Source organism: Durio zibethinus, chromosome 24 (assembly GCF_047325235.1).
Source record: "Durio zibethinus cultivar Kanyao isolate XHJ-2024 chromosome 24, ASM4732523v1, whole genome shotgun sequence".
Lineage (NCBI taxonomy): Eukaryota > Viridiplantae > Streptophyta > Magnoliopsida > Malvales > Malvaceae > Durio > Durio zibethinus.
In genome coordinates, this window is record NC_143185.1 from 7,751,535 (window position 1) to 7,823,623 (window position 72,089).

The 72,089-nt window shown below is 28.4% G+C and overlaps 3 protein-coding genes across 5 annotated transcripts; 1 reads left to right on the forward strand and 2 right to left on the reverse strand.

Moving 5' to 3' along the window:
- Window positions 1-9,858: 9,858 nt before the first annotated feature.
- Window positions 9,859-13,070, forward strand: LOC111316815 (uncharacterized). The gene is made up of 5 exons (XM_022918967.2): window positions 9,859-10,311; window positions 10,465-10,966; window positions 11,171-11,372; window positions 12,001-12,489; window positions 12,587-13,070. The coding sequence occupies exons 1-5, from the start codon at window positions 9,948-9,950 to the stop codon at window positions 13,007-13,009; spliced, it is 1,980 nt and encodes a 659-aa protein (XP_022774702.2). The 5' UTR covers window positions 9,859-9,947; the 3' UTR covers window positions 13,010-13,070.
- LOC111316813 (putative inactive ATP-dependent zinc metalloprotease FTSHI 4, chloroplastic) lies at window positions 12,878-19,394 on the reverse strand. Of its 3 annotated transcripts, XM_089753269.1 has the most exons (7): window positions 19,210-19,394; window positions 17,600-17,678; window positions 14,121-14,264; window positions 13,883-14,031; window positions 13,605-13,698; window positions 13,146-13,229; window positions 12,878-13,014 (listed from the first exon to the last, which is right to left on the reverse strand). In XM_089753269.1, exons 2-4 carry the CDS (start codon window positions 17,633-17,635, stop codon window positions 13,939-13,941), a joined length of 273 nt encoding a protein of 90 aa, XP_089609395.1. In that variant the 5' UTR covers window positions 17,636-17,678; window positions 19,210-19,394; the 3' UTR covers window positions 12,878-13,014; window positions 13,146-13,229; window positions 13,605-13,698; window positions 13,883-13,938. The 3 variants fall into 3 exon arrangements, with proteins under 3 accessions (XP_089609395.1, XP_089609397.1, XP_089609396.1); XM_089753271.1 differs by lacking the exon at window positions 13,605-13,698; XM_089753270.1 differs by lacking the exons at window positions 12,878-13,014; window positions 13,146-13,229 and having other exon boundaries at window positions 13,279-13,698.
- A 29-nt stretch (window positions 19,395-19,423) lies between these two features.
- LOC149511896 (putative inactive ATP-dependent zinc metalloprotease FTSHI 4, chloroplastic) lies at window positions 19,424-50,174 on the reverse strand. Its single transcript, XM_089753268.1, has 4 exons — window positions 49,797-50,174; window positions 20,733-20,988; window positions 20,566-20,638; window positions 19,424-19,540 (listed from the first exon to the last, which is right to left on the reverse strand). The coding sequence occupies exons 1-4, from the start codon at window positions 49,803-49,805 to the stop codon at window positions 19,510-19,512; spliced, it is 369 nt and encodes a 122-aa protein (XP_089609394.1). The 5' UTR covers window positions 49,806-50,174; the 3' UTR covers window positions 19,424-19,509.
- Window positions 50,175-72,089: the final 21,915 nt, after the last annotated feature.

Genomic DNA, 72,089 nt, shown 5'->3' on the forward strand with positions numbered 1-72,089 from the left:
TTTATGACAAGTCATGTCAAACATGATCCATTAATAGCTTTTTTAAATTTTAGTATTTTTTAAAATTTTGTTATCTGTTGAAAATAACAAGTTGGATAAATATAAGTAAAATGAAATAAAAGCACACAATTTGCATGATTCAACAAATGCTTATAATCACGATAAAAGATAATAAAATTCACTAAATAAAGATATTAAAATTTACAATTCTATATTTAAAATCATACACAAAAAGATATTATAAGACACAAGATTTTTATTCTATTTTTCATTGTAATAATCTAATAATTCATTTATATAATGTGCTTTACCTTATGTTCAGACTTCTTCATCTAACAAATCTTTAAGTAATATGCACATTTTAATAATATTCACACTTTTTTTTCTTTCTAACTATATTTTAGCTACTTATTATTACAAGATCGAGTGTCAACTTTTTTACCGTAATAACTTATTTTTTATGAGTTTTGTTTTTCTAGTAATATAGTTTTCATGAATTTTTTTTATAAAAAGTAACCTATCATATATTTTGCATGTAAAATGAATGGAAAGAATTATAAATTTAACCATTAATAATTTTAAATATTTCATAAATAAATTTATTTAATATAATTTTATTTTTATAAATTGTCAACAAAATACCAAAAGTAATATAATTTTATCACAATATGAAAACAATATAAATACAATTCATTTGAGTTTGTGTATGTTCATGCAAGCTCACATGTCCTTTAGGCTTATGTGTTGTATTGTGTTAACTCACATGTCACATGTGACATGTTGGCACTAGCACTTAATGGATCATGCCATGTTGATCCATGAGATTAAAATTCTTTAACCTAGCACGACACACGTATATATTTCTTGTTTGGTTTAGTCTAATTTTTTAATAGCAGGTTATGCCAAGTACTGTTGGTAGTTTAGAATATGATGTATCTCATATTGAGTAAAAAGATCATTTATATATAGTTTAAAAAAGATTATTTATGTTATTTAAGTAATTGAACTAAGTGTTAGAGTAGACTAAGTCATTTGGATTTGCTAGGTATTTTCTTAGTATGTTAGACAATTTTAAAAGTTAAAGATAGGCACATGAACATTTTGGCACTTGGGAGTACTTGGGCTTGTTAAGTAAATAGATTTAATTTTTAAATCCTTTAATTTTTTATTTTGAAATATTACTAATTCTAAATAAACATATTTGAACAAAAAAAAATGATAATCTGAATAAACATATTTGAACAGGAAAACATGACTGATTAAATAAAGTTTATTTAAACAAGAAAACATGATTATACAGAATGTCATAACTTTTTTAATTAACTTGATTGGTGATCACTCATTTATTATAAATAGATTTTTTTACCTGGTCAAGTTTACTACTTCTGATTTAGAGAGTTTTTTAAGACTTTTTTGTATCTTATAGGTATAATTGTCTTTATAATAGTGTTTTTTACGTCTCAAAGCCATATTTTTCTTTTTTTATTATTTCTCTTTTGTTAAATTTTCTAACAAGCACTATCCACATCATAACAAATAGTGTCATGCAATAGGTTGCTCAACTCATTTAACATCTCTAAATTTACTCTAAAAGCTTTTTTCTGCTAAAATCTCATTCTTTATAATTTGAAATTTATTTTAGTTGATTCATAAAATCACTCTTAAAAGATAGTATTCAATAGATTTAAGATTTAAATCTCAACACTTAAACCTAATTTAGTATTATTATTGAAAGTAGTTTTTGTGTTCAAAAATTGTTTTTACCTAACTTCAATGCTAAACAAAAAAGTATACATGGCTTTTCAATTAAAAGCTTGAGTTTGCAACTCAAATAAAAAAACCTCTCTTCTAAAAGTATATTAAAGCTTTTCCTTTGAGTTTCTATTTATATTTAGCCCACATACACTTAAATCTCCAATATCATTTTACAGAAAACACAAGTGAAAAATAACGATGGTGACTACAGTAAACATAAAATGTACCGACATTCTGATTCCCCTAAGAAGGAGAATTGTACGCTTAGTTGGAAGCTATTCAAGTAATAATGGTTTCTGAAAATGTGATATTTGAACCATACAAGTAAACGGCTTGTGCTTTTGAACGGTGGGTTTGTGCCCTTCCGTTCTTTTGAACTTCCATCACAATGTTCCCTTTCAGTCAAAACGACCAAAATGCTACTTTAGATGCAAATAGTTCGAAATACCCAAATTTCGTTGGAGTTGATTCCATGAAATTAAGAGTGAAACAAGGGATGCAGATTGTAGAAAAGTGCTTTTGGGATTTTCTTTTCTTTTTAGATTATTATTTTTATGTTTTGAGTTTTGATTATTAATAAAGACTAATAAGTTGGGTTTCTGTCAAGTCGGAAGCATTAATTAGAAGAAGGTTGATCAAGATTGGTTGTTTAGAACATTGGATTGGTATAATGAAGGAAGGGAAAGAAAGATTGAGTTTTTTGTATTACGCAGATGAGAACAAATGGATATGAGAATGTACTAATAATATGAAATGGATATCTTCAATTTTATTTTTTTTTTGTTCTAAAAAGAAAGTGGTAGTAATAAATTTTGGATTTTGGGTTAATCTAAGTATTTTATTTGAATAAGACGTTTTAATTTATTATTAAATTTGTATTTAATATAATATTTTTAAATGATGGGACCAGTCCAAAACATGTCAATCTGTCACTAAGAAACTTACATGGCATTTTTAAAATTAGTTTTTACCAAAAATCCAAATCATCAAAATCCAAACAATTAAAACATGGCAATTTTTAAATTAATTTTACCAAAAATTCAAATTATCAAAATACAAACAATTAAATAATAAATTTTGTCTAATTAGTAAAGTCAATATCAACAAATTCAACCAAAAAAATCAGATTTAACAGAAAAAATTTAATACAGTTATCATTAGTTCAAAATTTCAAAATCCAAAAAGTAAAGGTAGTACCATTATCATTGGACTAAAATTTTAAAGCTCAGGTAATATCAATATTAAAATTATTTTAAAACTTAGAAAATATTGTTAGTGCAAAAATTGTGAATCTAAAATTATTATTTTTGTTAAATTCTGAAATTTTGAGAAAATGTTTCAAAGCATGTAACAGTGTTTTTTTTTTTAAGTTTTATTCACTTTTACCATATTATTTATTTAATAAGTGTGCAAAGAGATTACAAGTGATAAATCTCGATGATATAACGAAACTTAGTAACTAATTACGTTTTAGACTAACAAAATCAACCAACCAAGCATTCACAAACGTATTACAAAATTAATGAATTTTTATAAGGTTTTTTGTTGCAAAACTTTATATACAGAAAACTTTATAAAAGGAAATCTAAAGTTTAGTGAAAAAAGTGAGAGTTCTAATAATTGTTTTTGTGTCTTTTTTTAGAAAATAAGATGAGTTTATATATATAATTAAGTGTCCTTTTATCCTATTGATATAATTATTTATTTTGAATAAACAAAAACTATCTACCTTTTAACAATTATAATTGTCGATTTAAATAAATTTATCTTTCTATTTTTGTACAAAATTAACTGTCTATCTATTTTTGAACAAACTTAATTAATCACACACTTAATTAAATTTTAAATTAAAATAAAATAATATTTTATTTATTAAACTTTAAATAAAATAATATTTTATTTACTACTAAGTGTCAAGTGCAAGTGCCATTAATTAAATATTAATATATATTAATTATTTCATTAATGGAAGACCAACCATAATTAAATATTAATATATATTAAATATATTAAATATTTAGTTAATGCAAAATCAACCAAACTTGAAAAATCAAGCCAACCAATTCTTTTGATATATGTATTATTATAGCCCAATCATATATATATATATATATATATATTATAACATAAATAATTATCATATAGAATTTACTGACGTGGATAGACATTTTTTTTTTTGACACATAAGAAAATCTCTTAAATTTCTCTTTTTAATAACGCATAAGATATTTATTAACTTTAAACTATTTATCTAAAAATTATATTTAAAAGATTATTTAGTTATCCAAAATTTAAGTGGAAGATTAAGTCATATATATTGTTTACTTATCCAAAATTTTCAAAATTTAAAATGGAAGACCAATCATATATTTTTTATATATATTATTCCAAGATACAAAATTTACTAGATAAGGTGTGGTGCTATGAACATTTATGTGGATAATTTTTCTATTGACAAGTAAGAAAATCCATAAAATTTTGCACTTTACCAAAATTCAAGTAAATGATAAAATCTTTTATATTAAAAATATTTAAAATTATGCGAGTTAACACGTTTAAAATATCATAAAAGCTTAGATTTTTTTAAAAAAAATTAAATATAAATTTAAAACTATTTTTAAATATATATGTATCTAAATATTAAAATTTTATCTCTCTTATTAACAATTTTAAATTTTGGATATAATCTACATTACAATTTAAAAAGATATTGGTGAGGGTTTCATAATTTGGTCATTGTGTCAATCTTGATTTTGACAAGAATTTTTTTCAATCCCTAAAATATTCACGTAGATTAGACAAGGTACATGCAGTAGTGTATTCCAAGCATGCAAAGTTGAAACTGTGAGGATGTTTAACTTGAAGAAGGTGTAGTTTGACAATTTTCAACCAAAAAGCATCAGGTTTATGGCTCGAGAAGTCATAATTCTACGCAGGCTTGACCATCCAAATATCATGAAATTGGAAGGGGTAATCATATCTAGGTTTTCAAGTATTGTATATCTTATATTTGAGTACAGGGAGCATGATCTTGCTAGCCTATCTTTTTCTCCTAATGTCAAGTTTAGTGAGGCACAGGTTTGTTTTGTATCTTATGATAAGTTTGAAATTAAAACCATAGATTTTGGTTGTAGTTGACAGGCAAAGCATAATATTATGTTATTTGATCATGATATGATCTTTTCTTCAATTCTTGGATGTTTGAGTTCAGTTTAGGTTCACCTTCATGTATAGGTCAAGTGCTATACAAAGCAGCTATTATTGGGACTTGAGTATTGCCATCTGCAAGGTATAATGCATTGAGATATTAAAGCATCTAACATTTTGGTAAATAATCAAGGAATTTTGAAATTAGGGGACTTTAGATTGGCAAACATCCTTACTTCAAGGAACAAGCAATGATTAACAAGTCGAGTATTAACTCTATGGTATTACACTCCTGAACTTTTGATGGGATCAACAAGTTATGAAGTCTCAGTGGATCTGTGGAGTTTAGGCTGTGTTTTTGCATAACTTCTTATGGGAAAGCCTATCCTTAAAGGGAGAATTGAGGTGATTGTGTTGTCATGTTGTATTGCTCTTTTATATTATTCAAATTATTATTTTTTTATACCAAGGAAACCACAGTCCAAAGATAAAAGAAAGGATTATAGGTATTGGAATTTGAATCCAGATATGCTAAATGTCACCTTTAAAGGAAACGGCATAAATCAACTAAGTTAAGTTCAACATTTATAGTATGTGAATTATTTGCCATTGCATTATATCAGGTAGTTGAAGTAGATTGTCTTGCACTTATTATGCTGAACTATTCAGATAAGCAGTGAAACAGAAATTCATATAGGTTTTTATTGTTTATTGATTGTCTTACACTTATATTTACTTCTTAGACGGCTAAAGTAGATTGGTTTCTCCCCCATTTGGCAGGTTGAACAACTGCATAAAATCTTTAAGGTATGTGGCTCCCCACCTGATGATTATTGGAAAAGGATTAGGCTTCCTTATTCAACCATGTTAAAACCTCAGCATACTTATGAAAGTTCTCTTTGGGAAAGGTGTAAAGATATAACAAAGTACACGAAAATCAAATAAAAAACACTTATGTGGATGCTCATGTGTACAACTTATCTTAATGACATGCAATATATTTTTTAAATTTTAATTGTTCATCAAATAATTTTTTTCAATCAATTATTTAATTTTCAAATACTTTTAAAATTAAAAAAAAATTAAACTTAAAAATTGTTTAAGTTCACATAAAAATATTTCACAAATCACTATTTCTCTTATGGAAGATAATGGTAAAATTCATTCGGAATATTAGTAACTATTTTGCTTCTTTTTTTAATAATTTAAAATACAAAGATATTCTCTCTCAATTTAAAATCACAAAAATCTATTAAATTAAAATTAAACAAATCTATTTTATTTTATCACTTATAATTTATTAACAGATCACAAACATTAATAAATTTAAAACTAAACAAAAAATCTCTCATTTCTAATGAAAAATTATAAACAATTATAATTTCCTCATTGAAAGAGGAATGTCCCAGCTTTCTAAGATGCTTTTATTTTTATATTGTTAACAATAAACCTTTTAAGGTAAATATATAAATTCACAATTATCAAATCTCTTCTTAAGTATATTAGACAACATTTCTTTATTGTTTTCTTTGATCATATGAAAATCATGTTAGATTTTTTTTTTTTTCGCTACTTTGGTCTTGAATTGTGAATATTTATGCTTGAAGTGATACAAAATTGATAAATCATGAATCATGCTAATTTTTTGGACAAATGAAATTTTTTTAGTTTTTATTTAACATGTTTGTGTTATCTTTATATTAAATTAAAATTGGACAACAAAATGAATGAAAGAGCATATAGTAATACCTATTACTACTACTGTATTTTATATTTAATAATTGATTTTTAATTAACTTTTATGTTTTTTCATAATTATCTTATTTTTTACAAATCAACTCAAGATATGTTATAACCTAATTGCTATATTTAATTTATATATACTTTAAACATGTAAATTAAATAATATTAATTCATGTATCTATACACATTTAAATAAATAAAATAATATTTTATTGTTATTGCAATTTATTTTTTCAATTTGTATCTTTCTTTTTTCAAGGTATATTCTATTACTTTTATAAGTTTATTCTTATGAAATTAATTTTTTTTCAAATTTTTTCTTTTTTATTTTCACATATCTCTTAACATTTTTTATATTTTGTATAGTAATTTGAACAAAATTATAAAATGAAAATATGCTTGTAATTTTTTTATTATTTAATTCATATAATATATATATATATATGTTTTTGTTCTTTTAAGAAAGACATATAATTTATTTTTATTTGATATAAAATTCAAATGTATAAATATTATTGTAAATAAAAATGGTATAAGGTGAAAACATGTCCTTTTTTTACTTTTAAAAAAAATTTATTTTTTTATGACAAGTCAGTCTAATGTAAAATTTTATATATGTTATAAATTTTTTAAATTTAAATATAATTTTAAAAAATTATTTTATATATATTTTTATATAAAATAAATAAAATTATTTCGTATATCACATTAGTCACAATTTAGTTTTAAAATAAAACAGAATTCTACTTGTATTAAATTGCTTCTTGTTCTCTACTTGTATTAAACTGCTTCTTGATATATATTTTTTATTCACATAACTTAGAGCACATGAAGCAAGAAACTTTCTTCTCAATTTTTAATTCTCCTGTAATACAATATAAGTTGAAATGTTGTACAATTGATTAAGATCTATAACTTACATAAAAATTATCTCCGAAGGAGGCAATTGGTTGAGATGTGTCAGCCAATTGCTTCTATATGGAGACGAATTTTAATTTTTCTTTTCTTTTTTTAATCGCTTAAGGGATTCAATGAATGAATGACAAAATTTGTTCATTTGTGAAAATTATTTTGGAATTTGCATAAAGGGTTGAAAAAGATAAAGAAAGGAGAGAAGAATCAAGAAGAAAAAAAGAGTAGAAATTTTTTTAAAATAAAAACTAAATTAGGGAGAGAAAAAGCGAGGGAGGGAAGAAACGAGAGACAAGAAAGGAGATAGATAGAATATTCGAGCATGTTTAAGGTGGTTTTCGGCCGTACTAACGCCGATCCAGCCTCAACTTACCGATACGGTAATTGTTTTTAGTTTTGTTTTAAAAAAACATTTTTTTAAATTTTATAATAAATTTGATCGTAATTAACTGTTTACAGTCAGACCAACACCGGATGCGGTGTCAAGTTGATGGATTCTTACCTATGAAATTCAACTTTGCAAAAAAAAAAAAAAAGAAACTTCTTGTGGATGGAATTTGTCCAAGATGTGAAGAGGCAGGGGAATCGGTGTTGCATGCAATATTCGATTGCCCTGTTTTGGGTTCTGCGTGGGACGTGATAGCAGTATAAAGCGTCCTCAGCCGAAATGAGAAGTTGAAGCTTGAGTTTTATTCAAAGTTTGGTTTGACTTTGGTTGGATTTTAACTTTTAAATTTAAATTTAATTTGAGAAAAAAATTAAATTTTTTGAATTTGTTTTATTAGATTCATTTATCAAATAAAAAAATTTGATTTCATGTTTTATTTTAAATTTAATTATTTAAATTTAAATTTAAATTTAAATTGATATATAAAAATAAAATATTAATATTTTCATTAAAATAATAAAAATATATAAACTATAAAAATTTAATTTAATTTAGGATTTATTGAATCAAATATTAAAATATTTAAATTTAACTCAATAGTAATTAAATCAAAATTTAAAATTTATTTAATCAATTTTAAATAACTTACTGAATATGAACGTGAATGTATCATTTACTGGCTAAGTAGCAGTGCTCTCCTAATTAAAGTAGCAGATTGGATACGCCGGGTGGCAGAACAAGTCGAGCAGGAAAGGTTCAATGTTATTCTAACAGCTGCAGGGGCTATTTGGTATAATATAAATGATGAAGTCCCCGTCAAACAGCCAACTTTGTCGGATCTTTATCTGGATGAATTTTTGAAAGCTCAAGCTAACAGGAGGCAATTCCATTTCATAGATATTTTATTTTTTATTTTGTTAAATACAATTTATAAAAAAATAAATAATAAATAATAACAAAAAAAAAAAAACAAAGCAAACCAGCATTCAAAAACCGACCATAGTCACCGACCAAATTCAGCTGCAAATGCTGTATCCTACAGTCCACCTAAAAATGACGATAATAATTAAGAAAAGAAAAACCTCAAATAAAGAATAACAAAAATTCCAATGTGCTTTTGCTTTTAAACGTTAGGGGAGAGGAAAGAGAAATTTGAAAACTCTTTAAGACTTAGTATTTTCTGTAGTTTGTTTTGTTCAAACTATTTAGAGATCCCATTGTTTCTGAGCCAACTATATTTTTCTTATTGGTGTGCAAAGGCCATGGTTTGAGAGTCAAAGCCCCGTCCGCCTACAACTTCATTTTTTTTGTTTTATTAATCAAATAAATGAAACCGTGTACTTTGCATTTTATTCGTTCCTTGTCCGATCGTGGTGTTTCGTGAGAGGAAAATGGAAGAAAAAATGTGAAAGGCGTGTAAGAAAAAATTATTTTTTTTTTCCAAAAAAAATGGTTCAACTTAAATTATTATTATTTTTTATATATTTCACCGTTCGCACCAATCAAATCAAAATGAAAGAAAAATATTTGTCCTTTGCATGTTTATTTCATTTTCTTTTATTTTGCTTCTTTATCAAATATGGTTTATTATATATTGTATACGAGGTGAAATCATGTCAAATTTTACTAATGTCTTCCTAATTATGTCGGTTTAGACCTTTTTCTAATAGTAAAAATGTATATGCAAATCCAAAATTTCAACGTCAATTTCAGCGACTAGCCAAAAAAAGAGATAGAATGATTGAGAAAAATTATAAATCCAGCTTGGTAGATCGAAACAGGGAACGAACGTGGATTTTTGTTCATAGAAATTACATGGGTAGTAGCAGTTGATTTCGATGGGCTTCTGGTTGACACCCACAGCCAATAAAAAAAAACTAGTATATAAATAACCGCTTCTGCCTTCCTTCCCTGTCATTCTTCTTATTTTTTCCATTCTTTCTCCCGTCATAAGCTACAACAACATTAAAAACAGCCATTAATCATTTTTTCTAGGTGGGAAATGGAGTTAGAGCAACCCATGTTTAGAGAAACAACTGAAGCCCCGAAATTGAACGCAGCAAATGATAGTAAGACTTCAACCACTAGTGACAGGGATACGTCACCAGAATCAACATGCTGTTCCTATGTTTCCAGCAAACTCTGTCAAGGTTCGGAGTCATTCAGGACTCTAGAGATGGGTGTGCCAAAGGTTGGCTCCACCGAGAAAAAGCTGTCTTGGCTACGATCTCAAATCATTGGTGGTGATGCAGAATTTGACTCTCCTTTTGGAACTAGAAAACTTACTTATGCTGATCATACTTCATCGGCTCGCTCTCTTCACTATATCGAAAACTTCATCGTCACCAATGTTCTGCCATTCTATGGTAAAGGTTTTTTGTTTCTGATCTTCAATTGTGGTACTCTGACTTAATCAACAAAAATGATGTGCCATTTTCTAGTATAATTTTTTTTTTTTTTTGGGGGGGGGGGGTGGTTTTCTAGTATTTGTCAGCTGATCTTGCTTCGTTCTTGCGTAGGGAACACTCACACGTGTGACAGTTTTGTGGGGTACAGAACGACGAAAATGGTGCATGAAGCATCAAACTACATTAAAAGATGTCTAGGTGGTGGCCAAGATGATGCAATTCTGTTTTGTGGCTCAGGCACTACGGCTGCTATTAAAAGGCTACAAGAAGTTATGGGGATTACGGTACCATCAATTTTGAGGGACGGGGTAATAAATTGCTTAATCAATGAGAGTAGATGGGTAGTTTTTATTGGCCCCTACGAGCACCATTCCAACTTGCTTTCTTGGCGTCAAAGCCTTGCTGAAGTTGTGGAGATTGGTTTAGATGAGAATGGGTTGATGGACATTGATGCACTAAGACAACAGCTTGAGTTGTATAAACACGCCAATAGGCCTTTGCTTGGTTCATTTTCAGCTTGTAGTAATGTGACTGGGATTCAACCAGATACTCGAGAGATTGCCAAACTTCTTCACGAGTATGGAGGTTTTGTTTGCTTTGATTTTGCAGCAAGGTACACAATAAGAATTTTCTTTTATTGTTGCCAAATTTTTAAATTTGAGATTGGCAGAATTTAAATTCTAATCATTAAAATTAAAATTTTAATATTTTAATTTTAGATGACGCAACTATTAACCAAGTTTCTATATTGTGTTAATGTTAAAACCATGAGAAGTTTCATTTTTTATTGTGCTTATCATTTTGTTTCCGTGGATAGTGGTCCATATGTGGAGATTGATATGAGGTCAGGGGAGATTGATGGATATGATGCTATTTTCCTTAGTCCACATAAGTTTTTAGGTGGCCCTGGATCACCCGGCATCCTTCTAATGAGCAACGCTCTCTATCAGTTAGGATCTTCTCCTCCATCAACTTGTGGAGGTGGAACTGTTAATTATGTCAATGGTTTCAATGAACAGGTAATTACTCTCGAATTTATTTTCAATGTAAAATTTTAGAATGGATATTTAATTTTAAATTAATCCATTTAATTTAGAATTAATTGATAATAAATGAAGAGATTTTTATTATATTTATGTGTTCAGATTAATTCAATTTAATAGATGAAAGATTTTATTTTTTGTTAACTTCTCTACTATAAAATGGAAAATTGTCTTTGCTTTACCATTTTTTTTTTTTTTTTGTTCTTGGTTATATCTCCCATTTTGTAAGAAATTTGGTTTCCTTCTTCAACTGAAGACATAAAGAATGATTTGGTAGGTAGCTGTTGGGCTTCTTGGAGTCTAGAAATAAATTCCTGATTCAGATTAAGCTGGTTTAAATCTCCACTAGTGAGTCTTTAAAAAATATTTATTTTAATTACAATTTTAGAGGAAGAGCGATTTCCGACCAAATTTCTTAGTAGACATATACTTGTTATTACACGTGTTTGGTAAGGAATACAGGCATTAACTGCACAACAGGGTAAATGGAACCATACTCCAGAGAATGATAAGTTATCCTGATATCGGTCAGACTCATTCCCTTGCATTTAGAGACGCAGTTATGCAATTTAATATGTGGTAAAATGGGAATTTTATTTTGCAGGACACATTATATGCAGGTGACATAGAAGAAAGGGAAAATGGAGGGACTCCTCAAATAATTCAGATTATTAGAGCAGCATTGGCTTTTTGGGTAAAAGAATATATTGGTTATGAAGTGATTGCAAAGCAGGAGAAGTCGTACATAAATCAAGCATTGGAGAGGCTTCTCCCAAACCAAAACATATGGGTTTTAGGAAATGCAAGCACCGAGACCCAAAGACAAGCCATACTGTCTTTCCTCGTCTACTCCACAACCAACGATGGTAATAATGTTGACCAGGCAGAGGAAAAGGGGAGGGGACTTTTCATGTGGGGAGAGACTGGGAACAAGAGGGATAAACCTCTCCATGGCCCTTTTGTTGCAACCCTCCTAAATGATCTGTTTGGCATCCAAGCTCGGGGTGGATGTGCTTGTGCTGGACCTTATGGCCACAGTTTACTTGATATTGATCAGACTCGATCCCTTGCCTTAAGAGAAGCTATTAACAGGGTATCAGTACAAAATTTTCCTTTTTTTTGGGACCAAATGAAAGAAAGATAAAATATAATTCAACTTATCTAATGCCAATTGCAAAGTTTGATTGCAGGGCTACACAGGAGTAAAACCTGGATGGACAAGAGTCAGCTTTCCTTACTACATGTCAAATGAGGAGTTTGAATACATTCTTGCGGCAATAGAGTTCGTAGCCATATATGGCCAACGATTTCTTCCCCTATACCATTTCAACCTGAGAACTGGCAGCTGGACTTTCAAGAAGAAGGCGCTTAAGGACCTGGTAGGAAAGGAGAATGGTCATGGTATCCATGTCTTGCCTTTGGCTAGTGCCTTTCAGGCAATCAGCATGGACCGAGACAAAATTGATGCAGAAAAGAATGATACTTCTATCATCATTAAGTATGCATCATATTTGGAAAGTGCCAAACGAATCGCTGCTCTCCTTCCCAAGTTTCCATCTCGACGGAGGTTTCATGAAGATTTAGATCTTGACCTCCTCACTTTTAGAGTCTAACCATACTATCAAGAAATGATTCGAGTTCATAATAAAATTTATCTATTTTTCCTCACTTCAATGGAATATTCTCACAAAGCAAACGCAGAAAATTAAACTAGCTCAAAGCTCTCATGTTAGCAGACTTTCCAATTACCTGAAATCTCTTGCAGTGCCTGACAAATCGGTTGATACGTAATCCAATCTGGTCAAGACGTGTCTAATAATGGCCTTGCTTTGACTAGCAAAAACAAAGACAAACAAATCAAAATGATTTTTCATGGACAGGATTTAAATGGTAATACCAGTAAACTTTTAACTTATAATTATTACATATTTTTGTAACTAAAAGGAATGCTATATATGAACAATACATGGATTAATCTACAAATGAAAATAGCCTCCCCGAAATTTTCCCTTTGGATCACTGACAAAATTCATTTAAATTCTACAGCTAGCTACATAACTCGATTTTTGAATGCCTTGAAGGGTTTGTCTTAGATTGCAATGATGTATATTGCTCTTCAAATTAAAGCATACAACTGACCTCAGACCCATTGGCATCTAGCACTTGCAAAAAAGAGGATGGCTCAATTGACAAGGAGTATTAACTAACCGTATGTAGTCCTGGAGTTTGCAGTGAAGCAAAGTTGCCATCATGTATAAATTATGCAGAAATGTCAACTCTCTAGACCACAAGTATAAAGCCCCTAGTGATTGTGCAAAACAGTTTCATAAATAAAGATATACAGTTAAGCTTAACATATAAGAATGCTTTACAACATAGAATACCTCCATTTGTACCACAAAAGAAATTAAATAGAGAGAGACATAGAGAAGAAAAGGAACACCTCAAATTGAAATATTTCTCATGGACTAAGAATAAAACATTACCATGATTTCAAAGCAAATGACTGGCCATCAAAAGTTGTGGCTTCTCCTTGTCTACTTCAACCTCCTGAAGCTTCAGCTTTTATTTCTTCAACCCTCTTATCCCAAATATTATCTATTAGCTTCCAAGTTTCATCACTAATCATTTGAGTCTGTAGAAATAAAATGAAAAAGTTTTTTAAAAACTCAGCTGTATTGTCATAAATGAAAAACATGATCAAATAAAGTCTTGCCCACTTGCCTCTATGGGATGTGGTGCACCAAAAGTTGAAAAACCAGCATTTCCAGGTGCAAATGTAACCCTCCCTGGAAGTTTGATCTCATGGATTCCCCATCCCCCAGCATAAATTAGGGCTCCATATTCATCTAGTGGATTGACGGTAGGCTGTACAATGGTCAAAAGAATCAATCATGCAATCATCAAAAGTTATGGAAAAATTAAGAAATAAAACTGTGTGAAAAACTAAAAATAAAACTGAATATATATTGAAAAACTGCCCATAAAGAATTATACAAGCACCTTAGGTTTATACACAACTAACTAGTAGGTAAACTAGCAAACTAAATCATCTTAAAACTAATCCTATAATTAAGGGATTGTCTATCCTAATTTTCTAATTTCTATCCTTAATTCTAGGGATACAAATACTTAATTCTAAAGATACAAATATAAATATACAGATTAAAAAATTACGACCAGCTATAAACAAGTGTTTTCCCACACTCCCCCTCAAGCTGATGAATAGGTGTTTTCCATTCCCAGCTTGGAAATAATTTCTTGAAATGATGCACTAATGAAACCTTTAGTCAAAATATCTATAAGTTGACCCTTAGTTGATACATAAGGGGTACAAATCAATCCACTATCTAGTTCCTCCTTCATAAAATGCCAGTCTACTTCAATGTGTTTTGTTCTGTCATGTTGCACAAGATTATGTGCAATGCTTATTGCAGACTTGTTATCACAATAAAGTCTCATTGGTCCAATTCACTTGATCTTCAAGTCTTCTAGGATAATCTTTAACCATAGTAGTTCACAAATTCCTTGAGCCATTGCTCTGAACTTTACTTCAGCACTTGATCTTGCCACCACATTCTGTTTTTACTTTTTCAAGTCACAAGATTACCACCTAGGAAAGTGTAGTAGCCTGAGTCCTAAGATGGATCTTCTATTCGTTATTGAACCTGCATAATTCGCATATGTATAGGCCTCTAGAGCCAGCCCCAAATTTCTTTTGAATAAGTTACCTCTCTCAAGATTGGCCTTCAAATAGTGCAATACACAGTAGATAGCTTGTAGGTGCACTTCTTTAGGACTATGCATAAATTGACTTATCACACTCACAGCATATGCTATATCAAGTCTAGCATGTAAGAGATAAATGAGTCTTCCAACTAATCTCCGGTACATCTCTCTATCTACAGTAGCATCTTCATTGGCTTTTTTAAGTTTATGATTAGGATCTGTAGGGGGTTTGGCAAGTTTACATGTGAGCTTCCTAGTTTCCTTCAAAAAATCCATCACATATTTCTATTGTGAGATAAAAATACCATGCCATGAGTAAGCTACTTCAATTCCTAGGAATTACTTCAATCTCTCTAGCTCTTTTATCTCAAATTCTCTAGCCAAACACTATTGTAGAGATTCTCTTTTTTTTTTGTCATCTCCAATTACAATTATATCATCAACATACATTAATAGAACTGTGACTCTCCCTGAATCAAAATGCTTGATAAACAATGTGTGATCCCCTTGACTCTGCTTATATCTCATTGTTAGCATCACTTTAGCAAATCTCTTGAACTAAGCCCCAGGAGACTGTTTAAGGCAATATAAAGCCTTTTTCAGCTTGCATACTTTGTTTGCTTCTAGATGACCTCCAAATCCTAGTGGAACCTTCATATATATTTCTTCCTCCAAATGACCATGAAGAAAAGCATTCTTTACATCAAATTGTTAAAACTGCCAATTGTAATTTGTAGCCAATGTAACAAAATCCTAGCTGTATTTATTTTGGCAACTAGAGCAAAAGTTTCTTGATAATCCATTCCATAAGTTTGAGTATAGCCCTTAGCTACCAACCTGGCTTAATACCTTTCAACAGTATCATCTGCCTTGTATTTTACAATGAAAACCCATTTACACCCAATTGGATTTTTTTTCTTTAGGCAACTCTACCAGTTCCCATGTCTTATTTTTCTCTAAGGCCTCCATTTCTATCTTCATGGCTTGCCTCCATTTCTCACTAGATAATGCATAGGATAATGTAGTTGGAATAAAAATAGTGTTTAGGCTCACAAAGGAACTTTTTGTGGGATGGAGAAAATTTTTCAAATGACACAAAATTAGAGATTGGGTATAATGGATGCTTAGTACGTTCTCTGATTCCTTTCCTAATGGCAATAGGTAGATCATAATCACTAGTTATAATTTTAGGAGATTTATGCTCATTTTGAGAAATAGAGTCAAAGACTGTAGTTACCTCATTTTCAAAGTTAAGATCAGGTTCTTAGATTTGCATTGGTTCAGGATTTGAAACTTTCCTTCCTGAATACACCTATAATTCCTTCATAGAATCAAGAACAATATTATGTTGTCACATTTTTTGTGTTTAGAATGGATTCAGACTCAAATTCAATGTTTGACTTGAACTCCAAAGAAACAGGTTTAGACTCAAAAGCATTAATAGGTGAAAATGTTGATAAGGAGGACAAGTCAAGCAAAAAAAAATCTTTATCATTATCTTCCATGAATGAAGTCTCCTCCTGAAGATAAGGTTAAGTTAAAAATGGTTTACTTTCTTCAAAAGTGACATTTGTAGACACAATTTTTTTGTAAGAGGATGATAGTACTTATACAGTTTCTGAGTTGATGAATATCCCACAAAAATGCACTTAGTTTCTCTAGGATCCAACTTCCCCCTGTCATGACTATGAACATAAACAAATGATGTATTACCAAATTTTCTAAGTGTGAAGTTGTTTGTGGTATTAAAGTTGGGATAGATTTGTAAGAGTTATTCCATAAGAGTTTTAAATCCCAAAACTTTTGAAAGTAACCTATTTATAATGTGTGTGGCAATGAGAACAGCTTCCCCCTAGTAGGATTCGGGTACATTTGCTTGAAAAAGTAAAGCTCGAGTTGTGGCTAGTAAATGGCGGTTCTTCCTCTCTACCACTCCATTCTGTTATGTAGTATTAACACAAGATGACTCATGATAATCCCTTCCTTTTGGAGCTAGGTAGATAAATTTTGGTTGAAATAGTCTCTTGCATTATCAAACCTAAATCTCTTGATTTTCACTCCAAATTGATTTTGGATCATGTTTTGGAAGCTTAAAAACACACTATTCACATCTGATTTGGATTTAAATAAAAATATCCAAAGGACCCTAGTACAATCATTTATGAAAGAAACAAACCACTTTGCACCAGAAATATTAGGAATTGTAGAGGGACCCCATATGTCACAGTGAATTAAGTAAAAAGGAGTAGAACTTCTTTTATTGCTAACTGGAAAGGAAACACATCTATGCTTTGCAAGTTCACAAACATCACAATGAAAAATTTTGGCATTTAATCCTTTGAACAAAGAAGGAAACATGTCTTTCAAAGTTCTAAAAGATGGATGTCCAAGACAAAAATGATAAAACCAGATTTTGTCTATATTAGGTGATTTTTCTGAAAGAAATGACAAAGAAAAACTATCATTGATATTACTTGTGTTGTTTGATGTTTCAAGATAGTACAGTCCATCTTTTTCCTTAGCAAGTCCAATCCTCTTCCTCGAACTCTGGTCCTGAAATTCACAATGGAAAGGATAAAAAGTCACTTTGCAGTTTATGTCTCAACTAAGTTTGTGTAGATATCAGATTAGTAGACAATCCAAGAATATGAAGAACATTTTTAAGAACAAATGAGGGATTAATTTGAACATCTCCTAATCCTGCCACTATAGTAAGTGAACCATCTACAACAACAATTTTCTTATTACCAGAACACAAGGTATATGTACTAAATTTCTGTGAGGAATGTGTCATATTGTCTTTGGCTTCTAAGTCAATGACCTAAGAACTCATAATAAGCTTAACTAAGACATTTAATCCATGAGAACTAGAAGCTTTACTTGAACTAAAAACCTTACCCAAAGAACATACCCCAATAGGCTTTTCAAGAGTTTTCAATAGGCCTTTTAGTTTTTCAATCTCTTCTATGTCCAACTCTTTTTATTCTCAAGACTTCTATAATACTCCGGTGGTTTTACTAGCTGTCACTCTTCAAATCGGGTAGTAGTAACAGATTTTGCTATATATAGCATAGTTATCTTTCTCAGGATTGAAACGAGTCTTGATGATAAAGGTTTAACCAGAGATGATTTTAGACAATAAAGGCCAAAGAAGGAAAAATAAGACTGAAAATTTTAATAAGATTTAGCTATGAAGGTCCGAAATAGAATTTAGCAATGAAAGTCAAAAGAATTTTCTTCCCAAGAAGAGCCTAGAGCTCTAATACCATGTGAAAAAGCTAAGAAATAAAACTATGTGAAAAACTAAGAGTAAAACTGAATGTTTATCAAAAAATTACTCATAAAGAATTATACAATCACCTTAGGTTTATATACAACTAACTAGTGGGTAAACTAAGAAACTAAATCTTCTTAAAACTAATCCTATAATTAAGGGATTGTCTATCCTAATTTTCTGTCCTTAATACAAATGCTTAATTCAAGAGATACAAATCTAAATATACAGATTACAAGATTACAACCAGCTATAAATAAGTGTTTTCCCACAAAAGTGATGCATGATAATTGCATCATCAAAAATAATAAACTGGTAGTCATAAATCAATAAGCATTCTACCATTTAAACTGTACCTTTATAGCTCAAACATAAAACTCAGGCAAATAAAGCTTGAATTACAAATTACAACAATCATATAAAACCTAATTTCCATTACATACCAATACCAAGGAACGGTATTGGACTGACAAAATTAAGGCATGGATTCAAGTCAAGAGAACAACCATTGATAAGCTAAATGATCAGACCATATTCAAAATTTTCTTACCCATGATCCTTTGAAATACATAAAGCAACAAGATTAACAGCAACCCAAGTATAAAGAAATAAATAAGCTGAAAAAGAAAGAGTAAACAGTTTAAGAGGAAAAAGAGGCAATTAAAATTTCTCCTCATTTCAATTGATTTAAGGCCATATTTTCCTAAAGATGTTTAGGACAAAGCCTAAAAATAAAGCATCTGAAAAATCCAAAAGATAACTCTGATAAATTAAAAGCAATGAAAATTTTGTAAAGAAACCAGCTCTCACCTCTACAGAATCAGTGCCATTTGCTGCAAAGAATGGTAGTCCTGCTTCACCAACAATAGCTTTGGCCAGTAGTGTTTTACCAGTCCCAGGAGGCCCATGGAGCAAAAAACCTTTTGGGCAAAAGATACCTTTATTTTGGAACTCTTCATCATTTTTTAAAATTTGTACAATCTCTTATAGTTCCCTCTTTATATATTTTTGACCAGCAAAATCATCAAAAGTAACATAAGTTCATTCCTCTGCTGATATAAATTTTGCCCTGGTTAAAGGCAGTAAAGTTAGAACCCTGACATGGGTACTTCAAGAAAAACGAAGATTCACAGCACTTAGGCTACAATATTATGGAACAAAGCAAGCAAAAGAAACATCATTAGGATGAAAACATAGGAAAAAAGCATAACATATAGCCAACTGAAAGATCAATGTCTCAGCATAACTTAGACAATTTTAGTGAACTACTTCCAGTATCATATGTTAAGATCAAGGTACAAAACAATTTCAGTATTGAATTTAGATCCCTTCGTCCCATATATTCAATGAGCATTCTAGACTTCCAGAACCTAATATCAGTCCTAGAGTCAGCAAAATTGAAAAGTTATGTGAGGCTCGTTAACACAGATAAAAAACAGTATACCCGAGTCTACTTGGACAAAACCGACCAACTTGTCTATTGCAAACTAAAGGTTATTCCTAATTCCGATGCTATTTTCCTGTTTTTCTTTACATCATTTGGTTCACAATAAACAAAATGATATCCAGGTTCTTTTAAAATCCCTAGAGCTGATGGCTGTTACTCAAGTTCATTTGGTTTTAGGACAATGCACCTGTGCTTCAATCCTATTTACTGATGTTTGAAGAAATGAACAACAGTAACTGTAGAACAACATAAAATCATTGTGCTACACTACCATTCTGTAATATAATCCACCAATCTAAGTCACCAGTACTGTTTTAAAAAGAACGGAGGAATTCAATTCATACAGCAACGTATGGATGAATCCGAACATAACGCTCTATCCAATCCTTTATTAGCATGTATGACGTCATGTATATGCAATCACACCAAATAGCCTCTTAAAAAGGTGTCACAGAAACCCTTCACAATATGTGAATAGCAAAAGCTTAACACTTGATTCCAAAACCAGTTATAAAATAACAAATAATATCAATATAGATAGATATAGTAATCTTAGCCTCCTATTTTAGTGGAAATGGACAACAATTAGCCCTTCATACATGTTTGCATCTAAGAAAACCTAAGTAAGACCATTCATAGTCAATAGTTATAGCAGTTACAAGTAAAACAATGCATTATGAAACAACCTCTACATTATCAAATAGCTCAAAGATAATAACCTTATAAATTTGGTCCCATAACTATGACTGCATTTTATTGTGAAGTGCAAATCAAAATCCATAATAAAAGAAGCTGCAAACAGACAAACAACGACCACAGATTAAGTGGCGAGCAAAGAGCCAAAGATTTAATGTGAGATAAAACAAGTTTAGAAAAACTTTCTTACCTGAAATTGTCCGACCATAATTCAAAAACTCCATAAATTGAACATTGTTCGAGTTAAAAAGTCCTATAAAGTCACTAAAGTCAATTCTGTGTGAATTCTCAGGATCCCACTCTGTCCCCTTCAACTTTCCACGCTTGGTCAAGAGTGCTCTGCTCCAACTGGAAGCCATGACAAGTTGTCTCTCTAACTGTAAGTCAGCCTTCCTTTCAAGCTCTTCCAGTTTATTTATTCTTTGTCTCTCTGCATCCTTTAATTTCTGGAATATTATTGCAATTAACAAAACTTAAAAGGAAAGGAAAACCCACAGGATATTCAATCATTAGAAAACCAGTAGGCATTCTAAAAGATAATAAGGACAATGTAAATCTAGAGTCCATGATCCTGACTCCCTAAAGTGCAAATTCTGGAGGGAAAAATGCCAACATCCTAAAGTTTGATTCAAGGAAGTTTTAACTACACTTTTGTAGGAATAAAATTCTACAAGATAAGAGTGATTATGCTCACAAAGTTCAGATACCAGATGATGTAGAGGTTATTCTCCCTGAGCTATTTAATCTGTGGTCGCCAATGAATGTAGAGGTTATTTCTTTCAGCTAAGTTTGATGAACTAAAAGAAGCAAGCAACAAGAAAAGTACCCATATCAGCAATCAGCAGTAGAGGAGTAAAACTAACTCTGAAACACCAGTTTCACTGTTCCAGTGTATCATTAAAGAACTTATGAATTCTTTTATATGCTTTCAAAGAAAATGATTCCTATATAGTTAGGAAAATAACAATTTGCCCATTTATGGAAAAACATAGAGCTCATAAGATGTAATACTGACTGTTCATAGATTAAATCTACAAAAGTATCTATGACAACAAAGGAAGAAACTTGATATATATCCATTTTAATAATTAAAAACTGCACAAATAGATGAATTATTCCACATATACGAAATCTGTTAAGCATTTCATAATCCATAAGAAGCCACACAACATATTCAGATTCTCTACTTGGCATCAAATACCATTAGACCTGTGTGGCTATATATAAGGTATCATTACGCTGTTGCTCTTGCAACTGGCTTTTTACTTCAAAAAACATTGCCAAAATGCAATATCATTTGTTGTTACTTTAGCTGCTTGCTTGTTACTTCATTAAATACAGCTGAAAGAAAACAGTATGAACTAAAATCATATTTGATGAAAAAAATGAGCAAACAGTTAGAAAAGTAACACACCGTTAGACATAATTGTTCCATATGAAAGTAAAATGACGCCTATTTTCATTCACAAAAGTTAAAATTTTTAGCTTCTAATCATTCAAAATTATATTATCTGCTCTTTGCGTCCAAAAACCAAAAGCAACAAGCAATCAGATTTCTAAGTTTTCCATTTCAACTTTCCGCACCCAACATTATTTTCTCATTGATCAAAAGGGCTATATCATCAGTTAAAAAAAAAAAAGAAACTTCGAATAACTGAGTGGAGTCGGCATCTTCTTCCTCGACAATGGTGGAAGCGACAACTGAGTCGGAACTCGAACTCGAAGTGGAATCACTGGACGCAGTAATAGTGGGGTTTTTGCGTTTAATAAAGCTTAATTTAGGTTTGAAAGCGTTTTTACAGGGTTTATGGAAAGAAAAAGAATAGGGGAATTTAATGAGAAGAGTTTTAGATGAGTTGAAAAAAATTGTTGGAGCTTGGACGAAAGGAATTGGCTTACAGATATAAGAACTCATTTTCCTTTCAATCATCAAACTAACAAAAAAATTTGCTTCACTTTCTACTGCGGGAAAATGCAGGAGAAAAATGTTGGACTTCTATCTTTACCTGCCTCGCCTGACATGCTTGTGTGGGTTTTGGAGAGTAGAGCCAAACGCTGCGTTTTGGTTGTACGGTAAATGAAACGCGCTGTTCACCTGCTGTTGGTTCAACCTCAACTTCGGGTAAAACAGTTCCGATAAATAACCAAAATCATGGTCGGATTTGGAATGGAAGAGGAAGAGAGTGATGCGGGATATCTGCTCTGCTGTTTGGAATGGTAAACTATAAAGGATCGTCTCTTATGAGAACCGCTTCAACGTCTAAATTTTTATCTAAAAAATAATTTTTCTACCATCATTGCTCTTTATATAGTTATTTATTGACATAACATTAATTCATAATTATAAGTACTAGAGATTATACACACAATAGATTTTAGTGTGACTGTGTAACAAAAAAATAATATTTAGGTGTTATTTTCACTATTAGCATTTTTATCAAATTTTTTAAACTTATTAAAAAATTTTCATGACATTCAAATATACCTGATGTCTCTTTTTTATCCTCAAGGTTATTTGTTAATATTATTAATGAGACATACCTAAATGATATTAAAAGTATACTTAAGACAGATACCTAGTCTTAAAATTTTATAATATGACATATCAATATAAGATATGCACATCCAATAATAAATATATGTACAAATAATAATTATGATGTATATATAAAACAATTGTATCTATTTAACTTAATGATACGTCATGGATTTGTTCATCTCAAATTATATCTTATAAGTAACTAATAATCATGTGCAATACATTTAACAATGTAAAGAAACCCAAAATGATAATAGTTTCAAAAACAAATTTACAATCCATCATTACCATACTAAATTCAATACCTTAACAGGTTTTATTTTCTATATCTGTAGATATCCATATCATGAGTTTCATAATACTCATAATCCTCACATAGAGAAAATATGCTATCATATAATCAAATCACAATGACTCACATTAATCTAGCGAATCACAAACTTGCTCCAATCAAACTTTAAATAATAAATAAAGAGCATTTCAATAAATGGAGTCATAATAAAATTACATATTATTTACCTTAATGCCAAATGTGATAACTATTATCGTTCTTGGATTTTCATGTTATCACTTTAATAAATCACTTGCAAATTGCTAACATATTATGAATAAATCTTTATATTCATATGTCAATGCAACACAAAATTCTTAATGTTTTAACATGAGATCATTTTTAATAAATTTGAAAATTCATTGAATTATCAATTTTGTATATCTTAAACATGCCTATATCAATAGCCTATTAACTCCCACAGACCTTAACATATATGATATCTCCAAAACAATAACTTTTATAACATTTATGAGTTCTTACTATTTAAAAACATATATAAAAGAACTCCCAATGATTTTCACTTCCTTTAAAAGAATAAGTTTGACATTAATAAAATAATAATAATAATAACTTTATATTATCATTTTTTGAAAGAATTCTCAAAATTACTTCATATATAATTTAAAACAAGTGAAGTGAAATGAGAGAAAATTATAAAATCATGTTTTCTCTCTAAAAGTAAATCAACAAAATTTGAGAAAGATTAATAAGAAAAAAATTGAACTAGTAAAATAAAACAAATAGTTTTGCTTATTTTTACAAAACTTCATTCCTCAAAACTCTCACACATGTGATATGTATACAACAATATTCTCCTCGTCATGTGAGTTTTTTTAAAAGAAAATATTAAATTTTCTTTAAAACACATTGTAAACAAATAACAACAATATGTCCTTTAAAATTGATAACTACTACGTTTGATAAAGGTAACTAAGATAATCAAACCATTATCTTAATTGAAAGTTAAATAACCAAAATAAATATTTATCAAATGAAATTATATTTTAAAAACTCTCAATTTTACTTAAGTCAAATTGGAACATCATAATAAGTCTAAAATTTTTTTGTGCAAAAGCTAACTCTCTTGACTATCATAAGATACTATACAACAAATGTATATCCTTAGATGTGATAAATTAAAGTGATTAACAATTTACACATATACAATGTTGTACAAAACATTCAAAAACTTATCACTTATGGTAGACATTAACTTATAATGATATTTTTTCTAGCATATTGAAATTGAGTACAAAGGCAATCAACAATCTAAATAAATAAGACTTTAATTGAGTTAATATCTTTACTAGTCTTATCAAAACAATAAATGTGCCACATCGTAAATTTAATGTTGGACATTCTTTTAAAGAAAATATTATTCTTTTGTGTGATCACACTTTAAAATAATGAAAAATATAAAAATTTTCAAAAATATATCTTCTTTAGGTAGATAAATTCCCGAAGTCTATATATATTTTCACTTCATAAAATATTTCATAATTATCTCTAAATTAAAAACATATAATCACCCTTTTTGGGCACATAATTACATGTAATAATTTAAAGACAATACCATAACAACATAAGAAATTTTATAATCATTATAGTTCTATTGATTTTTTTATGTTTATTTATAAATGTGATTACTCCAAGTAAGATACTAATCTAAATGTACCTCTACGAATCACTAAATGTTAAAACTTAGAATTTCCATTATCATTTTACGCACCTTAAAAAAATTTGCAAATCATGGTCCATAAGTCATGCTTTTCAATCAATATAAATACTTAACATGCCATATTACCAAGTAAATTATTTCAACAATTAATAATACTTTATTATGGCATTTCAATCTTTCAAGTATGACTATAAAAAATTTTAAAATTAAAAATTAACAAGTCAAAAAGAATATCTACTCATGTTGATACTTTATATTTGCATGAGATTCAACAAATTACACAATTGTCATATTATAAATCTCAACATAACCATATATGATGAATGTCAACATTGTATATTTTTTTAGATAATCATATACAAACAAAGATTATAATATAAACCAATGTCATGTTCATGTAATATAATATTTTCAATATTACTAAACATGAGTTGTGACAAAAACATTAAAGCTAATTAACCTAGCAAGTCTTAATAATAGCACATTTTAGTTTAAACTTTTACTAAATATGAGTTGTGACAAAAACATTAAAGCTAATTAACCTAGCAAGCCTTAATAATAGCACATTTTAGTTTAAACTTTTAATATTTTGAAATTTGCAAAACTAATTTTGCCTACTTTTATAGACTAAAATTTTTACTCTTGTCCATTTTCTTTCACATCTCATTTATTTTTATTACTTAAGATCTTTATGGTAATATTTACCAAATTTCATCATATCCAAAGACATGCTCTAAATGCTTACTAAAAAATAAAATTTTACTTGCTACTCTTTCAACATATTATAATATTATTATTATAAGACAACTAATATCTTATGAAAACATACTTGATTTAGTAAGTATTTTATAAAAGCAAAAGATTCTAAAAGCAAGTCTAACAATTTATGTGAAACAAATTCACTATGCAATTATTGAACACATGTTATTTCTTATAACATATCTCCCACTATTTCAACAAACTAACATAAAATCTAAATATTTTTCATAAATCATTATAACCAATAACATGTTTCATATGTCTATGAAAAATATGAGTTTCTTAAATATATATCACATTATCCACTTTATTAGGCTTTAAACTTAATGCCTGGTATTCCAAATTATAATTATATGATATATAAAACTAAAACATTGTAAGCATGCTAAACATATTTGTCACACATAACACATGATCTCAAAATAAACAAATTTAATTTCACATGTTACATTTTGCATAAGCATGATCTTTCATAAAATTATTTTATCAAACTATGATAAATTAAAACAAAGTAATTTACCAAACTTGCTAATCATGCATATGACAATTATTTTAATAGATTCATATGACTAAACAATATTCAAAGTATTTACAAATTGTCCTAGGTACAAAACTTTTGTCATCACAAAATGTAACATTTTAAAACAATGGGACAATAATCAATAAAATGTTCAATACTTAACGATTATGTCCAAGAAAATACCTATGACTTAATTAAGCACTGAATCACTTTTTATCACTTTTAATTAGAGCTTCTTAATCTTTATCACCAAATCAACTTTAGTATTCAAGACAAAAAAATATATATAAGCAACAATCTATACAAATAGTACTAGCTCATGATGTGTTATTTGTAATTAAACTGAAAAGTTCAAGTGCATCATCACAATCTCCCCTTTGGACAAAGAATGTGATATGCGATTAGGCATTTTTAACATGAAGTCAATATGAAAATGTTTTAGTTTTTGAAAAGCCTTTCCCTTTGGGTAGACAGACTTTTTAGACCAGCATATCCTTAACTATGATACTTCATGTCCACTGAAAATTACCAAGCACAATAACACCCTTTGGGCAGGCAATTGTATAAGATAATTTGAAAATACTTCTGTTCCTGTACATGAGAAAATCTTGCAAGTCTCAATGAGTATTCTACTTTGGAAGCCAAACACCCACATTAACTTATTATATTTCTTTTATCAGGAAATTTGGATTACCCATAATTTTAATTTGCATACTTAACTAAGTGTATGCAATTTGACCACTTTTTGCGAGATAATTAACCATAATATATCTCTTTAGGTCATTAAAAATTGATCATTCTTGTATGAGACACTAATAATTAATGCATATCTCGATGGATTATTTTATGTATAATCTTTTTTTTTGTGAGAAACTTAAATCGAATATGCCTCATTAGATCAGTAAGTAATTTATTGCATTCAAACCGAGTGTTTTGAATTTTATGAATAATTTAATAATTCAATTCAATATTTTAATTTTATGTATCATGTACTAAAAAATAAAAATTTCTCAAATTAACAATGATAAATAATTGTCAATATAGTCATGAAAAAAATAAAACAAAGCAACAATTTTAAAGTCAAATTATTTCATATAAATAATAATTTAATATTATCTAATTATAAAATAATTCCAATAAAATACTAGTGGTACCAAAACTTCCTGGAGTTTAAATCCAAATTACATTAGCAATCCATGTTACATTTAAACAAAAGTCCAAAAATTAGTAAAATAAATTTGACTTAATTTATTCAATTACGCACATAATTTCAGCTAAGAGTATGTAAAATTTAAACAATGTATGAGGAGAGTACATACCTCCAATAGACTCCTAACATGCCAAAATATTTTATTATAACAAAAAATAAATAATTCATGTGCACAAAATATAATAATTATTTAACCATGTATAGATATTATATAATAAATATTTTATGCCATTTAAAAGTTTTATAAAAATAATAAATAAATTAGACATAAAAATTTGAAGATAACATAATAAACAGCATTAAAAATAGACGTCAAATTAGTCCAAATGGATCAATTTATTGATTTTGACATTATTTACTGACTTGATACTACACTAACTCAGTATTGTTCATTGAATTGATACTATTCTAAGTTAACACTGTTCATTATCACCTACCTCCAATTGGGTCAGCTTGCCCATTAGAAGCACAATTCAACCTGATTCAGATTTTGGTCCAAATTTTATGGTTTTTCTTAGTTTTTAATGCAATTAAACCCTTAAACATGCAATTAACACATAGATTTACAAAGCCCAGGCCACAATTGCATCAAAAACAGATAAAATCACCATGAATTTGAGAATAAAATTTCATGTTCATAGTCATTCTTGACCCATTTTTGTTACATGATTTTCTTTCTTCGATTTACATATTTTCCTTGAGTTTTAATGCAATTAAATGCTCTAAACTTTAATTAACACATATATTTACAAAACTCATGCTCCAAATTGTATCAAAATAACATGAATTAACATCAATTCGAGCCAAAATTTTTGGATAAAAAACTTATACATAATCCAATTTGGTTTTTTTCAAGTTTGGGCATATAATCTAAAATTTTATGAAATTAAACATTTTGTTTCATCTTTATAGCACATGGATAATAATATTCAAGAACCAATTTGAATTAAAACCCATAAAATATTAAGGTTTTAATTAAATTTTGAATTTGGTTTAAATCTTAAATTCAAATTTTTAAAACTCAATTTCTCTCTCTCTCTCTCTCTCTCTCTCTAGGATGAATTAAGAAACATTCCATACATGTGTTAATCCTTATAGAGGAGAACAAAAGCCTCAAATCAATTTTGGTAAAACAAGATCAAAAAATTAGATTATGAAAATAATAAGATTTCACCTAAAACTTAATTTCATGCAAAATTAAAATTTAAAACCATAATTTTGAGTCATAATATTACATAATTAGGCTTTGATACCACATGTAGGCGAAATTATAACTCTCAATAACCATATATGAATACTAGAACACAAATTTAATCATAATGAGTACCTATTTGGGTAGTCATAGTTGATAAACAGAAGCAACACCAATTCTTGAAGAGACTAATTTTTTATCTTCGCTCTTTTCTTACTAGCGGCTCTCATTGGGTAGATATTATTACTCAGAAGTGAAGAAGAGACCTTAGCCAATTTATATTTAAACTCTAGAAACCTCTCTATCAAAGGTTTACTCGGGTAAAGGCCTACATAATCTGCAAACCACACTGACCCAATATGTTGTGCAAATCTTATACTTAGGTGATCACATTAAATTATTTCGGCTTTCATGCTTGTCTTGTATTAGAACTAAATTTATCAACATGTTTTATTAAACATTAAAATCACTAATTAATAGTAACTCACTTACTGAAAAATTCTAACAGCTTCAAGGGTTTTCAATTAAAATAGGTTAAGATACCTTTTTCATTTTTATGAGTTATGGTTACTGCTTATTGAATGCCGCCAATAAGAAAAGAGTGAAAGGAAAACCTAGCCAATTTAGGGATTGTTTTGCTTCCCCATACTCATTATAACCACCCAAATAAGTATGATGAATCTCTTTATTTATTTATGGAGTTCTAATTATCACATAATGATCTTGGGTTAATGTTTACATGTGGTATCAAAGCTATCATTATGTGATATTAGGACACTAAAATCATGATTTGTAATTGATTTTTGAACAAATAGCTTATTTGGGGTAAAATTATGTTGTTTTCAGAATTTTAAATTTTTATCTTTTTTTTTCAAAATTGATTTAAGATTTTTGTTCCCTTTTGAAAGAGCATTAAAACCATATAAAGATTGTTTTCTAATTCCCTACATAGAGAGAGAAATTAGGTTTGAAAATTAGGTTTAAATTTTAATATAAATTCTTATTTTGACTAGAACATCAACATTTTATATGTTTAATTCAAAATTGATTCTTGAATCATGTTTTTCATGTGTATAAAGTTAAACCAAAGCATTTAATTTCATAAAATTTCATTTTAGATTGGCCAAATACGAAGAAAACAAAAATGGGTAAAATATGAGTTTATGTAATAAGAAAATTATTAATTAATTAATCTTTTTTGGTGTTTTTTATGTGTTTTTTTAACTTGGGTTTAATAGAAAAATAGTTTAATTAAATTTTGGGCACTTCAATTTTATAAAAATTCCAAGAAAATTCATAAAAAATGATAAAAAAAAATACAATCAAATCCAAACAAGTTGAGAACTATTCTAGTTGGGTTAAGTCAATTCGGTTAGAGGTTAAAAAATACTATTCCCCACACTAAACGAAGTCTATGTGCATTAAATGGCACTTGCGATGTGTGTGGGCTTGTTTGGTGTCCATTTTTGCTCTAGTTTCTTTTAGCATACTTGAAATTTTATTTTTGATTTTTTCTTATTTTTTAAAATTTTTAAATTGCATGAAATATTTGTTGTTTGATGTTCATGCATTGCTCAGTAATTACTATATGTTATACACATAATGCTAGTTATTTTATTTTGTGATAAAATATATTAGCATACTAGGAGTTTAATGATAGTAGGTATTTTTCCTAGATAGGCTTTGATAGTTATGTACTCGAAAGTTGAATCTTATGTGCATAATTGATTTAGTAATTAGAGTTTGATTTTAATCAAGTTCAAGACCTTGAGTTTAAATGCAATGTACACTGCTTATAGGACCTAATAAGATATATCTAGGTTTAGTATCTCAGCTGGAGTAGTCCATTGCATACATTATGATTAAGTATGCAAACTGAGAATTTTGGGCAATTAATGAAATTTTTTGATTTGAAAAAATCTTCATTAATTGATATAAGTGTTTGGTTGTTAGAATGGCTTACTTACTGAAATTAATGGAATATATTATCATTCTATAGTTATAGGATGGTTAATAAATTATCTTATACAATTACCTGCCTAATGGGGTTAATGTCTAGGGTAATTTTTTTTTAACATAAAGCATCATGGTTGAGGTGTACTGGTCTAAAAAATTTATTTGTCCAAAGGAGATAAGTTTTTCATTCTATAATTACTAGATGGTTACTAAATTATCTTATACAATTACATGCCTAAAAGGGGTTAATGTGTAAGGTAATTTGTTTTTGAACTTAAAGCATCATGGTTGAGGTTTATCAATTTAGAAAATCTATTTGTCCAAAAGAAATAGGTTTTTCAAAAACTTGGATGTTCTCATATTAGCTTCACACAAAAAGTTTTCACTTATATGTTGCATTCTCTACCTAAAGAGAGTTTATAATGATGCACCAAAACTTTTCAATAAGTATTAACACATCATAAACTATTGCTATATATTTTATGATATTGACCATTGATTAATGTTGCATTTTTGTCCTGAAAAGTGACTTTTACTTTCACTAACAATCAAGCCATTATTAAAGTTTTTCATGGGTCTAATTATAAAAGATGGAATGAAGATTTGAATTTTGCTTTGGTCATGAGTGAGATAGATATAACCTAGCATTTTCCAAAGCCTGCGATCTTATTGATAAAAGTATTGTTGAACGAAAGGAATTTACTGTCAAATGGGATAAGGTAAATCATATGTGGCTATATGCCATTAAAAGATCTATTTCTGAATACTTTTTGAACGGGTTGGATACCATAGAAATTGCTAGGGATTTTTACCATGCTGTAGGTGGTAGATACCAAAAATCTAGTAAGTGTAAAGCTACGAACCTTATGAATGAGCTTACAAGTATAAAGTATGATAGTGTAAGGAGTGTTAGAGATTTTCTCATGAGAATGGTCCATATTCAAGCCAAATTAACTTCTCATGAAATTGTCCATCTTGACATATTTATTGTTCATCATGCCCTTAATGCCTTACCTATTGAGTTCACTTAAATTAAAACTGCTTATAATGCTACGAATGAGGTTTGAAATGTTAATGAGCATATTTCAAAATGTGTCTCTGAAGAAGAAAAACTCAAGAAAAAAAATAGTGTGAGTGCCTTTCTTACTATTTACTCCAAATCTAATTACTAAAGGAATTATGAGAAACCTAGAAGATTCATTCCTAATACTCATAAGACAATTTAGGATAATAAAAGATAGGCCAATGTCAGACTAAATAGGTAGGAGTTCCTAAAGCTATCACTAAGAAAGATATTAAGTGTTTTTCCTAAAAGAAGAAAGGTCATATGAAACATGAGTGCCTTAAATATAAAGCTTGGTTAAAGAAAAAGAATAAACAAGAAGGTAACTCACTAACTCTCATTTGTTTTGAATCTTATTTTATAGGTGCCTCACGAAATTCCTAGTGGCTTGATAGTGGTATAACTGTTCATATTGTTATTACCTTGTAGAGGTTCAAAACCAAATAGAAGCTAAGTGAGAAAGAAGCCAAACTTAGAATGGGAAACAATGCTAAAGTAGACGTTAGTTATAAAGGAATAATAGGTTTAAATTTAGATTCTAGCTTTGAACTTATTTTGGAAAATGTTTTTCATGTACCTTCGTTTAAAAAGAATTTGATTTTAGCTTTTTTTTAGACAAACGTGGTTATTTTTTTAGCATTGGAATTGAAAAAGTTGGCTTGTTTTTAAATTCAAATGTTGTTGGTGAATTTAGACTAGTTAACAATTTATATAAACTGTGCTTGGCCTATAATAATGAATATAATTATAATAATGTTGAAAAGATAGTGTCTAAAAGATCATTGACTAAAGAATACTCTTATTTGTTGTGGCATAAAAGGTTGGGTCACATTTCTAATGAAAAAGTGCAAAAATTGATAAAAGATGGTACTTTACCTTCCATTGATTTTAAAAAGCTAGACATTTGTGTTGGTTTCATAAGGGTAAACTAACTAAGACTAAGAAAAAAAGGACAACTTGTAATTCTGACCTTTGGGTAATTATGCACACTAATATTAATTGATCTCTTACATTTACCTTGTGTGGTAACAAATATTTTATTATTTTTATTGATGATTGTTCTTACTATAGGTATCTTTACTTGATTGATGAAAAATCTAATGCTTTTGAAAATTTCAAAATTTTTAAAATTGATGTAGAAAAACAATTAGGGAAAGAAATCAAAATCATTAGGTTTAACTAAGGTGGTGAGTATTATGGTAGACATGGTAAAACTGGACAACACATGAGACCATTTGCTAAATATTGACAAGAATGTGGAAATCTTGACTAATATACTATGGTTGGTAGTCCTTAATAAAATGGTGTGACTGAAAGGCAAAATCATACCCTTAAAGATATGATGGGGAGCATGATAAGTAGGACCAATCTTCTTGAATCTCTTTGGGGTGAAGCTATTAAAACATATACTTAATAAAGTATTTAGTAAATCTATTCCTAAAACACCTTTTAAATTGTGGACTAGTAAGAAACCTAGTTTGAATCACTTTCAAGTTTGGGGATGCCTTATAGAAGCTAAAATCTATAACCCTTCTAAAGGAAAGATTGAACCTAGGAGTACTCATTATTTTTTCATAAGGTATCTAGACCATTCCAAGGGATATAAGTTTTATTGTCTTACATGTGAAACTAAGATTGTAGAGTCAAAAGTAACAAAGTTTCTTAAGCTAGATATTATTGATAAGGGTGTGATAGAGACTGTCGATAACAATGAACCTATTAAACATATCTCTATCACTTTCATGTAACATAGTGTCATATTATGTCAGTGGCCATTGAGAGAAGAGATAAAGACAAAAAGATATAAACCTTCCTCTTACTAATCTTGCTCTTGTTAATGTGCTTCAAGTTTAAGAAAATAAGATTGAATTACCTTTAAAGAGATCTTCCAGACAAAAAAGATCTACTATATCTAATGATTATGTAATTTATCTTCAAGAGAGTGACTATGATATTAGTTATGTTGTTAACCATGTGACTTTTGGTGAAACTATTAACAGTCAACAATTTGATGTATGAATAGATGCAATGAAAAATGAAATGAATTTTATGGCTCAAAATGGTGCCTGAGAGCTTGTTGAATTACCAAAAGGGTACAAATCCATTGGTTGTAAATGGGTGTTTAAAACTAAGATTCTAATGAAAATTTTGAGATATTTAAAGCTATATTGGTGGCAAAAGGATTTACTTAAAAAGAATGAGTAGATTAAAATGAAACTTTTTCACTGGTGTCTTCGAGGATCATTATGGCCTTAGTAGCACACTTTGATTTGAAGTTTTATCAAGTGGATGTGAAACGGCTTTTTTCAATGGTGATCTTAAAGAAAAGGTTTATACGGCGCAACCTAAAGGATTTCAAAAATCTGGAAAGAAGCATTTAGTATGTTGGCTTAAAAAGTCAATCTATGGCCTTAAGTAAGTTTTTAGGCAATGGTATCTGAAATTTGATGAGATAGTTACTTCACTTGGTTTTAAAGAAAATAAAGATGATCAATGCATATACCTTACAATCAGTGGGAGTAAGTATATTTTTCTTGTGCTATATATGGATGACATATGATTGGTTTGTAATGATATTGGTTTATTGCATGAAACTAAGTAGTTGTTATCTAAGACTTTTGATATGAAAGATCTTGAGGATGCATCCTTTGTTCTTGGCATTGAAATTCATAGAGATAGATTTCAAAATTTGTTTGGACTATCACAAAGGTCTTATATTGATCTTGTGCTTAGTAGAATTAACATGCAAAATTGTAAGGCTAAGAATGCACCCATTGTGAAAAGTGATAGGCTTAATCTTAGATAGTGCCCAAAGAATGATTTGGAGAAAGAATCTATGAAGAACATACCATACTCTAGTGTAGTTAGGAGTCTCATGTATGTTTAGGTTTACATTAGGCTAAATATTGCTTTTGCAATGAGAGTTCTTGAGAAATATCTTTCTAATCCTGATATGGATCATTGGGTTGCTACTTAGAAAATGATGAAGAATTTGCAAAAGACCAAATACCATTTGTTGGTGTATAAAAAGATGGACAATCTTGAGACAGTAAGGTATACAGATTCTGACTTTAATTGTTAGGATGACATGAAGTCTAATTTAGGGTTTATTTTTATGTTGGCTAAAAGAGATGTACCTTGGAAAAGTGTGAAACAAACATTCTTAGCTTCTTCCACTATACAGGCTGAGATTGTTACATGCTATGAAGCTACTATGCAGGTAAATTGGCTTAAGAATTTTACATCAGGCCTTCATATTGTTGATTCCATCTCTACACTATTAAAGATTTATTGTGATAATAAATCTGTCGTGTTATTTTCTAAAAACAACAAGAGTATCAATGGGTCTAAGTATTTGAAGATAATATATCTTAAAGTTAAGGATTTTGTGAAAAACAGTAAGATTATTGTCAAACACATTAAGATTGACAATATGATTGGTGATCCTTTGACTAAAAGATTAAGACCTATAAGGTTTGGTAAACATGTTTAGAGCATGAGTATTTTAAAGTATTTTGATGTAGTTTATTAATAGGAGTATATCATTTATATTTCATGCTCACACATCATGGTTTATCTTTATATTAGACCCTTTTTTTTTAATGCTTGGAATATCTATGTGATAATTGATTCCATACTTGAATGATAATCGTCATTGTTAGATACTTTATGTTGTTATTTTATTTTGTTAGTTTATGTACACTTGAAAAATTAAAGTTTATTATATGCGTTGTGAAATCTTAAGACTTAGTGTCTGTGTTAAATATAACTATTTTTTTCACTTAGGTATATCTCATATATGACACCATTAAGGAACTTCAAGGATTTAAGGAGACATACAAGCACATCTAGATGCTATGGGGATTTCTTAGCTAGTTTAGAGAAATTGATAAGAAGACTGATGATGAAAATATCACATTGAGATCACATTTAAGTATTATTTTCTTATTACACAACCACATTGAGATCCATTATTAATAAAGTCACTAGTACTTGCAATTATGGATTGGTCTTATATTAATAAGAGGCATAAAGCCTACCATGATTCAGTATTAGATGATCGTATGGCCACATCAAAGTAAAAGTAAATTAGCCTGAAGTCTTGTTTTCTAAATCAAGTTTTCTTAAAATCAAACAATCCAAATACTGACAAAGTGGAAAAATATTAGAATTTTTCATAAGTGGGCTATCATTAATTGGTGATTTTAATAATTTAAGAAAACCAACTAATGAGTTTAGTCCTAAAATGAGACAAGCATGAAAGCCCAAATAATTTAATATGATTGCCTAAGTGTGCACTTTACACATCTTACTAGGTCAGTATGATTTGGTGGTAATATAGGCCTTTGATTCAATAAGCCTTTGATAGGGAGGTTTCTAGGGTTTTTAATTAAAATAGGCTAAGGCCCCCTTTTCACTTCTACAAGTTATGGTTACTGCCTATTAAGTGCTGCTAGTAAAAGAAGAGCGAAAAGGAAAACCTAGCCACTCTAGAGATTGTTTTGCTTCTAATTATTGATCTTTACCACTAAACAAGTATGTCGAATCTCTTTATTTATTTATGGTGTTCTAATTATTACACAATAATCTTGGGTTAATGTTTACATGTAGAATTTCTATGCCTTTACCCTTTCTTTATTCATATTGTTTGGATTATTATTGTTGTGTTCGTATATTATAGATAAGGAGGTCCAAGAAAAACAAAAGGTCTTTCATTAGGAATCAAAGGCAAAACATGTTTCAGGACTAAAGAATCCTTCTATGAAAATCCACACCTTGAGTGTATATATAGTTCAAAGGTTATGTAAAGTATTCATAAACCAATTTGGCTAGCATTCACCTTAGTATGAAGTCAAACTTTCTTGAAAAATGAAAAGGTCCCTATTTTAATGGTACTAGTTTTTGGCATGTGCATATCGCATGTGTAATTTTATTTTTAAGAATTCATTTTAATAAATAAATTTTTTGATACTGTGATAATAATGATAAATACTACTCCATCCATCTCATTTTCTTTGTCCATATTTTCTTTTTGAAATGTCCCAAATTATGTTTTTTTTAAACATCTAAAGCTCTTACTTTTTATATTTTAAAATGATTTTTTATATATTTTTTTATTTTTTGACATTAAAAATCTTGAAACTTTAATTTTATAAAAAAAAAAATTAATATTTAATATTAAATACATTAAAGTGAAAAGCTTTTTTCTTAAACTCAATGAAAGTCAATAACACCTAAACAATTTGGGATGGAGGGAGTAATAATTTACTTTTGATTTTAGTCTAATATAAGTAAAATTTGATAACTTTTGATATAATTTTGATTTTGATAACTTTTGATAAAATTTTAGTAACTTTCGATATAATTTTGGTAACCTCTAGTATTAGTTTGATAACTTATAATATGATAGCATTGATATGATTTTGGCAATTTTTTTATAAAATTTTGGTAACTTCTTAAGGTAATTTGAATAACTTTCTAGTAACTTACGATATACTTTTGGTAATTATTAAATTTTTGTGTCATCATATATTTAACAATGGATTCTTTTAAGAAAAAGCAAATTCAATTCTAGTATAAGATAATTTTCTTTTTATATAATAACATCATTGTTTCATTCTAATTGGGTCATTCTACAAGTGCATAGTAGGTAAAATGCATGCTAAACAAAATGTAAAATACAATAGCTAAGTCAAAGTACAATAAAGATTGAATTGAAATTGTAGTGATGAAAATGAAAAATGCAACTAACATTGCAAACCCAAAAATACTAAGCTAATCTAGACAAACTATAACTCAACAATTAAAATGAGATCTCATTGGCAACAAAGTAAATGGATTCACACTTAAAATTGCAATATCAAGTAAAGAGTTAAAGTAAAAACAAATGTAAAGAATAAATTTTGAAATAAAATTGCAAGGTTTAAATGAAAGGTTTTAATCGAATGTAAAAGAAAAAGAAGATTTGGAATTGTGACTTCAAGATGGATTTCTAGCTCTAAATGATGCAAGATCAAATGATTATGAGTTGTAAATTGCAAGAGCAGTAAAAGAACAATATGACAATTTAAATTGAAGAACAAAAACTAAAAAAAAATTGGAAGATTCAACAAAATTGCAAGAACAGAAAAATTGCAAGAACAAAAACTGATTTTGTAAGCTAGAAACTAATAATTCATGGAAGAAAAATTAGATCTACAATTCTCCAAAATGAATGAACTAAAAAGGAGCTAAAGCAAGATTTAATGACAAGTTTACTACAAAATATAACAAGAAAATCACAGCAAAATATAGAAAATCCAGCTCATTGATTTAGCTACTCAATATCTACTCAAAATAGAGAAAATTAGAGTAACAAACGAACAATTCATCCAAACAGCCATCAAACTCATGAATTAAATTACAAAAAAATGAAAATAAACAAGTAAACATGTAAATCTAAGAGATTAAATGTTGGAAGAAGTAAACAAATTGCCTAAAGAAGAGATGAATCCAAGTGAAACTTGTAGATCATGTCTAGAATTGCATTGCCACCTAATTCCAATCGCAACTTGTAAAAATTGACTGAAACAATTGGAAATGAATTTGGTGCTGAAATTTTACTAGATTAAAGCCTAATGAGTTACGAACTATGAAAATAATGAAGTAAAACTAAGTAAGAAATCAAGAAGTTTTGAACAAAAGAGTACAAAGTGGACAGATGTGTGAATTGAAATCCAGATTTGAGATCAACGTGAAATTAATAATATTTTAACATGAAATCATAAGAATTTCATAAATTCATTGCCAAAATCTAAAAGAACATTGAAAACAATTTAGGAAAGTAAAAATTACAACAAGAATCAATTGGAAAAACTAGAATTAAAAGTTGTTGGCAAGTAAGAAAATGCTAGAAAATGAAATGCAGAAAAGTAAAGTGCAAAAAATTAAAGAAACAAAAAATGTAAATCCTAATCTAAAGTCTAAGCTAAATCTTTGAATGGTTAGTGCCTTACCTTTATTTATAGGCAAACATGAGGTGCCTGAAGCCCTAAAATATCTCCCAAAAATATCTAATTTTGAGTGGCCTTCTAGAGCCATCTTTTCTTTTTTCTTTCATGGTTGGTTCATTATTGTTTAGCTCACTTAAGTTCTTTATTCTTTCCAAGCCTTCTTCTCTTGAATTTTTACATTCCAGAAGGTCAAAATTATGGCCAATGAGAGTCTTCCAAAATGCTAAGTCAACAGCTCCTTATTGCCTTATTTAAATTGCTAAAGTGGCGCAAAGTGCATGAAGTTGCATAGCACTTTAACACTCATGACAAACATGCTCTTTTTATATCTTCTTTTGGTCCCACATGCATACACTTCAAGCTTTTATTTTACTACAAAATTCAAACCATAAAATTCTGCCAATTTGACATTCTAATTTTTGGCAAAAAATTTTGAAAATTAATCATTTACAAATCAACTTCCATCTCTATAAAGCATTTTACCTTTCAAGCATGTGTAAAGATACTAAAAAGATACTAATGCAAGATTGAGCTAAAGAAAATCATTTTAAATGAAAATTATGAGAAATAAGACTTGAAATAAAGTTTCATGAAGTTCAATTAAGCTTAACAAAGCATAGAAGAAAGGATAAAGAAAAACTTCCTTAAAAGGCAATATAGCTTAATCACACTAGTTGTGACCTTTACTAGCCTTTACCACCATACATCCTCCAAAATTTATCCAAATTGTCCAAAATTTTTCATTTTCTCTATTTTCGCATACACATGAAACAATTGTACATTTTGGAGTATTTTTGCAAAAAATCTCAAGGAATATGCTAAAATATAAAGAAAATTGCACTAAATATGAGCTTGAAAATGCTAAAATTCAAGTGCAATCACATTCAAATTTAGAATTTTTTCACTAAATTTTTTATTCTAGCTTCCCAAAATGAAATTTCTAGCTTCGTTTCAAATACTAACCAAGGTTCAATTCCTAACAACTTAAAGTATAAAAAAAATTTATCAATGATTGAGAATTAAGTTATCATTGATTTAGTATATTTTATCAGTGATTTACGACTTAGCTATCAATGATATATTGCTAAATTATTAATGATTTATTGCTTAATTAGCATTAATTTACTACTAAGTTACTAAGGATTTTTTATAACTAATTTACTATTAATTTATTGATGATGTAGTACAAAGTTATCAATTATTAATTAATTTGCTACTAAATTATCAATGATTTACAACTAAATTAGCAGTTATTTACTACTAAATTATCAATAATTTACGTATAAATTATCAATAATTTATTATTACTACGTTATCATTGATTTACACTTAGTTTTCGATTATTTACTACAAAATCATTATGGATTTATTACTAAATTAACCATGATTCATTATCAAATTATCACTGATTTATATGAAATTATCCATAATTTACTATTAAGTTATTGATGATTAACTACTACTAAGTTATATTGATTTACTTTTAAGTTTTCAATGATTAACTGCTTAATTATTAATAATTTATTAAGTTTCAAATGATTAACTACTAAATTATCATTAATTTATTGCTAAGTTATTTATGATTTACAACTAAGTTTATTAATTAATTACTATTAAATTGAAACTGAAGTACTATTGAGTTATCATTTATTTATTATTAAGTTATCAGTGATTAACTATTAAGTTATCACTTGTTTTTTTATTAACCTATCATCGATTTACTAATATGTTATAGACACCTAATTTTGTCTGGTTCAATTTGAATTTGTTTGATTTTGAAGCTTGATTTTAACTTTTCGATTTGGGCTAGCTTAGGCATTTTAGTTTCATTTATCTAATTGAGGTCATTTAATCTTTGTCTTGGATCAACTGTTTTTGGATCATTTTGCATGGATTAGGCTTAGTCCAATTTAATTTTGATTTATTCTAAGCTAAATCGTATGGGTTTGAAAAACTAAAGCTTATAAAGGTCAAATTTCATTTTTAAAGCCCAAAAGCTCTTTTTTATAATTAATCAATTGAAAATTAAAAAAATGTGTTAGAAGTTTAACCGGCCATGGTAAGACTCCTCTTCCCAAATTGCTTACCATTTTTTGGCTTAGAATTTTTTTTCCTCCCATTTTGACCACAAACTTCTATCATCATCAATTGGTGATTGATCTAATGTCCAAAAATCAGCAAGCTTCCATACCCAAAAAAACTAGTACAACTAGCCTATTCAACCTTAGTTTATAACATGGGAAAGAAAATTTACCAAAAAAGGAAAAATTTCATAGAGATCAAAGGAGAAAATTTTCTCAATCCCTACATCCTTCTGACTAGGAAAGTCGAACCCCACCTGTCAACAAATCTATTAATTAGCTAAAACAACTCCTCTTTTTATAGGCCTCCTACCAGTCGAGAGCCTCAATCCTCTTAAAAACTCCAATTGTACCCAAAAGCATTAACACTCTCCCCACAACCATAGCTCTTCCTTCCATAAAAGAAGCCACCATAGAAAAATTAAAAAACAAAATCAATCATGCCACGACAAACATAGGCACCACCCCACCATAGTGTCATACTTTGTCAACCACTATACCAAGCCTTTAAGCCACCCTACTTGAAACAAGCCCAGTTAAAACCCCCTCGCCACCTCCTTGTAAGTTGAAAACCCAAAAAAAAATCATTTTGCCATCATGACCACCCCACTGCCATCAATAACCAAAAGCTAGCAAAGCCAAAAAAATCACAAATATACCATAGTCCTAACTTAGTAAGGAACCTAGCAACAAAAGATTAAAAAAAATTTTTTTAGTGATTCCTCAACCCATTCAACTAAAATAAGGGAAGAAAAAAAGAAAGGAAAAAAATAGAAAAAATAAAAGAAAAAAGGAAAAAAAAAAAGAAAAAGTTTATATGACGTTGGTTGGGAGGTCGACAGGGAGTGAAAGAAGTAAAAAAAAAAACTAATAGAGGAAAAGAAGGAGAAAGAAAAAAAGAAGCCAATTTGACATCTGCATGAGAGAGAAGAAGTACAAAAGAAGAAAGAGAACAAGAAGAAAAAAAATGAGAAAGAAGAATAAAAAAAAAAGTAAAAAAAGGGGAACTGATTTTTAGGAAAGGATAAAAAAAAGAGCGGACCAGACTAACCCGACCTTTTGGCCCAGACTTATACCTGATTCATGCTCGACCCAACCTGTTTGCTACTTGAGGTGGCCCACGTTAGTTCCTAAAGAGCCTAACAAATTTAGATCATTTTGATTTTGGTTGATGTTGGGTTCAAGCCTAAAGAAAACTTCATTTGGTATATCCTTTACCCTTTTTTATCTTGTTATATTACTGTGAATATTTATTTTCCTCATTTTTTAGATATTTTTGACAATAAGTCTACTTTTGGATTATTAAGGTTGGAAAAAGAAATGAAAAATGATGAGAGATTTTTAATGAATAATAATAATTTTATAATTTAAAAATAATTTTCATTAAAGTGATTATTTCTGGAAATAAAAAAGAAATATGGTATGTTTAAGTAAAAAATATTTTTAGAGACCTTACTTAGATATTGGAGAAAATCTAAATAATTATTTTTATAAAAAGATACCATTTTCATTCTTTGAAAATTTTATTTTACGAATTTTTCAAATTATTTTTTAATTCTACCTATATATTAGGAAGTTAAAAAATAAAAATAAAAAAATAAAATAAATATTTTTTAACACCAAAATGCCATTTTCATCCTAAACAAAATCTATTAAAAAAATACAATTCGATGCATTATTTAATTTATAATCATATTGTCATATATGCATTTTAAACATTTATAATAAATGTGAAATGGCAAATTTTCTTTTAAAAAATATAATAACAATATTTTTAAAAAGAAAATTATTTTAGAAACTCTACTTAGATATTGGAGGGAATTCAAATCATCTTTTTTTCTAAGGAATAGTATTCTCATTTTGCCAAAAACTAACTATAAAATTTTCTTAAGTGAAGGATTAATTTTTTTAAATTCCACATAGATATTAGGGAATTAAAAAATATTTTTTCAACAAAAAATAATGATAGATAAAATTTCTTTTATCACTAAATATTTTTTTAAATAAATGATGAAAATAAAAAAAAAAAGATAAATTAAATGAGATCAAATTGGTCAACTACATTTTAATTTGTATTTACATCATTTATTTGCTTCATTTTATGTCACTTGCATTTTGTTATTGACAAAATATATGAGTTAACAAATGGCGATTTTAAAAAATTATTTTTTAGGAATAAAAGCTAATATTCTAATGTAAAAATAATTCTTAGGAACTTACATAGATATTGAAAAGTTTCTTAACAATTATTATTATTATTATTATTATTATTATGGTAAATTACATAAATATACCTTGAGATTTAATACGATTTGAGTATGTCCCATGAGATTTAAAAAGTGACACTTAACCACTCTGAGCTGTGTATCTGTGACATTCTGTTAGTTTTCTTTAGATGCCGTCTGTCATAAAACAACAAGAATACCCTTATTGCTATAAAACCATGACTTGTTCTTGAAGCATTTGAAGTAAAAAGAAAAACTTTGTTTCTTATAATCAAATCATCTCATTTGAAAGTGATTAAATGTTTTTATTCAAGAATCAAACTAAAAAACCTTTCAATTCCAATTAAATGGAGTTTTTTGATGTAAGGTTTAGACAAAAATCAATCGAAAATTGGTTGAAATGGTAGTGATCGAAGCACATTGGGCACTATTTGGCAAAGAAGAGGTGAGGCATAATTACTATGTATTAAGTAAACTTTTACAATCTAACAAGGTATGTGTAATTCTCACTTCCATTTCATTAAGGTTAGTTTAAATCTTCTATTTAGGGTTTATTAAATTTAAAAAATTTAGGGTTTTTTTTAAATTTTAAATAACTAAATTACAAATATGTTTTAGAGCATTTATACACGAGTTATTTTTGTTAAGTTTAGAGTCTTTTATGACCACATCACAATACAATAGCTTCATGAATGCTGCATTGTAGGTAGTTTAACATTCATGCGAAATCTATAGATTTTTGCATTTTAAGATTGATAATATTCTAGTTTGCCTAAAAAGAAGGATGATGATAGCTATGAGTAGTGTTGGATTTCTAATTTTTTACTGCCAATAATGTTTAAATATGCATTTTTTAAATAGACTTATAAATTTATTTTTACAGATGTTGAATGGGAATAAAACATTTTAATTTTATGATGGTGGGTTATTTGTTCGTATTCCTTACAAGGTCTAGGTAAGAGGGGATGTTGCATGGGTTGATGATTTTTCTTTAGGTAAAGAAAGATAAGGTTAAAGAGGTTAAGGATCAATACTCAAGTAATACTTTTTACTATTTTTGCTATGTAAGGTTAAGGCTATTTCTGCTAATTTTCTTTATCAGATTGTTTCATGCTATTTTTCATGCTGTTTTTGTTTCATGCTATTTTTAATTTCATGCTATTTTATGAGCCTACTATTTTCTATTTCATGTTATATTTGTTTATCTAATTATATCATATTGTATCAAAAGTTAGTGTAAGGTTAAGGTTGTTTCTGCTATTTTTTTTATCTAATTGTTTCTACTATCAGTGTTTCGACTATTAACCTACTATTAGATTGTTTATCAGAGTGTCAGCTGTAATTTTTGTTTCTGTTGTTTCTGTTTATTAGGTTGTTCATCTTGTTGTTTATTTTATTTTCTTTATATGGTTATTTTGATAGTTTGCCTAGAAATCTGCATCTTATTCAGGGATAACTTCAGGAGGAAAGGCTACTACTAGAGGCGGATCCAAAGAAATGCAAATCCAAGGAGATAGATCCAAAAAAGTGCTTCTTGATGCTAGTAGAGAAAGAAATGATGACAATATTGGTACAAAAAGAAAAACCACTGTTAATATTACTAAAAAAGGAAGAACGAGAATAAATGATGGCAATGTTGGTACGAAAGATAGAGATATTGCAAATGTCGAGACATAAGTTCCAACTACTGCTACAACTTTAAATCTTGGTACAAGTTCAATGGGAAGAGCTACTGTAAATGTTACTAAAAGAAGGAGAAAAAGACTTTTTAGGTCAAAAGTTATAGCAATTAGAGGAAGGGGTAGGTTTATTGTTGGTGGTAACCATGCATCTGGTAGCCAAGCAATTGACAATCACATTGCTGGCAGAAATCAAGAAACTAGTAACCAAAAAGTTAATAGCCAAGCAACCAGTAGCCAAAAAGTCTATGTGCAATCTAGGAATGGTTCGTACATGCTATTCTGGTGATGCATGTTGATGTATAGCTCTTGTTAGGGGAAGCTAGGAGTTAGTTTAAGGTATATGTATTTTTTTATGAAAAGCCTACTGTTGGTATAATTCTTTTTGGATGAATGTGAAATAGTTCTTTTTAGGTTGAATGTGAATGAACCATTTTAGGGTTTAATCATTTTTTATTTATAGCCAATACTTTTTATAGGTTTCACATATGTTAAAGCACAGTTTGTTTCTAATATCAATATGTTAGCTTAAAGACTTAAATAAATCAAGAAGGGGGTGAATTGGTTGATAAATATATTTTTGTGAATTCAAATCCAACAAGCACAAAAATCACAAATCAGTTTTTCTAAGCAAGTAAACACAACAAATATGAGTACTAATAATCTTAAAAGCAAAAGATAGAGATAGAAAATCATACACCAAAATTTATATAGGTTTAACCCCTTCTTTTAGGCACCTACGTCTTTTCCCTTAGCCTTACTTGCCAAGGAATTCAATCAACTATGTGTTGAAAGTTATAACTTAGCTCTTCAAAACTTTATACAATCAACAACACAATCTCTTAAGGGTTATCCTCCCCTATAAGCTTATAACCTCACAATGCAAGTTTTTAAAGTGTTTTACAAACTCAAAGAACCTCTCTAAGGTTAGGTATTTGCTAATTTGAAGTATAAATCAAGATTAAGAAGAATATTAAGAGAAAATTTGATACAACAAGAATTTTTGCATTTTTCTCACATTAAAATGCTCTTTAATGCTTGGTGAAGATGGTAGATGGAAGCAATAAGTTTTCTTGGCTCTAAGTTATTCCAAATATGGTGAGAAACCTTCATTTATATGTTGAGAATGGAAGATAACCATTGCTTGCATTAATTGTTTGGAGCCTTTGCAAAATTTTAGACAAAACTAGCCATTGCAAGTATTTTGGGCATAAAGGGATCGATCCCCTCTTGGGGGGATCAATTAGGTTAGTCAAAATACATGCAGAGTTTTGCAAAAAAAGATGCAACCAATCGATCCATATTTGGTACCAATCGATTCCTTTTTCAGGTGATTGATCCTTTAGTCTGGGTGTTCGATCTCTTTTTAAATTATAGAACAAACATTTCATTCTATGTAAAAAACCAATCGATCCCTTCAATAAGGGATCAGTCCTATCTTTAAAAACCTATAATCAATCGATCCATACAATGTGAGGTTCGATTGGTTTTCATGAAACTTACAGGAAAATCTTTTTTGGCCAAAAACTCAATCGATCCCCTTAAGGGGGATTAGTCCCTTCTATGCTACTTAGCCCAGTTTTACTTTTAAAGCATGCCAGATAAATTTAAACATAGTTTTGACTAGATTAAAAATTGAAAAGGTATTCAAATTAATTTTACATCATTTTAATTCAACTTTAGCAAATTTTTCTTTTATCATTTTAAAGTGTTTTATCAATTCAAGGCTAACAATCTCTCTCTTTTTGATATGACAAAATCAATAGTAAAAAAAAAATTGCTTTGAAAACATTTTTCTCTTTTAAGAAAGTTCCCCCTGAATTTACATAAGATCAAGAAAATTAAAAGGCCAATTTCGCATTGTGAACAAAACAAATATATAAGGTAGAGGTCTCCCAAGCAATTAAAAATTTATCAATTGGTAACATAATAATTTAGCAACAACTCTTCACTAGTAAATTTTCACAATACACAAACTAACTTTTCTCTTTTTTGTCATAGCAAAAAAAAGAAAAATCCAAAAGCAAGGTAATAATACTATAACCAATGTAAGATCAACTTGCTTAATCGATTCAAGGCAACAATATTATATTCAACACAAGGCCAATATTATTGAATGTCGGTACTATAGCTCAACTTAGCATCATAACATCAAGAATGAGAATAACCATAATAGCACATTCATAGCAACATAATCATTTACAATAAACTTTGAATCTCAAAACCACACAAGCAAGCAAAGAAAAGTTTATACCACTAAAGTTCATGCCATTAGTGCAAAGTACCAAAGTTGATGCTACAATAAATTAGCTTGAAGAAATTAAAATCTTAAAAAAAATATATAAAAGAAAAACATGTAGGAAAAAAACATTTAAGCTTGGCTTAAAGGATAGGTCAAGGTGGAGGAGGATAGGAGAAAAATGATGAAATTGTTGCTCTATTTGCTTTTATGCAATTCAGATTTGTCCAATATCAGTCCTAACTTATTGAACTTATGAAACCATCTTATTTTGTGTTAATTCCATGTTTTCCAGTGTAGAGTTCATATCCCCAACCAATAAGTGTAAACTATTCATTTGAGTTACAAAAATTTGCAAAGCTCTTTGGGTATCAAATGATGGATAGAAAGACCTTCTTGAGGAATATCTTGTGGAACTTCTTGAGAAAAATCTTGAACCTTATGCTTTTTTTCATGCTTAACTCTAAGTTAACTTTTCTTAACCCTACCCCAATAACATTTTGAATGTATCCCATACTATGAAGTGTATGAACTCCAATAATACTAGTAGGATTGGACACAATCTTTCTATCACTTCTAGTATTGATACCCACCCTTCTAAATAGATTGTAAATGGCTATTCCATATACCAAAGAGTAATCCTTGTTTTGAACAACCCTCATTATATCATTAAAAATAAGGTGCACAATATTGGGTTTCTCCTTATGTTTGATCTTATATATCAACCAATAATCTTGCTTTTCTAATGAAGTATTGGGTTTCAAATAGTACTAACACATGTGTGACAATAAGATGAAATAATCTATCATGCGTGTTCAATCTAGAAGCCTGAGTTGGAGAAGCCCTCAAATCATAATTCTCAAAAATATCTTGGGCCAATAGTATATCACATCTAGTGTTTATGTCTCAATTATCTTCTAACATGAAAGTTTCAAACAACAAGCTCTTGTCCACAATTATTTCTCTACCCATCACAAATGTCCTAAATTTATTAGTATAATACCTATTCTCATGTTCATCAACTTTAATACAGTTTACATTACTATAAAATACCCTTTCTAGATTCTCAAAGACAATGCCATTCAAACTAAAATAGTTCATCCAATCAAAATTTTCAAAAGAATGAAAGTATGGAAATCCAATGGATTTAAGGAAATTAAGATTGATTACCCTTACTTGTTTGACTTCTTTATAAGCAAAATGAGTCTCATATCTTTCTTTTGTTGTAGGATTTTTGAAATTTTAGTTGAAGGAAGGCTTGATTAAAGAACTAGAGGCTTCCCTTGGTGGACTTTTCTTTGTGGCAAGAGAAGGTCTTGTTTTAGGTGCCATGGAAACAATGAAATAGTGAAAATAGGTAGGTTTATGTGAAGGAATTTATGAATGTAGGTAACAAGTAGTATTATATGTTTGAAAGAGGTAAAAAAATTTAGTGAATGAGGTAGTTTCAATAGAGGCACAACAAGGGATCAAATTTCTAGAGGGAGAAACATGAGTGAAGATTTTTGTATGATTTGAATAATTTTTGAAAAAGATTTTGCAAGAAATTAAACAGATATGAAGAAATTTACAAAAGATTTTAGTTGAAAGTGATCAATTTTAAAAGAAAGTGAAGCATGAATACCTGAGGTTTTGGGAGAAAATTTTAGGAAGAACAAAAATAGACTATGGTCAACCAAGGAAAGAGGAAAGTCTAGATTTTTAAGTGGTCAAAATGGTGTGTATATGGGAGACCATTCATAACCCGATTGATTGGGTAGCAAGGGGATCGATTGGGTAAGGCCTTGAGGCACCTGAGCAAGCCATGAATTGATTGATCGGGTCCAAGGAGGATCGATCGGGTTTGAGGTTTTCAACTTCATTTTGGCTACTGAAAAGAAAATCAATCGATCTAGTGTCTCTAGGATCGATCGGTTCACTTGTAGCAAAAATTTTTTTAATTTAAATTTAAATTTTTTTATTTTTAAAAGCATGTAATACAACTATTCAAATATGCATCATATAATTACAAATATAATCATAGACAGGATTTCAAAAGTATATCAAGATAAACACACATTTGGTTAAACAAGGTACAAATTTATCAATTTATCTAGACTTTCATTTCAAAGAGCATTCATCATACCAAGTTCACCTCTACTTATATAAAATCTATCTTTATCAAGAGGTTTTGTAAAAATATCAGCTATTTGATGCAAGATATCAATATATTTAAGCACAATATGACCTTTTTGAACATGATCTTTAATAAAATGATGCCTAATTTCAATATGCTTAGCTCTTGAATGTTGAATGCAATTTTTGGAAAGATTGATGGCACTAGTATTATCACATTTAATGTGAATATAATCCATGGTAATTCTAAAATCCTTCAATTATTGTTTAATCTATAAAACTTGAGCACAACAAATATTGGCTGCTACATATTCGGCTTCAGTTGTGGATTGAGCAATACTATTTTGTTTCTTGAAAAACCATGATATGAGTATTTTCTTAAACAATTGACAAGGACCAGAAGTGCTTTTTCTATCAATTTTACAACTAACAAAATTTACATCGCAATAAGTATGCAAAGCAAAAGATGAACCTTTTGTATACCATAATCCTAAGTTGGGAATGTCTTTAAGGTATCTAAAAATTCTTTTAATAGCAAGTAAATGTGATTCTCTAGGTAATGATTAAAGTCTAGCATATAAGCACATACTAAACATTATATCTGGTCTATTTGCAGTAAGATATAACAATGAACCAATATAGACCTATGTAATTTAAAATCAATACATTTACCTCCTTCATCCTTGTCAAGTTTTGTTGAAGTGCTCATAGGTGTTGAATAAGGCTTTGATTCTTCCAATCCAAACCCTATTAACAAGTCCTTGATGTATTTGGCTTGATTGATGAAGGTACCATCTTTTGTTTGCTTTACTTGTAATCCCAAGAAAAATGTAAGCTTTCCCATCATGCTCATTTCAAATTCATCTTGCATAGTTTTAGCAAATTCTTGGCAAAGAACTTCATTAGTAGCACCAAATATAATATCATCAACATAAACTAACACAATGAGAATGTCTTTTCTTTTTGTTTTAATAAAAAGTGTAGTATTAACCTTTCCTCTATTAAAACTATTTTCAATTAAAAACTTTGATAATCTTTCATACCAAGCTCTAAGAGTTTGTTTTAAATCATATAAAACTTTTGTCAATCTATAAACATGATTTGGAAATTGAGGATTTTCAAAATCAGGAGGTTGCTCTACATACACCTCTTCATTTATAATACCATTTAAAAATGCACTCTTGACATTCATTTGAAAGAGCTTGAAATCTTTGAAACATGCAAATACAAGTAACATTTTAATGACTTCTAATCTTACAATCGGAGCATAAGTTTCATCATAATAAATTCTTTCTTTTTGACTATACCTTTGAGCCACTAACCTAGCTTTGTTTTTAACAACATTGTCATGCTCATCCATTTTATTCCTAAAAACTCATTTAGTTCCTCTAATAGAATGATCACTAGGCTTAGGTTCAAGATTCCACACTTGACTTTTTTCATATTGTTATTCCACACTTAACTTTTTTCATATTGGTTCAATTCCTCTTGCATAGCCAATATCTAATGATTATCTTCAAATGCTGCATGTATGTTCTTAGGTTCAATGTGAGAGAGAAAAGCAACATAATTACCACATTGTAAAAAGATCTAGTTCTTACCCCTTGTGTTGGATCACCAATAATTTCATTATTTTTGACATACTTTTTTTCCCTATGATGATTTGGTTCTTGCACTATTTGTTGTGGTTCCTTTAGAAACCTATCCTCCTCCTTTTGAATGTTCTCTTTAATGTCATATGATGCATCATTGATATATTCTTGAAGTATACCTGCATCATCATCATCAAAAGGGATGAAAATAACTTATGTTAGGCCTTTTTCTTTTAAAAAGTTCATAAGAAATTTTCTTCAAAATTGGCCTAATCATAGCTTTATTTATAATATAACAAGAGGTATTTGTGGCTTCTATCCAAAAATATCTTGGTAAATTGTTTTCATAAAGCATGGTTCTAGCCATTTCTTCTAAAGTTTTATTTCTCCTTTCTATTACCCCATTTTGTTGAAGAATTTTAGGAGCAAAAAAATTATGGCTAATACCATTTTCACAATAAAACAAATTAAAGCCAAGGTTTTTAAATTCTTTTTCATGATCACTTTTTATACTAAAAATTGAATAATCTTTCTCATTTTGTATTTGTTTGCTAAAAGTGATAAATTTTTCCAAAGCTTCATTCTTTGAATGCAAGAAGAGAACATATGTATATTTAGTAAAATGATAAACAATAACAAACTCATATTATTTTCCACCAAGGCTTATTGTCCTTGTAGGACCAAAAAGATCAATATGAAATAGTTGAAGACGTCTAGTAGTTGAAATATAATTCTTAAGTTTGAAAGGGATTTTTTTGTGTTTTCCTTAAGCACATGCATTACAAACCTTATCATTTTCATATTTCAATTTTGGTAAACCAACCACTAAATCATTTTGAAAAAGTTTTGAAATTACATGCATACTTACATATCCAAGTCTTCTATGCTAAATCCAACTTTCATTTTTTTTAGCCATAAAGCAAATATTTTTAAAAGATAGATCATCCAAATGTACCATATAAACATTTTCTTGATGATGTCAAATAAAAACAAGTTTGTTAGTCTTGATATCAATCACTCAATAGCACGTGGATTCAAATACAACTCTAAGTCTTTTGTCACACAATTGACTAATACTAAGTAAATTATGCTTGGTTCTTTTCACAAGTAAATTATTTTTAATAGTAGTAGAAGAATTGTTACCAATGAAGCTAATCCCTTGAATTTGGCCTTAGGAGTTGTCTCTAAATGTAACATCTCCTCCACTTTTAGCCTTTAAATCCTTGAATTGAGCCTTGTCTTTCGATCACATGCTTTGATCATCCATTATCAAGGTACCATGGATTGTTCTTGCTTGAATTTACCTTGTAGCAATGTTCATCCATCTACAAGAATATAATCAAAATTTTGTTTTTGGTACCCAAACTTTCTTGAGACCTTGAGTGTTAATACTCACAATTTTTATGCCTTTTGGAATCCACTTCATCCTAGTAATCCAACTTGAGATGTACTAACTCCTTTTAGAATCCAAACACTTTTAATGAGTTAACCTATATGAGTGACTTTCTTTAAGGAACAATATTGTCTAGAATGACCCAATTTATGACAATATGTACATGTGTTAGATGAATCATTTGGCTTAGTAAGGAAATTCTTCAAATGAGTCTCTTTGTCACCACTATTATAGCCTAATCCATCTTTATCAAAGAATGCTTTCTATGTTTCAAGCATGTCATTGAGTTTTTGATGTCCCATATAAAATTTAAAAATTAAGTTATGCAAATTCTCATTTTTCTTAGTTAAATCATCAACATTCAATTTTAAAATCTCAAATTTCCTTTTTTATGTCATCCTTTGCTTTAGTCAAAAGCTCATTCACTACCTTTAACTTAGAAATCATTTTCCTATAATCCAGGTTCATGCTTTCAAATTTTATAGCTAATTCATTAAAAAGCATCTTACAATTTATCAAACATGTATGAACTTAAATCATTTGAATTAAAAATTATCTTGGGCTTATCAAGAGTAATAAGACATAGGTTGGCTACTTCTTCCTCATTTGATTCATTATCAAAGAAGTCACTAGCACTCCACGTTGCAACCATTGCTTTATTCTTTGGCTTCATTGTGTTTTGCTTCTTTCATAAAGGACAATCGAATTTGATATGACCCTCTCTATTGCATTCATAGCAAACAATTTGATCCATTTCTCTTCTACTTGATTCCCTTTTGATCATTTCCTTTTATGGTCTTATTTTGTTTAAGAACTTGTTCATCTTCATGAACTTCTTGAACTTTTTTACAAACATGACCATTTCTTCATCTTCATCAACCTCATCTTGCTCAGGTTTTTCTTTATCTTCTTGAAAGGTTGATTTGAGAGCAATACCACCTTTCTTTATTGGTTTTTATCCTCTTTTGAGCTTTATTCCATTGGTAAAAAGAAAGACTATGAGTTCATCTAAAAAAAGTATGTGAAAATCTTTAGACTCTTTAATGGCTGTCATCTTAGCTTCCTAACTCTTTGGTAGACTATTTAGAATTTCCTTCATCATCTCTACATTTGTGTAAGTCTTCCCAAGAGCCTTTAAACTATTAATAATGTCAGTGAAGTGGTTTGACATTTCACTAATGGTTTCTTTTGATTTCATCTTGAATAGCTTATACTTTTCAGTAAACATGCCAATTTTGGTTTCTTTCACTTGATTAGTACCTTCATGAGTGATGGCCAACTTGTCCTAAATTTTTTTTTCATTTTCACATAATGAAACTATATTGTACTCACTAGGCCCCAAAACACAAAAGTGTGTAGGAATTGCTTTGGCATTCTGTTGAGCCATCTTCATATAATTGGCATTCTATTCACTTTCTTACTTGATCACCTCTTTACCATCCACTATCTTCTTTGAAATTTAAGGACCATTTACAATGACCCTATAAACTTCATAGTCATTAGCTTGAATAAATAATTTTATCCTAGTTTTCTAATATAAGTAGTTGTCACCAATAAAAAAAAGAGGTCTTTCAATTGAATGGCCTTCACCTCTAAGAGACTAGCAATCGTTTCATTTTTCGTAAAACATATTTCTTGTTGCCCACTATATTTGTTATAGCTTGAAGATGATTGCTCCACATTGATCACCATACTTTTTTGAGCTATTTATAAGATCACTCTTAGGTTGTTAGACCTACAAAATATAATACTAGCTCTGATATCAATTGTTAGCTTAAATACTTTAATTAAACCAAGATGAGAGTAAATTCGTTAATAGTAAATTTTTGTGAATTCAATATCCAACAAGCACAAAATTCATAAATCAATTTTTTTAAACAAGTAAACATAACAAATATGAGTACTAATAATCTTACAAACAAGCGATAAAGGTAGAAAATCAAACACCAAAATTTATAAAGGTTTGACCATTCCTATAGGCAACTAAATCCTTTCCATTAGCCTTACTTGCCAAGGAATTCAATCTACTATGTATTGAAAGTTACAACCTAACTTTTCAAAGTTCTATACAATCAACAACACAATCTCTTAAGGGTTATCCTCCCCCTTAAGCTTACAACCTCACAATGTTACTTTTTGAAGTATTTTGTAAACTCAAAGAACCTCTCTAAGGTTGGGTGTTTGTTAATTTGAAGTACAAATCAAGATTAAGAAGAATATCAAGAGAAAATTTGATACAACAAGAATTTTTGCACTTTTTTCACACTAAGATGTTCTTTAAGGCTTAGTAAAGATGTTAGATGGAAGCAATAAGTTTTCTTAGCTTAAAGTTACTCTAAATAATATGGGAGACCTTCATTTATATGTTGAAAATGGAAGATAGCCATTGTTTGCATTAATTGTTTGGAGCTTCTATAAAATTTTAGACAAAAATAACTGTTGTAAGCATTCTGGGCACAAAAGGATCGATCCTCTTTTAGGGGGATCAATTGGGTTAGTAAAAATACAAGCAAATTTTTGCATAAAAAGGCACAACCAATCGATTCCTTTTCAAATTGTAGAACAAACTTTTCATTTTCTGTAAAAAGCCAATTGATCCCTTTAAGAGGGGATCGATCCTATCTTTAAAAACCTAGAACCAATCGATCCATACAAGGATAAAATTGATTGGTTTTCAGGAAATTTGCAAGAAAATCCTTTCTGGCTAAAAAATCAATTGATCCTCTTGAGGGGGGATCGATCCCTTCTATGCTATTTTGCCCAATTTTATTTTTAAAACATGCTAGATGAATTTGAACATATTTTTAACTGGATTAAAAGCTAAGAAAGTATTCAATTTAAGTTGAAATCATGTTAATTCAATTTTAGCAAACTTTTATTTTGTCATTTCAAAATGTTTTATCAATTCAAGGCTAACACAATGTGAATTGAAAGCTTTCATGGTCTTTGCTATGTTTCTTAATCAAACAATGTTGATGATGAAAATATGGTTGTTTACAAATATGGTTATTGGGTGCTAGAAAGTGTGGGAGTTGATGGAAAGTTAGCTTTTTACAAGTTTGCTAGTTGTGTTATAAATCAAATAACATAGCTACTATAGAAGAAATGACTCCACATAGCTACAATAGAAAAAAATTAAATTTATTAATCACTGAGTTTATTGGGTCATTTCCATAAACACTTAGTACACATAAAGCATTAACTCTTTCCTACTAAGATCAACACTAAAATTTCAATTCTTCAATTCCATAAATTAGCTTCTACAACTTCTTGGATTAAAGTGATCATATAAAATTACTATAAGTAAAACTAGAACATTTAGACAAATTAAAAACACCTTATTTTTTCCTCTATTGTGAGTGTTAGCAAGTTCTTCTTTTAATTTCAGCTCTCTTTTTATTGCTTTAGCTAATTCTTCTTGCAAACTCATCTTTTTTGCTAAAATTAAAACTAATTCTTCAAATAATTCTTGCTTCTTTGAATTTGACATGAAAATCTCCTATTTCATTTTCTTGATTGTTTCTTCTAATTTAACTATCTCTTTTTTGGTAGAAAACACATGACATTTCATCCACCCACTAGAAAAAATCACATTTTCAACTTCCTTAACAACAAATGTAAGATTAAATATGTTATTTCAATTATCCTACAAGCTATTTCAAGATTAAATGAAGTACATCTCACCTCAAATTTGCCACACCTATTAAATTTTTACCCACAGTTGTTCCTTATTGCAGAGGTTCGTACAAGTAATTCCACACCACAATAGCACACTTTTCCATCATTTGATCCACCATTTGCTAAAGATTGTGAAGAATTCATGCTTCCAACCCAATTTTTCTTTGAATCGAAAAAATAGCAAACAAATAAAATTTTTGAGGAAAGAGTTAGAGTTTATTAATTAGACAGTAATGGCGTTAAAGAAAACTAACGGAATGTCATGGATACATAGCTTAAGGTGGTTAAGTGTTACTTTTTAAACCTTAGGAGCAAACTCAAATCGTGTTAAACCTCAAGGTATATTTATGTAAGTTACTCTTATTATTATTATAATGGAATATTATGCTAAATTTTAAATATTATTAGGAGAATTCCAAGTAGAGAAATATTTTTTAAAATTTTGCCTAGATATTAAAAAATTTAGAAAACATTTCAGAACTGTTCCTAAATATAAAGTTAAAAAAAAGATTTTTGTAAAAAATAATAAATAAAAGGATTATTTTAAATATTAGAATTAAAACCATTTTATCAAACCAAAGGATATCACATGATCAATTGGTATCCTTTTAAAAAAAAAAAGCATTGTAAGGGTGTTAATCATTCCCCACATATAACCGTACTCTAAACCCTATTTTCATTTTTCTTAGACCAAAATTTTTTTTAATAAGTTTTAATTAACTTTAAGATTTTATTAAAATGATATACTTTTTAGGTGGCCAATCACACCTAGTCAAAAAATATTGGTGACGATTCCCCCTAATTTTAAAATTTTAAAATTTTTGTTTAGCAATTTCCAAAACCGTTATGACAACTTGACAACTCCACTAGGGATGTCATTTCTTTTAGAGAGTTAGGCCAAATTTGATCATGTGTTATCCTACGTCTTGATTTAGTGGTTTTAATTGATATTTAATATTAATTCCTTTATTTCATTTTTATTAAAAAAATTCAAAAAAAATGAAAAACAAGGAAAATTTTACAAAACTAAATAAATAATATTGTTTGCATTCACATTTATTTATATCATGACTTACTTGTCTTAATTGTGGCATATTTTGCAATAAATTGTGAGGAATTTAGGATAAGGATATTTGTGGTAAAGAAATGCCAAAATTTTGTTTGTTCCTTCGCGCACACAATTATATGTACATTGTATGCATAAGCTCTATACCCGAGCTTTTATCCTTTTATGAGGTAGTGAAGCACTTACGCTCTCATGAGGTGAATACCTCCACAATGGCTAATAAAACCCTTTTATTCAAATTAAACTCTTACTATTTGTAACCTATAATGGGTAACGATTGGGGTGCCTTACTAGTCTGTAATAGATGATGATGTAAGGAACAATTTGAAAACTTATAGATGTATAAATTCAAACTCATTATATAGTAAACCTTAGAGGGCCAGCATAGGGTAGAGTTATGCCAACCCTTTTTGTAAAAATTATCCAAAATAGGACACATGAGCAACATTTTGGTACCATTTGTATTCAAGGGTAAAAATAATGCAAATAAAATTAAAGTTTTGAAAAATGAAATAAAAGAAAAACATTCCTCCAATAAATTTTTCTTCTAACATGCTATTCGATTTATCTAGTGTTGTCCAAAATTTGCATCCTTAAAAATGTTTTTAAAAGAACAAAATTTTTGTGTATTTTCCAACAAACCAAAAAAAAAAAAAAAACGAAAATTGTCAAAATAAATTTCAAAAAGGAAAGTTTTTCTTAATTTCTTTGTTTATTGGCCAAATAATAAAAGTGAAAACGAGAAAAAATCTTTGACCTTTGGTAATTTTATGTGCTTGTTTCTTTTTCATAGGGAATATTTTCTTAAAGTTTATATTTCTTTCAATAAAAAAAAGGAAAAAAGAAAGAAAAAAAGTTTTGATTTTGAATATTATTTTGCCTTTTACATTTCATTTGTTCCTTTTTATGTTCATTTTTATCATGTCTTGTACTTGAAAATAATAAGGTTGTACTTACATTTCATTATATGAACATCTAAATGGTAGTGTCAATTTCATCAAATTTGCATAGTGCATGCATTGCATTTCATGTAAACATATATTGTCATGCATATAATATGTCAATGTATTTCATTTAAACGTGTTTCATAAATCATATATATATATATCATATTATTCAAGAAGTGTGGCATTGTGTTTCAGTCATGTGGATTCACGAAAGATATGATTTTGATAAAACTTGCATTATACGAATTGTATTTCATGTGAACACATCTCACCACCACTAAAACATGACACGGTGGTCCATGCATACACATTTACATAGGTGGTATATTTTTGTTCATTAAGGCATCATATGTATGTAAATATTCATCTTTCAAGCATCCATGCACCTCAATAATAGTTTGCACCAGTCATGTATCCATGATCATGTCGTGCACATTCACTATCATGTAAAGTAGATTTGATCTCGCTATTTTCAATAATAAAGGTTCGATAATGTTGATTCTTTGCTAAATATTTTGAGAAGAGTTCTATACATAACATGGACAATCAAAGGGCCAAAACTGAAAAAGTCAAAAAGGCTCGAGAGGAGATTAAAAAGAGGATGGCTAAGATGTAAAAGAGTATGGATAGACAAATGATGGACTAAATTGACTACTGTTAGGTTTGTTGAAAGGTAAATGAATGATTGATACATCTGAACCAAGGGAAAAGGCCAAATGTTGAAGAACCGTTATACCCATCAGGATTCACTTCACCCTATGCAAAAGTTTCCCAAGGCATATACCGACTATTAAGAAGGCAACTTCATACCTATAAGGGTCCATCTAGCAAACAACCACTAGTTCATGTGAATATCAACACGGGATTCGATCCTGTTAATCTCATCCTAGTAGCGTACTTAGATGATCTTAAGGAATAGAGAAAGTTGAGAAACATGCCTGAGTCAACTGAGAACATGAAAACGCAAAACAAGTATGAACTGCTAAATGATGTGGCTTTGGGCAATAAAAGAGAATTTAGGAGTGTTGACATGAATGAGCTCAGTTTGGTGCCCAACTTGATCATCCCTGCAACAGTCAAAGTTTCAGATTTTGAAAAAATGATGAAACTAAGTGCCCATCCACTCATCTCACAATGTTTTATCGAAAAATGATGGGTCATACCCATGGATAGGCTCTTGATTCATTACTTTTAGGATAGCCTAACAGGGTTAGCAGTCAAATGGTATGCCCAATTGGATAAAGGCCAAATACGTTAGTAAAAGGACTATCATATTGATTCCTAAAAATGACATGCAAACTTGCTCCACTTTAGTAGCTAGCATGGCTCTATCTTGCAAGAGCATTTGACCATAAAAAAATCCCATAAGAAGCTACTATAAGATAACAATTTATGGCTGAAAGAAATGAGGGAAAGGATCAAACCAAATAGGACTCCATATTACTACTCTATTTTTCTTTCTCCAAGTAGCAGTAATTTGGTTATTGATTTATCATCTTTCTTCTAGCTTTTTCCTTTGCATTTTGTCCCAATTCCATCTTCCTTTATTTCCTTTATCTAATATACGATTTTATATGAAAGGTTGAAGGTTTAAACACACAAAACAAGCTTGAAAGAGCACCAAATCGCACTGCCTATTCTACATGGCAGTCGCTATCTCTAAATTTCATGCTTTTATTTACTTTTCATGCAATTTATGTTCCATGCACTTTAAATTTATGCAATTTAATATTTTCATGCATTTTAATTATTTGTAATTTTAATTTAATGTTTATTTAAATTTTAAAGCTCTTTAATTTTTGTTAGATTGGAATATATCTAAGGTGCTTGATTTCAGTAATTAGCTCTAGATACCACCACAATCCTCGAGAGAGGATACTTGGAGTTAATTCTTCCATTTTATTACTTGTACAACTTGTATAGTTGCAGTGTGTGCAACAAGTTTTTGGCATCGTTGCCAAGATTATAGTTGTATTTTAGTGCTAATATTAATACCAAGCATACCTAAATGTAGTTCAAATCATTTTTCTTTCTTATTAGCTTTTGTATATTTAGTTTCTTTTCAATGAATTGGGATAACTTGTTAGGTCCTTTTGAGCCTAAGTTTTGGAGTGATAATACTTTATTTCACATTAATGGATTTCAAAACACCTTGGTTGAACCTTTAGGGCACAATACCTTTAGAGATTTCACTTTCCCATTTGAGTCATTATTTTAAAACTAATGGTCATATGCGAGTTCAATGTTTAGGAGTGTTACCGATGAGTGTGGACCTAATCCTATTAAAGCCCTAACCTCTCATATAGCAACTTTAATTGATAAAATAGATGCCATTATAGCTCAATATAACCCTAGTCTTGTCCATCCATCCTTGAGCCCATTTCCATATTGTGATAGTTATGGTAGAGATCACTTTAGTGATAGGTGTCCAAATACCAATGAACCTATTTAATTTGTAGGCTACCCAAATAGTCAACAATTTGAATTATGTCCAAACACCTACACTCCAAGGTGGAAAAATCATCTGAATCCTTCATACAATATGAGTTAAGAGCAGTCATTCAGTTTTATACCTATGTATTCCTTAACTTACCCAATTAATTTTTTCCCACCTTAATATCTTTCATCACAGTATCCTGATCCATTACAATATTCTCCACTTTATAACCTATCTCCTTAATATCCTCAAGATCCATAATATCCATCACACCATCCATCACTAGATTACTTTTTCATACCATAACAATTTTCATCACCATAATTTTTTTCTCTTCAAAAGCATACGCAATCCTAAGAAATGATGCTTAACAAATTTTCATCACAACAGTCTGCTATGCTTCAAATGCAAGAAACTTTTCTTCAAGAACAAATAACTTCCATCAAGAATCTAGAGATTCATGCAGGTCAATTTGATAACACCCTTAACACTTATCCTCAGGATACCTCACCTTGTGATACCAAGTCCTTGCCTTTAAGAGAAAATGAAAAGTGCTATAGGGAACTTGATCATGAAAATTCTCGACCTATAAAACCTTTAGAAGAAACTACAGATTGGAGTAGAAATCAAGATAATAAAAGGCAAGATAAGAGTTATGTCATGTTCTTGAGTCTAGAAATGATAAAGAGTTTTGTGGTGATTTTGTTGAGCCATGTCCTTTAGAGTTTTTAGAGGAAACTAAAGTTTGGCAGATAAACCAAAGTTAGGATGATGGACTAGTTCAGGAATATAAAATTCAAGTAGGGGATAATATTTATTCTGCTGTTGAAAAAATATCTGAGCCATTTAGGATACCCATTTCATTTCTGTAGCACTTTCCTGAACAAAACCTGATTTGTTAAAAATGAATGTGGTGTATAAATATGTTGATGAGGGGTGTTTAAAGAAAAATCTAGATACACCGCAACTACATATCTTATGGAGCTTAGTGGAGAGGTTAATGATGAGTTTGAGAAATTCTTGAAAAATATTCCAAAGGCTGATAATAATGAAGAGCTCGATGATGATGAAATTGAGAAATTCTTAAATGATAAGGATAAGCATATAATCAAAGAGTTTATTAATAATTTAGAGGCTCTCCATCTTCTGTCCTTCAACCTAACACCTTAGACACCTCATTCTTTACACTTCCTCAATTTGTTCCATCCCTGGTGGTACTTGTTATTCCAAAATTTATTTAAGTAACCATTATTCCCAATTTAGTAGGCGACATATATAAGATCTAGCCAGATGAAGGGCCAAAACTCTCTGTTTAGCACCACCAATCGAAGTTTATTGTTGAAGATATGGTGAAAAGAAAGAAGATTAGAAAATGGATGGATGTTGGAACCAAATGTGGGGTGATTACTTAACCCTAGTGATAATCAAGCTATTAACTATAAATCAGTGCTTCTTAGGAGGCAACCCAAATGTTTAATTTATTATATTTTTTCTTTTATATTTTCAGGTGTGTTTATGATTAGTTTGTGTTTTTTATTTTACAGGTAAAAATAAACGTTGCCAATTTTGAAGGTGTTAAAATGGCAATCAATAGCAATCAAGGGATTTTCATTCACTTTCTGCACTTAATTGCTATATTGCCTACACATTGAGGATAGTGTGCACTTTAAGTTTGGGGTTGAAAAAAATTTGGCTAAAATTTTTTCAAAATTTCAAAACATTTTCTTGAAAATTGTGCTTAATTTGCTTTACTATGAGTTAGAAGTAACCTTCCATTGGTTGATTTTCTATGACCCCACAATTGACTTTGATTATAGCATAGGAAAAGAATAAATGTTATGCAAAATATGAGATGAATTTGTGTGTTTGTTGCTACTTAATTGTTAGATTTCATAAGTGAGTATTTATGTTAATCATTGATTTGCATGTCATTTGGTGAATGATCATGTGATCATGCAAAAATTTTTGCATTCATTATTGGCGTTATGTTCATGTTTTAGAATTTATTTAATCATCTCTTGAGGTAAAATCTTAGATTGCATTTAGTTAGGTAGATGAGTTAGGCCATCTTCAGATCGATTGAGCCTTTCAAGCCGACCTTTATATGAATATTCATAGTCACCCTTTTTATACCTTATAGTATCCTTTTTTTTTTTTTGCACCAACATTAATAAAAACCAGCCTATGTTTTTATATTTCTCATCTTTTGTCCATACCCTATGTGCATGTGGATCATGTATGATATTTAGAAAGCTATGTACATTTGGAAAAAAGGTGGAGTAAAGAAAATGAAAGAAAAAAATTAAAAAAATATATAGAAATAAAAATGTGCAAAAAAAAAAAAGATTGTGAAAATTTTAAGTTTGGGTTTGAAAATGTAAACAAAAAGTGAAAGTGAAAGGAGAACAAAGAGAAAGATGGGATGGAATTGAAAGGAAAATCTTTTGGAAAGAAGTTGAAGAATGATATGATAACCAGATGATTTGGATTAAAGAGAAAAGAATTTTGCAAACAAAAAAAAGAGTTTTTCTTAAGCATTTGCATCCATAGGAAGGAATTTTGCATTTGCATTCATAAGGGGGCATAACATTTTCATCATTGGTAAGAATATTTGTGTTTGTATCAATAAGATAGCATCTACATAATTTTTTGTTCATGTATTTACATCATCTAGTTAGCATTTTCATAAAACTTAATTGTTAGATTTACATTTTTGTAGAGTGTGTTTCCATTTGCATCTTGGAAAGATCATTTGCATTTACATCATTGAAGTGGGCATTTGCAAGTTTGCATTGGCATCATTGTGATTAATCACCACAGTCGTTAATTTGCAAACATTGGACAAAAATGAAAGAGAACATATGTCTTTTTAAAATTTAAAATGTTTATTAAAAAGAAATTTTTGAAAGAATGGATTGAAAGCAAAAAAATGGAATTTAAGGAATGAGATATTGAGGGGATTGAAAGATTTGAAAAAAAACTTATTGGGATAAAAAGTGATAAGCTTTTAAGGTAGGAAGTTTAGAAATTTAGAAGTGGAAAGTGTTTTAAACTCGAAAAGGAACTTTGAAAAATTGCTTTGGCCTTGATGATAAGATGATTTGGCAAATGAAAATGATAAAGTTATAGACCCTCTATATAAAGGAGCATGCATTTTGTTGAGATTTATAGGACCTGTGAGCATAATCTCCAAGTTATCCAGGTAAGATTCATAATGGTTTTAAAAAAGGGAAATATCTAGAACTTTTAAGATATTCAAGATAAGAAAATTTTGAAGATTTTTGGCATCAATATTAGAAATGAATCCCTAGACCTCCAAACAAATATGAGATTTGTAAGTTCTCTAGGTAGAATATTTAAAATTTTTAAAGTAGTGGAGCCTCTAATGAAAGAAGCATTCATATGTGTCGAGATTTATAAGACCTCCAAGCATAATCTTTAAGCCCTCTAAGCAAAATTCGTAAGTCTTCTAAACTGAATCTATTTTAGTGTTGAAATTTGTAAACCCTCCAAGTATAAACTTTAAGTTCTCCTGACAATATTTGTAAGTCTTGTAGGCAAAATATTTTAAAATTTTAAAGTTGTGAAGCCTCTAATAAGAGGAGCATTCATGAGTGTCATGATTTGTAAGTTTTTTGGGCATAATCCCCAAGACCTCCAAGCATCAAGATGAGAAATTTATTCCCAAGACCTTCGAACATCAAGATGAGAAATTTGTTGCTAAAACCTTTGGGCAAAGATTAGAACAATTTGTAAGTCATTTGGGTATAATCCCTAAGGCCTCCAAGCAAATATAAAAGCAATTTATAAGTTCTTTGGGTAGAATATTTTAAATTTTTAAAGTTGTAGACCTTCTAATAATAGGAGCATTCATAATTATTAAGATTTGTAAGGCCTCTGGACATAATCATTAAGTCTTATGGATAAGATTCGTAAGTTTTTCAAGCTAAATTTATTTATGTATCAAGATTTGTAAAACATATGGGCAAGATTCATAAGTCTTTCAAGCTAAATTTGTTTGAGTGTTAAGATTTGTAATTCCTTCTAACATAATCTTTAAAGTTCTCTGAGTAAGATTATAAATCTTTTGAGCAAAATCTATCAAGATTTGTAAGACCTCCAAGCTCAATCTCAAGAAAGTTGTCAAAGAAAATGGAAAACATAAATGGTCTTAGTTAGAAGAGTTTTAAAAACAAAAATGTTGAGAAGTTTCAAGATTTCCAAGAAGAAGTTTTTAAGTTGTAAAGCCTTTGTTTAAATTAGCATTTCATGGTAGGATTTTTAAAATTGTGCAGCCTCTTATAAGAGAAGCTTTTTAAATTTATTTTTAAAAGTTGTGAAACCTCTGACGAAAGGAGTTTTTAGATTTTTTTTTTCAACTTGTAGAGCCTCTGATAAGAAGAGTTTTTAATTTATTTTTAAAGTGATAAAGTTTTTTATGAAAGGAGTTTTTTTAGATTTATTTTCAAAAGTTGACAGTCTCTAATGAGAAGAGTTTTTAGATTTATTTTTTTCTAAGTTGTGAAGCGTCTGATAAAAGAGATTTTAAATTTATTTTCAAAAAGGTAAAACCTTTGATAAGAGGAGTCATCAAATTAATTTCTAATTCATTGCGTTAGTCATTGATATTGCTTAAAAATTTAAAAACAGAAAAGAAAAAAAGAAAAAAAATTTTCAAAAAAAAATCTAAAAAAAAAGTAAAAATCATAAAAACAAAAAAAAAAAGAAAATTCCAAAAAAAGTCAAATGTTCAAAAAACTAAGAAAAAACATTTGAAAAAATCATTGAATTGTTGACTTCGAACAAAATTATTGTATGTCTTTACCCATTTCTGATTCTCAGTAATGTGCAAAAAAAAGCAATTGTAAACACCTATTTTGATCCTAATTGATTTGAATTTGTTTGATTTTCAATCTTGATCTTAACTTTTTGATTTAAGCCTACTTAAATGTTTTAGTTGAATTTATCTAATTAAGGGCATTTAATCTTTGTCTAAGACCATTTTTGGATCATTTTGCATGGATCATGCTCGATCCAATTTAATTTGGATTGATTCTAAGTTAGATTGTACGGGCTTGAAATCCCAGAGCTTATAAAGGTCCAATTTCATTTTTAAAGCCTAAAGCATCCTTTTTAGAATTAATCAATTGAAAATTAAAAAAAATGTGTTAAAAGCTTGGTCGGCCAAGGTAAAACTCTTCTTCCTATATTGCCTTACCAATTTTGCCTTGGCATTTTTTTTCCCTTCTAATTTGACCACAGACCCAATGTACAAAAATCAGCAAGCTTCTCGACCCAAGAAGCTAGTATAACTAGCCTGTTTAGCCTTAGTCTATAACATGGGAAAAAATTTTACAAAAAATAAGGAAAATTCATAAAAAGCAAAAGAGCAAAATTTCTCAATCCCTACATCTTTTTGCCTAAGAAAATAAAAACCCACCTTTCAGTAAATCAATTAATCAACTGAAACAACACTACCATTTACAAGCCTTTTACTAACTGAGATCCTCAACCCTCTTACACACTCTCACTTTACCCAATAGCACCAACACCGACACTACCATAACTCATCCCTCCATAAAAAAACCCATAATAAAAAGATAAAAAAAATAAATCAAGCCACAATAAACATGGCACCCAAGCAACCAGAACCACCACACCATCGCGCCATACCAGTTCAACCACTATATCTACCCTTTAAACCACCATACCGAGAACAAACCTAATCAAAGCCCCTCACCATCTCTTTGTAAGCCGAAAACCTGAAAAAGGGTAATATTTTCCCGTCACGACCACCCCACTACCATCAATAACTAAAAGCCAACAAAATAAAAAAAATCACAAATATACCATAGTCCTCACTTAGTAAAGAACCCAGTAATAAAAGATTTCAAAAAATGATTTCAGTGATTCCTTAGGCCATTCGACTGAAATAGAGAAAAAAGAGGGAAAAAATGAAGAAAAAAAAAAGAAAAAAAAGGAATAAAAAAGAAGAGGTTGATTCAGCATTGATTGAAGAGTCAGTAGGGAGAAAGGGAAAAAAAATAAAAGAAGAGAAAAGAAAAAGAAAAAAAAAAAGAGGCCTATTCAATCTTGACGTGAAAAAAGGAAAAGAAGAAAAAAAGACAGAAAAGAGAAAAGAGAAGAAAAATAAAGAAAATAAAAACAAGAGAAAAAAAGTTTGAAAAAAGGAATCAATTTTTAGGAAGCATAAAAAAAAAAAGAACAGGCCAAACTAACCTAACACACTGACCCAAACCTGTACCTGGTTCATACCCAACCCAACCTATTTGCTACTTAAGTCGGGCTATATCAATTCTTACAGAGCCCAATAAAGTTAGGCCATTTTGATTTTAGTTGATTTTGGGTTCAAGATCAAAGAAAACTCTATTTGGTATATCCTTTACCCCTTTTATCTTGTTATAGTAGTGTGTATATTTATTTTCCTCATGTTTTAGATATTTTTTATAATAGGTCTCTCTATGGATTATTGACATTGGCAAAAAAAAAAAAAAGAAAAATGATAATAAATTTTTAATAATTATTATTAATTATTTTATAATTTAAAAGTAATTTTCATTAAAGTGATTATTTTTTGAAATAAAAAGGGAAGATGGTATTTTTAAGAAAAAAATAATTTTGGAAATCTTACCTAGATATTGAAGGGAATCTAAATAATTATGTTTACAAAGGAATACTATATTCATTCTTTGTAAAAGTTATTTTGTGAAATTTTCAAATTATTTTTTAATTCCACCTAGTTATTAGGGAGTTAAAAAATAAAAATAAATATTTTTTAACACCAAAATGCCATTTACATCCTAAATAAAATCCATTAAAAAAATACAATTCCATACACTATTTAATTTATGCTTATATTGTCATATACACATTTTAGGTATTTATAATAAATGTGAAATGGCAAAAAAAAAATTTTTTAAATATAATAAAATATTTCTAAAAAGATAAATGATTTTGAAAACTCTACCTAGATATTGGAAGGAATTTAAATCATCTTTTTTTCTAAGGAATATTATTTTCATTTTTACCAAAAATTAACTATAAATTTTTGTTAAGTGAAAAATTAATTTTCTTAAATTTAGCCAAGATATGTGGAATTAAAAGGGATATTTTCAAAACAAAATAATGATAAATAAAATTTCTTTTATTAGTAAATTTGTTTTTAATAAATGATGAAAAAAAAAGGAGATAAAGTTAGGTGGGATCAAATTGGTTATCTACATTTTAATTTGTATTTACATCATTCATTTTCTCATGTTACATCACTTGCATTTTGTTATTGACAAAATATATGAGTTAACAAATGGTGATTTTAAAAGAATTACCTTTTTAAAAATATAAAAGCTAATATTCTAATGTAAAAATAATTCTTTGGGCCTTAAATATTGGAGGGTTTCTCAACAATTATTATTATAAAAAAATATTACGCTAGATTTTAAGGATTACTATGAAAATTCCAAGTAAAAAAATATTTTTTAAAATTTCACTTAGAAATTGGAAAATTTATAAAACATTCTGAAACTAAAGATTTTCATTTTATTCCTAAATAAAAAGTTTTTTTTTAATTTTTTTAAAAAATAAAAATTAAGGGGATTATTTTAAATATTAGAATTAAGACCATTTTTATTAAATTAAAGGATAACACATGATTAGTTGATACCGTTCAAATAATAATAATAGTAATAATAATAAGAGCATTATGAGGGTGCCGATCCTTCCTCACATATAACCACACTCCTAAATTCAATTTTTTTTTTATAAACCAAAATTTAACTTTTTAATAAGTTTTAATTAACTTTAAGATTTTATTAAAAGACTAAACTTTTTAAGTAGCAAATCACATCTAGTTAAAAAATATTGATGGCAACTCCCCATTATTTTGAAATTTTAAAATTTTCGTCTAATGGTTTTTAAAACTATTATGACATATATTGTTATGCATTCACAACTATGAAACTTGAAATTTAAAAAGTCCGCTAATAATATATCAAATAATTTTCTTTTTATATAATAACATTATTGTTTTATTCGAGTTTAGATTTTTCAATTGAATTTGTTAATAGTATGTTATCATAGCCCCAAATAAAGTTTTGATTTCATTTCTACTAGTAACCAGCGTTTAATCCTTGACAACTTCAAATATAAAAAAAGTTATTAATGATTGACAATTAAGCTATCAGTTATTTACTACTAAGCTATTAATGATTTACTACTAAATTATCAATGATTTACTACTAATTATGAATGTTTTGTTATTAAGTTCTGAATAATTTATCATTAAATTGTTAGTGATTTATCACTAAGTTATTGATGATTTATTATAAATTTATAATTAATTTACTACTAATTTACCAATGATTTAATAACAAATTATCAATGATTAACTAATTTACTACTAAATTATTATTGATTTACAACTACGCTAAATTATTATTGATTTACAACTACGTTATTAGTTATTTACTATTATGTTATTAGTGATTTACTACTTAATTTTCAATTATTTACTATAAAGTTATCACCAATTTACTACTAAATTATCTATTATTCAATACCAAGTTATTATTGACTTATAGTAAGTTATGCATAATTTACTATTAAGTTATCACTGATTAAATATTATTTTATCAATGATTTACTACTAAGTTATATTTATTTACTTTTAAATTTTTAATGATTACATATTAGATGATCAATTATTTATTACTAATTTATCATTGATTTACTACTAAGTTATTTATAATTTATTACTATCAATTAATTACTTATAAATTGAAACTAATTTACTATTAAATTATCATTGATTTATTACAATGTTATCAATAATTAATTACTAAGTTATCACTTTTTTTTGTTAATTATCCTTGATTTAGTACTGTATTGTTATACATTTACAACTATATTATAATTGATTTACCATTAAGGTATTATGCATTTATTATTATATTATTACTAATTTACTAAAAAATTATTAATTATTGACTAATAAATTATCATTCATTTACTATTAAATTATACTAATTACACTTAAGTTTTCAAAGATTAATTGCTAAGTTATTAATTACCTACTACTATGTTATTATTAATTCATATATATCCAAAAAGAAAGTAACTATGATGTATACTAGATGATGTAATTTGTAAGTTAGAGAAAGAAACAATAAAAAATTCAAGTGTAAATGACTTTAAAAGTATGAGTAAATATTTTTAATTTACTATCCATAGTTTAACATATAATAATAAGTTCAAATCATAACTTTTTATACTAATGTAAGTATTAAAACTAAATTAAATAAATATATACAATACAATTAAGTTAATATTTCTAAGATATTCTTCAAATTTTTTAGTTCATGAAAAAATAGTAAATATTAAGATTAAGCTTTATTGATGATTTGATTGAATTATTAGTGTATGTATTTTTATACATGTTAACAAAATATAATTACATATAAAAATATTGAAAATTTTAAAATATTCTCTCAACAATAAAAGTAAGAAACTTTACCTTACGTTTTTATTTTTAAGTATATAATTTTAGATTAAAAAATTATTATAATATGATAAAAGTAATGAGAACAAATTTACTAAATAAAATTTATAAAATTTAAACAACAAATAATTTTAAAAAATATTAAATTTATAATAATTATCTTCGCATTCTTTATAAAAAATTTCTTCTACTTAAGGAAAAAATGGTATATTTTTTATTTTTACTTCATTCTTATTACCATCATTCTAAATGACTTTTTTTTTTTTATTTATTTTGATGTCAATCAACTTTTCCATTTTGAAAGAGTAAACAATATTTTAAAATGTCATAATAACCCAAATAATGTTTAACTTTATATTATCTTCCTAAATGAGTATGAACTATGATATTTCTTTCAAATAAAATGTTTTAATTGTTTTTTTCAACCAATATAGCAGCAACTTAATCAATAATTAAATGATTATAAGAAAATGGATATAAATTAACATTTTTGTAATACAAATTTTAAAATCCTCAAAAAAAGATATATCTTTAGTCTTTGCAAGACTTGAGCACAAGGATTTTCTTCTAGAATTATCATTAATTTTTTCATAACTTTTGCACTTTAATTTTCATTGTATTATGTTTTCATTCTATTTTGAAATTTATTACCTATGTCGTAAATATATAGTTAAAATAACATAAATTAATCAACTCAAACTTGAAACAATCAAAACTCAAATTAAGTAAAAATAAATTTTTACTTATTTAAAAAAATAATATAATATACATAATTATAAAATTGAACTAACTTGACTATATTTCAATTGATTTTAAAAAATTAATACCTTATTAATTATTTAAAATCTGAAATGATTGAGCATAATTAAAATTCAAGTTGAAATATTAACCTAATCAAAATTTAATATTTTTTTTTCATCTTCTATAACAATTTAAATTTTTTTTATTTAAACCTTTTTAACCTTTATCTTCAATGTCTTATTTTTATTATTTTGTGGTTGAATTAGTTAATTAATTCTAAGAGTATTTCTAGTAAAATTACAGTTATAAGTATTTAAGTATACTTCTTTGTTATTTAGATTTAGGACAATTAGGATTCAGTTTTTTAAATAAAAAGAAGCATATACCAATTATTAAGTTAAATTTACCCATGTACATAAGTGAATAATTAAGTACACTATGAATATAAGTAGATAATAAAACTTGACTTAACCTAATTTATTGCTAATCTTGATTCTAAAATCTAACTTGAAATTATAAAAAAGTAAAAATTTAAAATAATTGAAATACTAAATATAAAATTAAATAAAGATTTATCAAATAAATTTTACTAATAAATGCCCTTAAATCACTTTTAAGTTTAATTAAATTATAATTTATAATAATATTTTTATATTAAATGTAAGAATGATAATTAATTTGATGAATTTAAATTCTTTTGAACAAACATTACCTAATATGACAACCTTAAAAATTTTGATATAACAATAAACATTTTTCAACATATATAAATGAGAAAATGAAGGAGTTTACATTGTTTCTCCAAATAAAAGAGTTTCTAATTAATACTAAAGAAATTTAAAATCAATATATTTGTATTTTTTTTATTGAAATATCATATCGTACTAATCTTTTTTTATAGCTAATCAACTTTAGCCTCATTTTTAGCTTAAAATAATCTTCCATTGTTGCCTCTATCAATTGAATGAAATTGTATTCTACCAATTAAATATTTAAATTTTATTTTATTTAACAAAATTATTGTACAAAATTTTTATTATATAAAAATATTTAAATACATAATTTTAAAAATAAAATAAAATGCTAATCTTGGTGCTTGTTATGTTTTCTTAAGAAAAGTCTAGGTCTCAAAATAACAAATTTATTATGTAATAACTATACAATTTATAATAATTTCATTTTTAGTGTTAACAATATAAATTTTCATGAATGAATTTAACTTTGATATAAATATATTCAAAAGATAATTCTAATAAATTTTGTCACACCTTGAAAGAATTCACTAAAAAAAATTAATTTTACTTCACTCGATCATTTTTACTTAGAATAATTCATTTTAAGTTGTTCAACCACTTAAATGACAAAAAAAAGCAAGCAACTTATAAAATTAGGAAAGATTAAATAATTTTGAAATAAATTAGTCGTATATATACATATTAAGATAAATTTTGAAAAAAATTTAAATTAATTATTATTCAAATCAAGGTGAACAATTCTCAGGACGATTTAATAGGACTCAATCCTTAGCTACTAGTAACTCCACTACCTCCTAAATCATCCAATTTTACAAGTGAAAAGTTAAATTAAAGTGTTCAAT

Bases quoted from the DNA above. Each gene is read 5' to 3' on its own strand.
- LOC111316813 (XM_089753271.1), bottom strand. From the start codon at position 17,635: ATGGACTGTACTATCTTGAAACATCAAACAACACAA. The intron at 14,265-17,599 runs GTAATATCAATG...ACCATTGTACAG, and splicing joins TGAAACATCAAACAACACAA to CCTACCGTCAATCCACTAGA. The intron at 14,032-14,120 runs GCAAGTGGGCAA...TTATTTCTACAG, and splicing joins GTGCACCACATCCCATAGAG to ACTCAAATGATTAGTGATGA.
- LOC111316815 (XM_022918967.2), top strand. From the start codon at position 9,948: ATGGAGTTAGAGCAACCCATGTTTAGAGAAACAACTGAAGCCCCGAAA. The intron at 11,373-12,000 runs GTAATTACTCTC...TTTATTTTGCAG, and splicing joins TCAATGGTTTCAATGAACAG to GACACATTATATGCAGGTGA. The intron at 12,490-12,586 runs GTATCAGTACAA...GTTTGATTGCAG, and splicing joins TAAGAGAAGCTATTAACAGG to GGCTACACAGGAGTAAAACC.
- LOC149511896 (XM_089753268.1), bottom strand. The intron at 20,639-20,732 runs GTAAGAAAGTTT...GTCTGTTTGCAG, and splicing joins TTATGGTCGGACAATTTCAG to CTTCTTTTATTATGGATTTT. The intron at 19,541-20,565 runs GTTATTATCTTT...ATAATATTGTAG, and splicing joins TATGGGACCAAATTTATAAG to CCTAAGTGCTGTGAATCTTC.